At 44.6% G+C, this 72089-nt stretch overlaps 5 protein-coding genes across 5 annotated transcripts in view; 1 reads left to right on the top strand and 4 right to left on the bottom strand.

The window, feature by feature from the left end:
* Positions 1 to 2893, bottom strand: part of LOC307078823 (protein kinase C zeta type-like) — a 48129-nt gene extending 45236 nt beyond the window's left edge. Inside the window, exon 1 of the mRNA XM_079740819.1 lies at positions 2755 to 2893. Within this exon, the coding sequence (XP_079596945.1) occupies positions 2755 to 2791 (37 nt within the window). The 5' untranslated portion in view covers positions 2792 to 2893. The remainder of the gene's footprint in view (positions 1 to 2754) is intronic.
* Positions 2894 to 26693: 23800 nt separating this feature from the next.
* On the bottom strand, positions 26694 to 32804 carry LOC307079828 (protein kinase C zeta type-like; the record flags this gene model as incomplete). Its single annotated transcript, XM_079742334.1, has 5 exons — positions 32647 to 32804; positions 28870 to 28991; positions 27691 to 27780; positions 26840 to 26890; positions 26694 to 26698 (listed from the first exon to the last, which is right to left on the bottom strand). Exons 1-5 carry the CDS (start codon positions 32721 to 32723, stop codon positions 26694 to 26696), a joined length of 345 nt encoding a protein of 114 aa, XP_079598460.1. The 5' UTR covers positions 32724 to 32804.
* Positions 32805 to 33778: 974 nt separating this feature from the next.
* On the top strand, positions 33779 to 39488 carry rprd1b (regulation of nuclear pre-mRNA domain containing 1B). The gene is made up of 8 exons (XM_079740878.1): positions 33779 to 34445; positions 34650 to 34779; positions 35157 to 35290; positions 35577 to 35603; positions 35866 to 35984; positions 36251 to 36377; positions 36720 to 36895; positions 37508 to 39488. The coding sequence occupies exons 1-8, from the start codon at positions 34295 to 34297 to the stop codon at positions 37655 to 37657; spliced, it is 1014 nt and encodes a 337-aa protein (XP_079597004.1). The 5' UTR covers positions 33779 to 34294; the 3' UTR covers positions 37658 to 39488.
* Positions 39489 to 39772: 284 nt separating this feature from the next.
* Positions 39773 to 47893, bottom strand: LOC307079827 (protein-glutamine gamma-glutamyltransferase 2-like; the record flags this gene model as incomplete). Its single annotated transcript, XM_079742333.1, has 15 exons — positions 39773 to 39959; positions 40070 to 40206; positions 42158 to 42318; positions 42564 to 42747; positions 43336 to 43424; positions 43576 to 43729; positions 44024 to 44112; positions 44850 to 44956; positions 45302 to 45434; positions 45604 to 45772; positions 46184 to 46312; positions 46654 to 46772; positions 47033 to 47263; positions 47413 to 47598; positions 47884 to 47893. The coding sequence occupies 15 exons, from the start codon at positions 47891 to 47893 to the stop codon at positions 39773 to 39775; spliced, it is 2085 nt and encodes a 694-aa protein (XP_079598459.1).
* A 2673-nt stretch (positions 47894 to 50566) lies between these two features.
* LOC307079826 (pleckstrin homology domain-containing family G member 4B-like) lies at positions 50567 to 67676 on the bottom strand (the record flags this gene model as incomplete). The annotated part of the gene is made up of 22 exons (XM_079742332.1): positions 50567 to 50605; positions 52001 to 52245; positions 52499 to 52753; positions 53241 to 53357; positions 53727 to 53904; positions 54333 to 54503; positions 54621 to 54920; positions 55237 to 55326; positions 56005 to 56254; positions 57334 to 57867; positions 58332 to 58993; positions 59412 to 59609; positions 60470 to 60608; positions 61311 to 61462; positions 61843 to 61941; positions 62941 to 63034; positions 63400 to 63520; positions 63998 to 64174; positions 64805 to 65053; positions 65981 to 66374; positions 66788 to 66985; positions 67596 to 67676. 22 exons carry the CDS (start codon positions 67674 to 67676, stop codon positions 50567 to 50569), a joined length of 4743 nt encoding a protein of 1580 aa, XP_079598458.1.
* Between the last annotated feature and the right edge of the window lie 4413 nt (positions 67677 to 72089).

Raw genomic sequence — 72089 nt, 5'->3', positions numbered from 1 at the left:
GATTGCACAGTCCCTGACAGTACCTATCTGTCTGTCTGTCTGTCTGTCTGTCTGTCTGTCTGGCTGGCTGTCTGTCTCTCTCTCTCTCTGTTTCTCTCTTCCATCCATCCTTCCATCCATCCATCCAGCATAAGCATGTTTTCCATGCTCATGCAAGAAATGCTCTGCGAAAACCATAAACTAGCGTGCTTACATCCCATCTGAGCATGTTCTCCATGCTAAACAGAGGCTGCACTAGCAACTTTTTATTATGAACCACTAATGTGTGAAACTAACCTCTTCCTAGAACCAACCTGTAACGTTCCGTCTGTCCCAAGCCCAACAGACCTTCAAAGCACTTGCTGAGCACTAGCCGTACATAAGCTAGCTAGTTAACTGCTAACCTTCCTCAGAAGCTTCGAATCAGAGTCATGGCTACATGTATAATATATGGATGGCAGGGCCAGAGGGGATGAGCCAGCTGGTGGTGTATCAGCACGTGTGATGGAGCATGGCTGGGAGTTTGCTGCAGATGTCGCAGTGTTTTAAAATAGGTTTCAGAGACCCCCCCCTCATTGCTGGTCCCCACGGTAACCAACGCTACAGGCCGGCTGTCACCACTGACAGGAACCAGCTTAGGTTGTGTGTGTGTGTGTGTGTGTGTGTGTGTGTGTGTGTGTGTGTGTGTGTGTGTGTGTGTGTGTGTGTGTGTGTGACTAAGCCGGATGTTTAATTTAAATTAAGGGTGGTCATGGCAAGGATCACAACAATTGAACTCTGCTTAGCGTAAGATAAAGCATAAACACTGAAATAAACGACTGGGGCTGCCTACTTGGGTTAAAAAAGGCATAAATATTGTCTTGTTAAATGACCAGACTTTATAGGAGTTTCAACTAAACATTAGGGTCCAAGGCTATATTCAGTCGTATATTTAGACCAGCCTTAAATAAGCAGTCCAGTAAATGTCCTCTTACAAACCAAGAAGGAAACGCTTGACAGGAAAGTTCGCACATTTTCACTCCCCATCAGACAAGCTACCTCACAACAGAGCAAAGGGGCAGGTCAGAGAGCCACTGCTACAGAACAGGACCATACCAGAGCCCCCGGTGCCACTCATATAATTAGGGCAGGAGATTTAGAACGGGTTTGACCAGAGACAAGGGAAAAGAAAGGTCCAGTGCCTGACAAGATAGTTGGAGGAGTTCTTGAACACTGCTCCGAGCAACTTAGTTCTGTCTTCAGCGAGAAAATCAATTGTTACTACCTGTCCCGAGAACCACCAACCCACCCACAACTCAAGGCTTTAGACCGATCGCCCTGACTTCCCTGCTTGTTCGATCTCTTCAACAAAGGATCAAACACACATAATTTACATTTACATTTAGGGCATTTAGCAGACGCTTTTATCCAAAGCGACTTACAATAAGTGCATTCGTTACAATAAGTACATTTGTCATATTGTATACATAATGATATAACCACACCTCCTTGATCCACTTCAGTGCACTTATCGACATGATAGAATAAAAAGACTGCCATCTATACACTTTCAAACATTATTTATATTGGGGGTTAAGTTGAACCCATGCCCAAATAATTTTCTCAGGCTTCTCATCTGCCCTCAATACAATCAGCCCTTCCTTCCTAGCAGGGAGACTAAAAGCACGCAGTGATCATAGCCTGGATTACAATATTTTTTGACCTGATGTTCTCAGCAAGTTCGGCTTGGTGACACTCAATCAGATACAAGCACCGTATCGGTCAGTACATGCACAGCATCGGTCAGATCACAGATACTGCCCTGGTCTGCCTATCTGAAGGTGACAAAAATTACCCTTGTTCCGGTTCTACAAGCCCTCAAAGAGTAGTTTGAGTCTCCCCAAATCATGTTAAACACATCAAAGACAATGGAGAGAAGATGGATGCACCCAGGGCCGTGGATATCTGCCATTCTCAAAGCACGGACTCTTCAAACTGTCAAAGACACAACAAACATCTAGGGTTGATCCTCAACAAAAGGATGTCAAAAAGATGTCATAGCTGCGATGCAATCAAAAAGAAAGGACAACAAAGAATCTTCCTCCTTTGCAAGTAACTTTTTTTTTAGAGTGGAATTATGATCATATTTTATCCTCTTATATTCCCACGTTTCTGTTATTGTTATTTAACTTTTACTGAGACATGTCAAATTTAAGTATATATAATGTGTGCTTGCTGCAAAAAGAATTACCCATTAGGGGTAATAAAGATCTTCTGGATCAGAAAATAGATGAGTACACAACGGCGCGTGTAAACACACCTTTAATTGAGCTCGTAGTGAACACACATCATCAACATCCTTTCAAGCCTCAACGGTTTTGTTGAAATCTTCGTAACTGTTTCATTCAAATTTTCACATATAACCGTTTGCTTTCCAATCTTTCCAACTGTTTTCTTTTAAATCTTTCCAGCCGTTATAACTGTTACTGTTTTGACAAAATATTTATAACTTTTATCTCCAGATGAGGTACCTTTACTTCCTACCTTCGACTAGCTCCTTGTCTCCTCTTACCCTTGTCTAGCTCCTTGTCTCCTCTCACCTTTGACTAGCCCCTTGTCTCCTCCTACCTTCAACTAGCCCCTTGTCTCCTCCTACCCTTGATTAACTCCTTGTCTCCTCCTACCTTCGACTAGCCCCTTGTCTCCTGCCACCCTTGACTAACACCTTGTCCCCTGCTACCCTTGACTAACACTTTGTCTCCTCCCACCTTGGAATAGCCCCTTGTCTCCTCCTACCTTTGACTCGGAGGTAGATGAGTAGGGTGAGCAGCATCCCTGCAGCCGTGCAGTGTTTCCGTTGGAAACCCCTTATGTCCTGCCTTCACATGCTGCCTGCCGAGGCTCAGCTATTAACTGTCGGTATTTTCTAGTGCCCTATCGCTCTCCTCTTCCTCAGACGCTGCCTCACGCTCTCCTCCTCCTCCGTCAAACCCGCTCTGCCTTGTCCCGCTCTCTATTCTGTCCCACCCTCTAGCTCTCTCTCTCTCTCTCTCTCTCTCTCTCTCTCTCTGCCGCTTTCTCACTCAGTCATCAATCTTGACATACCCGGCTTCAGATATATTAAATGATCTCTCTCTCTCTCTTTCTATAACTATCCATCTCCCACTCTCTCCATCCATCCATCCATCTCTCCAGCCTTCGATCTATCTTCTGTATCTCCCGCTCTCTCGCTAGCTCTCTCACAAACAAGCGCGCGCACACACACACACACACACACACACACACACACAAACGCACACATCAAAACAACACTAGTACACACATAGTATTCCAAAATAAGGATGCTGTACAGACTACTACTTTCATGCTATAATCAAATTATCCTGAATAATGCAATCTGACCATCTTTGTGTTTGTTTGTTATTATATTATAACAACAGATGATGCTACCCTTGCAGTCACATGGCTGCAAGAACTATAAAGATCACTCGAAAATACTACATAGAAGAAAAAAAGAAACAAATATTGACAATTACACAATGTGCCTCCCATCCATCCAAAAAACATCACAACAATCTATTTTTTAAGAAGAAAGCAATCATGATTATTCCCCAGTGTCTGCCTGAGGTAGGAGATGTCAATAGTTAGTGCTACCAGTCGAAAAACAACACCGTACGAACAGAGTAGTAATATCTGCCACTCAGCTCCGTTGCATTTGGGTGGCGCCAGAGAGCTCAAGGGTTGACGTTTGGAAAGCTGCAATTACAGTGCGTAACCGTTAGATGGCGCAGTTAGACATGAAAACACTGACAGCATCATCTGCATTCAAAACATTTCGCTTGATTCAGACCGTGTTGACTATTTTTAGTATCTGGGCTGGGCTTCGATTTGAAGGGACCGAAGGAGTTTCGAAGTAATCCTGCTATTAATAATAATAATGTGGATATTGATATTGATATAATGTAGATACAGGCTGATACAGATAAATATCCACAGATACAGATACAAGTATAGATACATAGAGATATGGGTAGACCAGATATAGAGATATAGAGCTTTGCAACATTATCAATCCAGTATTTCACACCTATTTGTGAAATTTTACAATAAATCCCTCTGCAGAAAAGCTTTTGTATGCAGGCACACAGGGTAGGGTCAAAAAGAAAAAGGACTCAGTGAAAAGTTTGATAGCGTCATGGCTACATTGTATCTCCAATGAAAAAATATTTTATTTGAATCTTTTGATCAAAGAAAAACAAATTGTACTGTGTGTGTGTGTGTGTGTGTGTGTGTGTGTGTGTGTGTGTGTGTGTGTGTGTGTGTGTGTGTGTGTGTGTGTGAGTGTGTGTGAGTGTTCATGTTCAATTTCTGACATTCCAGCTTTTTTAATTTTCTGAATTCTCTGAGGTTTTTAATTCCTCGCTAGGGTGAGGTGTTTTATTTTGTATCTCTCCCTGGTCAACCAGGGTCTCTCTCTACAACTCTCTCACACTCACACAGACTCTCTTTCTATCCGTCTCTCTCTCCTCATCTATCTGTGTTCCTCCCTCTCCCTCCTCCTCACTCTCCCTCCTCCTCACTCTCCCCCCTCTCCTCCCTTCCACCACTCTCTCCCTCTCCTACCCTCTCACCCCTCTCCTCCCCTCACCCCCACTTCTCTCTCTACCCAAAGTTATTGCAACAACAGGAGAGGTTGTGCAAGCATTTTCTGAATTCCTGAACAATAAGGGTCTGAGGAGCCGTCCCACCCTCCCACCCTCCCCCTCCACCTCCTAACCTCTGAGTTTTATCAGAAGACAAGGCTGGAGTACGTTTCTGCACCCTCTCTTATCAGCCAGGCAGAGAGAGTGAGGCCCTGCACCTGCCTGAGACTGAGGCTGCCAGGATTATGAGGGTAAATAAGATGCTAAGACCCGATATGGAGACTTCTTGAGTAATTCAAATTTGTATATTTAATCTGATGTCTTTGATTCTCATAAAATTGATCGCCATCCAATGTCAAGTCCAGTTTTATGGTTTTAAGTTGTCTTTTGAATTCGGAATCATATCATGAATTGACACACAATATCAATAGTGTGTATGCCCAGGTCCTCGTGCTAATCAATACACTATGCAAAATATAATATGTACCATGCAGCCCAGCCCTAGGTTGTGCTTTGCAGTGCGTGAGTGAGGCAGTGATACGGTTAGTGCTACAGTTAGCGCTGTAGCACGACATCATCGGTCCAATACCAACCAGACACAGCCCAAGGTCAGATCGCACCACAGAGCCTATTAGCATCCAACCAATAGGCCGCCATTTACTCAAACTGAGCTGTCGCTCAAACCATGTCACATGCCGAGACCAAAACAAACAAACAAGGGACAAAAACACACAAGGACAAATCGACATGGTTCCACGATACAACCAACCTTCTAAGGTCACCGAAGCATCCCTTATTTCTCGGGTGCTATCACACGGTGTCTTCTAAGAGGGTGTCTACCTGGAGTGGCTTTCTGCCTGGGTAGACTGGGTTTGTGGGTGTGAAGAAAGCACTCTGGAGTTCTGGAACAACATCATCCACGGAGTGAGATGCTGACCAATGTATGGAGAGGAGAGGGTAGGGGGGAGAGAGGGGAGGAGAGTGAAAGACAGGTGGAGAGAGGTAAAGAGAGAGAGAGAGAGAGTCAGACAGACAGAGAAAGAGGAAGTGAGAAGGAAGAGTGACAGACAGAGGTTAGAGAGAGAGCGAGAGAGACAGACAGGGAGTGAGAGACAGACAGAGCGAAAAAGAGGCAGACGGACAGAGTGTAGAGAGAGAGACAGACAGACAGAGAGATGGTAAAGAGAGAAAGAAAGACAGAGGGAGGGGTTGGGGGAAGGTGGTGGTGACAAGGTTGCCTTCAGTAAAACCAGGGCATCTGAGCTAGCCGTAGCAGCCAGTTCTCTTGATCCGCTTAGTACCCCCCCACCCCCCTCCCAAACCCTCTTCCTCTCGCTTGCCTCAGCACCTAGCCTAGCCTAGCGACCTAGCGTAGCATACAGCTGACACCATTGTTGTGGCTTTGAGCGAGCGCTACAGCTAAAGTGGTCGCCCCATAGGAGTAGGGGGGGGAGTGTATTGTGTGCTAGGAAGTGCCAGGCCCTTTTGTGGATTAGCCTCCAGCGCTATGAAGCTAGTGCTGCAACTCCAGCGGTGGAACACAATGCAGTCGCGAGCGAACCTCTAGCCCTCATCCGCAGAAGGAGGTCAGCCACAGTCTAGCAGACAGAGGGGGAGGCTGGGAGCGGGGGCCGAGACATGGGGCTTAAATGGCTTTATTCTTCATTCTCACTGCAAGTGTGCAGCTTTCAAATGGGGTCACTGGAAGATGAAGCCAATGATCTGTCATTGATCAGAATCTGAATACAGTGTTGCTGTGCTGTGTTATTAAGGGTTAGTTAGTTTACCTGTTGTGTATTCCCTTAGTTGAGCAACTTATTAAATAGGGAACTAACCAATGAAGATCTGCAGAATTTTAGAAGAAAGTAAGAGTTTTCATATGGGCTATCTGGTCTTTAGTTTTGGTTCATTATACCTACATACATTTACAAAATGAATGAGCCATTCTAGGCACTGTCAAGTGAACTATTAAATAATTTAAATAAATTTGGATGAGCAACGTTTTACAACAACCAAAATGCAGATCAAAGACATAATAATAAAGGACGTTTATTGGACGCATACAAAGCTACAGGGAGTGTAGTGTATCATACACGTGTGTGCACACACACACACACACACGTGCCTCCAGATATTCTACTCTTGTCATAAGAGCTTTCTGTCTCTCATAGCATTTATTGGTCTGTGTATCTGTGTTTGTGTGTTTGTGTGTGTGTCTGTGTGTTTTTTCCGGTGCAGACTCAAAGGCCACGTGTCTATTGCAGAGGCCATAATCGCCACAATGCACACTCCCTTCTCCATTATCTCACAGTCACACTTTGACCCTCTGAAAGAAGCACAGTAGCCTTCTCTCTTTCAGTTTGCTCTTGTGGTGGTTGACTCATTGTCAGCTAAATCCACTATGGAGGTGAACATGACTTTCAGCCTCCCATAAAAAATGTATTGTGGAAGCCACAAACAAATAAGTCAAGTCAATTAAACAAATATCTTAATGTGTAGGGCACATCATTTGTTTAACGCAGGCCCTTCATTTGCCTGAGTGGGAGTGTCCATTTCCTCTAACTCATAGGGGATTATGTTAAAAGTCATATATGTATTTATATGCATTTATTGTGTTAACTGTAACAATAATAATAATCATCATAATATTAATAGATGCATATAATATAAATGATTATAATAATAATATTATAAATGCAGTCTGTTATTTATTTTGGTTTGGATCCCTCCGCTCCTGAGTCCGTTGTGTTAACCCATCTAGTGTATAGTCCCCCTCATGGGTCCAATCTGGAGGGTCACGTTTAATTGTCAGTTCCTATTTTGTTGGTCTGCTGGAATGTTGTTTGTTGAGCGCTTCCATTCATGGTTATTCGTCTCTACTACCTGTTTCACATCTATTTGGGTCAATTCTTTGTGTTAATTCTACCTGTTTCCCTGGTTTTGTGGCGTTTGGCCCCTCACACCCTTAATCCCAGTCACAGTGCCAAAGAGATCAACAGGCCTCTGACAAGCCCTCCTTCTAAAGGGCTAAGAAACACGGCCCAAACCCAGAGGGACGGAACCCCGATAAGGAACACAGAAGAGGGATCCCTCCTTCACCGGGGTGATTAGGAGTGCAGTCAGGCACTACCCAAGCTGCCAAATTGGGACACATAGTGACAGAGACACAAAGCAGAAACAAATGTAAGGTAGTATTAAGTTAACAGCCCTTTCTCTAGACGTCTGTGTGAGCATCACTCAACCTCTGATCTTATCACTCACTGCAGAGAAAAAGGAGAGTGACAGCAGGGGAAGGCAGGATAGCGTAGTGGCTGGGGTATTCAACTCAGAAACTAACTCTGCTCCATTGCCAATCTTCTTAGTCTGCAGTGCAGGCACCCTTGAGCAAGAAGCCCTAACCCCTACTTAATGCCATGAATCCTAGTTCACTGGAAGCTCATTTGATTTAACCCTAACCCTAACACCAAGACAAATTCCTAGTAGGCTTTGAATTTACTTGAATTCTGATTCTGGATTAAAGCTAAATTACTAAATATACTAAATGTAAACAGTCGGCAAAAAAGCCAAAGTTCAACCCATCTACCAAAAACAAGGCCTGCTAATATACAATTCCTACTTTGGTGTTTTCTATCCAGGTGGTCATCGGCGGAGGTCATGTGAGTCGGGGAGCTTCAGTGCACACCTGTCGTTCCAGGTGGCCAGAGTACTCCCGCGAGAAACACTCCGGCGCTGCCAAAACCACAAAACAGACTAAAATTGTACTGGGAGGGCTATTCCTGGATGTACAATATATACTACTCTAGGTTAGGTTGACCTACTTTGTGTTTTCCCAGCAGTAGCTTGGTAGGTAGGTAAAGCACATTGTCTCGCAGCTGGAAGGGCTGCTGGTTCCATGCCCAGACCCTACTAGCCAAGGCGCCCAGGTGCCCCCATCTGACCCTCAGTGATCCTTAAGGGCTGGATGTTACCATACATGGTTGACATCACCTCTCTTTATTGGTTTTTGCATGTGTGTGTGTGTGTGTGTGTGTGTGTGTGTGTTTGTGTGAGTGCGTGTGCGTGTGCGTGTGTGTGTGTGTGTTTGTGACTGGTCAATGTGAGAGCTTTATTGTTAAAGCTATTGATTGAACACGATTGAACTGAAAGGTTTGCAATGCACTTAAATGTATTCCATTTGCCATTGGGTAGGGTAAGGGTAAGTCAGACATCCCGAATGTAGGTTGTAATGGAAGCAACGTTTCTGAAGTTGTCTAGATCCAGCTAGCCACCAACCTAACATTAGGCAGTGCTAATTTTGTTGGACGTGCCAGGGAATTTTGATTGATTAGGGGAGTTTGAGTATATACGGAAACATTAAGTGGTACAATATCATGTAATATATAATATATTGATCTAAACTTTGGTAGCAGAGCCATTTTAAAGGAATAATGACACAGCTATATTACGTACAAATCAGAAAAGTGTATTTGAGGCCATAATTTAGTCCAGGAAAAGTCTTTAATAGTTAAATATGCTGGTAATACATTCTTAAACTGCTGCTTTGACTCTGGTGTACTGTTCTGAAGCAATTATGAACTGACAATGTAGCAAGCTAACTGACCATAATTACTCCCAATTACGAAGGGTAGACCCTATCATCAGATTGACAACTGCCCAAGCCAGTCAACCACCAAAGGTTTAGTAAATAGCCATATATGTTTATCCTACATATATTATACATAAGATATATATATATATATATATATATATATATATATATATATATATATATATATATATATATATATATATATATATATATATATATATATATATATATATATATACATATTTTAAATAGTTTGATAGCTATTTCCAACTACTGGATCGTTTTTTTATTAAGCTATTACCAGCATGGCTAGGGCATCTTTCGGACAGGGTGATTCTTATTTAGATGAATGGATTTTCATTCAACTTCAGCAAACATTATCCTCTGCCCTAGATCCTGTTTCCCTGGACCCCGTTTTAACCTGAACTTCGGAATCAAATTATAGACATGAAATCTGTCCTGAGCAAGAAAAGGAAGGCGGGGAAAGGGGGTGTTCATGATGATGTTCATAAAAAGGTCTTGATACTCGGCCAAGTATTCACAGCCAGCAAAAATTCTGTTTATTCGCTTCAATGCGAACCAACCATCCTTATGAAAGTTTGGGCAAAATGTCAAAGCATTCTCCAATAGCTTTCTCGGCACACTAATACATTTTTGGCCGTATCAGCGTATTAATACAAAACGCCTTTCCAGTCTCTGTCCTGCCCTCTTTCCTCCCACGAAATTGATCTTCATCAACTACAGTACACCATCTTCTTCATCTCCACACACCTCTGCAGATTTGTCCAGAATAAACCTGAACATCTAAACTAAGCTTACAGCTGCCCACGTTTGCAGTGAAGAAGACAAGATCTCAACATGAGGGAACTCCAGGGTTGTACTATGCATCAGTCATCTCCACTCACACAGACAGGAAGTAGTGGGCATGGAGAGGAGGGTTGCTAAGCGACCTGGAGTAACCCAGCAATGCCACAAAGGAAAGAAGAGGATAAAACACACACACACACACACGTCCAAACACACACTTTCTTGTTCTACCCTCGAGGAATCAAACATTCTCAGGTATCCAAGGATTTATTTACCCTTTAGCGTAGCCCACAGCTGAACTTAAAAAGTTTAGAATAGCTTTACCGTTCACAGACTTTCATACATAACCATTTCTGTGCGGGACTATTAACACACCATCATCCACATCATCAACCACACCACATCATCCAGCACACCAACATCCACCAACAACAACAACCTCCTAATTATAACTCAGAGCGCTTCCGTTTTTTTTTGTCCTCCTCTCCCACAGCAGAGACGCCTAGAGGAGCTAGCAGGTGTGTGCTGAGCTGTAAGAAACCCCCACGCATTAATATCTGATGGATCACCATGACTAAACCATCACCTGGCTGTCAGGATACATGACTTACTAAAGATTTGGCTGAACCTCTGCATGAGAAGGAGGCAAAACAGTCAGGCTTACTCTGAGTTCTTTTTTATTTTAGAATATGAAGATGATGACACATGCATTCAAAATTTGTAATATAATATGGAATACCAAGAACGATGAATATGCTTCTGGGGAATTCACATCTACTCCAACCTGGAGTTGACGTCACTTATACAGATTTTGTACATGATATGACATAACTTATAAGCTTTGTTTGGGCATACAAATCCCCTACCTCTGATTTAAAGGGATGATATGTAACAAACAGCTGTTTGGGTAATCGACTCATCTAGCGGTAAGCTTGCAGGTTAACGCAATGTTACTTGTGGCTATTTCATTAAAATAAAATGACATGGAAACATTGCAAGGAACATACAAGCTGTTGCATTGTTGTCTGAAAAGCCAGTATTTCAGCTGAGCATGTTTCCATAATCTCTGATGACATATCATGGTCATTTAATAGTACTGTCAATTTGTCACATAAAGCTCCTTTAACAACTGACACACAACCACTTTTGGGCTAAAGCTACATGCTAACAACAATTTAAAAAGGCCCCCTTACTTCCCTTGTGTGCAAAAGGTTGGTACGTTGATTAGAATGGGTTGTCACGGCTGAGCGGCATGATACCAACAACAAATTAAACGTGTTCAGAAACCATTGGTAGCCGGTTCTATACCTAATATATGTTCTATATCTCCTTGCATAGACTCAACACCTTGGTTGCTCAACTGGAACAAACCAATCAAAATGCTGCCTTGAATCCAGAGACATACCCTGTTGTCTACAGACAGAAGGAAGAGGACATGTACACAAGGAACAGTGTCTGTGGGTGAGAAGAGGGAAACTCAAGTCGTCAAGGCCAGCTGTGACTGAACAGAAAATCCAACGAATGTCTGACAGAACACACCATTCAGCCGGAGCCCATCTGTGTGCTAACCACACTGAGGCAGCTTGTGTTATGATATGAGATGTAGTTAACCGTCTATGCAGAGCAGAGTGGTTCCCAACCCATTGGGCCCCTGACCCCATTTATATGTCGGAAAAGTTTTGCAACCCTCAACTTCCAAACACAAAATCGTTCGAACCCAATCAACAACCGCCTCTAATATCAATGTCCCAGTTAACGTGTGGCAATGAATCATCAGGCGGTCTGATCGTAAATACAGGAGCTTTACGAGAACTTTACAACTTTCTGAATGAGGTACCCCAAGTGGGGTCACGACCCAACGGAATACAGCAGCAGGGACTATAAACCAGCAGCTGAGTTTTCTCTCAGACCTACAGCCAACTCGGAACCACCTGCCTCCTAGAGACAAGTCCTCTATGGACCACACAATGGATCATTCTGGACTGTGTGAGAAAGCACGCTTCTGTCACACAATGGAGCTTAGCCGTGCCACACTGGAAGCTGCGCTAACAAGGCTAGCATTCAAGGCTAGCTTAGAAAAGTGGAGGGGCGGGGAGGGGCGAGGGGTGTTTTGGAGAACTGTTTCAGTATTGCTTTGGCTATAAAGACAGCGCGTGCCTGAAACATATGGAATAAGAAAGAAGCGAGAGAGGGGGAGAGAGAGGGGGAAGAGTGAAAGAGAGGAGTGAGAGAACAAACGGAGAAGAGGAGAGAAAGAGAGAGAAAGGGAAAGGGATGAGAGAGAAGGGGAGGGAGAAAGAGAGGAAAGGGGAGACAGAGCAAGGGGGGCAGATAGAGGCAGAGAGAGGTAGAGAAAGAAAGAGAGAGGAAGAGAAAGAGTGGGACAAACCAGCCAGATCAAATGGATTACAGCAGCAGGTACAAAGGCTGCCTGTGCCTGCGTTCTGCTAAACACCAGCAAGCGATCCACAGCTGTAGCGCTAGCGCTAGCATGAGTGTGTGTGGGCGACGTGCTGCACTGCAGCAAGGATGCCACCGTTATTGAGACTTAGCATATCCCCCCCTACACACACACACACACACACACACACACAGACACACACGCACAAAACCTCACACTCATGCATACACACACAGACACAAACAAAAAGAACACAGACAGCCACAGTCACACAGACACACACACATACAAATCCATACCCCCCCCCACACACACACACACACATGCATATACACACACACACATATGCACATGTGACAACACACACACACACACACACACACACACACATAACAAAACAATGTCTGGGAGATGGACAGTGCAGTACTTTGAGGTTTCCCACACAGACACTACAGGGAGCTGGTGCTACTGCTGTTCAGAGTATTTCTCTCAACTCACTCTGAAACCCTGCTCCAGTTTCAGTTTATTGGACTATACGGGCTGATGGAAGATGTTCATTATGTGTTGTCTTAAAGATGCTATATATACTATAGACTTTAATATACCGGCATTGTCACAATCTGACGTTGTCTTGTGACATCTTTCATTTCATCCTTCCACGACTACAGGTCGGGTACGGGCTGTGTGTGTGTGTGTGTGTGTGTGTGTGTGTGTGTGTGTGTGTGTGTGTGTGTGTGTGTGTCCGTCCGTCTGTTTGTGTACGGTTTGAAATAGCACAAAAATGAATAATCGTAACATCGTATTATGTGGTCTTTGACGTTTTTGGGGTAGTGCAAATATAGAATATGATACATTAAGGGGATTGAAACTGATTCAAGAATGTACACTTCTTAGACCATACATATATTTCAGAGTATATTTATAAATTTCTAAGCAACCAACAGAACCATTTACATGTGCGGTGCTTTAACTCTCATTTGACACATATTTTGCTCAGTCAATGTTTCTCTCTCTCTCTCTCTCTCTCTCTGCCCTCTGTGTCTCTCTATCAATTACTTGTTCGCTCGTTAAGCACTGGCCACTATCAGCTAAAATGAGCTGTCTCCGGCCCCCAGCCCCTTGCCAGACATACACACCCTGCTATGGGTGGAGCGCCTGGCTGCTGATAAAACACAAACAAACACACACACACACACACACACACACACACACACACACACACACACACACACACACACACACACACACAAACAAGCCTCCCATGCATCCCACACATGCACGTGCAAATACACATTCTCTTATTCAGTACAACCCTAAGTGATCAGCAACATGCACTAGTACTCACTTTAATACAGACATACACACAGACACACACAATTCAAAGTATACAAGCAACCTACACGCACACACTCATACACACACACGCACACACACACAAACACACACACAAACGCACACACAAACGCACACAAGCATGACGTCGCTGTGAGCAGATGGACGAGCTACATCTGGTTCAGCAAGCGCAGTTCAGTCCAGCGCCTGAGTCCCTGTCCCATGTCTAGTGCTGTGATGATATCATATCTTACTAACGACTACAAATAACTGCAGCTTTCACTGACTTCTTCACCTCTCTCTGTCTCACCCAGGGCCCCAGGTTTCATCTGGCGTGACTCACTTGCTTGACTCAGCTCTGTGGACAAACATTGGAGCTTGCAGTGCCACGTGTGGTTTCACAATCCGCTGTTCTCCCCCCTTTAAGGCGATAACTCGGCAGGGTGTTACGCATCTACACTGACCCACCTCTGAAAGCTCTCTGTCATTGGTCAGCCATAACAAAGTCTGACCATTCACCATCTTCGGTCGACCTATCGAGTGATTAATAATGTCTATTTATGTATTGCAGGTAATTTTATATAATACATTTATACTTTACTTTACATTAATTTGTGTTTTCCCACAAATATATGTGTTGTTATAAATTGTTGTTATTATTGTTATCATTATGTAATGCTTGTTAACAGCAATACAGGAAACCAAAGAGAATCTACTTGTTCTGATGACTCAACAACTGAATCACAGTTGTTTGCATATTCTTATTGACCATTTGTAAGTCTTAATGCCAACATTTCCTGCCTGGGATTAATACAGTACATCCTATCTTCCATCAACAGTGTAGTTCTTTATAAAATGGTCCCAATGATCGGTCTTAACGATTCTTGCGAAAGCCCTGCAAACATGGGTTTTAAAGTGCAAGGCTGACCTATTTAACTGCCCCACTCGGCCTGCTCCACAGCACAGTGGGCATTAGATGGAGCTACCCAGAGGTGGCCAGCCGGGTTTATATAAGTTGAGTATAAAAATACAAGGGGAAAACAGTGGTCTAGTGGTTTACACACATACATAAAGATCATTGTGTGTGTGCGTGTGTGTGAGTAGGTGTGTGTGTGTGTGTGTGTGTGTGTGTGTGTGTGTGTGTGTGTGTGTGTGTGTGTGTTCAATCAGTTATGATTGTAAACATTATAATAAAACCCTAATGAATACGAGGTGAAAGGTATAATGAAGATGGCATTGCAAACAGCAATGTTAGTGTTTAGGTGTCCTTTGCTTATTCATTCAATTTGAGTTTCTTTCTTTAGCTTTTTTTTGTTTATATTTGTTCAAAATTATATTGTATTTTCCCCCGTTATATAGGTGACCTACATTGTTATTCTGATTCCAGGTCCACAAAGTTCAAAAAGTCATTCTCCGGTATTTCGGTCCAACCTTGTGGATTCTCTAATTGGCAGCAGCCCAGAGAGTATCAGCTAATGAGAGAGATCAGCTGGCTGGATGCTGACGGGACCACGGACCGCCAGTGACTGACAGCTCCCAAACACAGAGCTCAGAATAGCCTGATGGATGGGGCTATTTCATTTGTCTTGGGGGATGAGCCGTATTTTTAGTGTGCCACTGGGCCAGGTTGTGTGTTTTGGTCTTACTGATCGGATCAAAACCCTGGGCTGGATCAGGAGCGTGGGAGGAGTGGGAGGATGGGATGTTACAAGACCATCAACAATATTAGAAATCGCTTGCTAGGCAACAAATCCAATTAATATCGGACGACAGACTTAGAATCAATATGATCAATGGCTACTTTTCTACATTGGTACATTAGCTACAGTGCTACACTAACTACATTGCTACACTGGGTACAGGGCTACATAGAGTAGATTGAGTCTTACTTAAGTTAGTCTGTGTTCTTGTTCTTACATGTTATTATCATCGTCATTTCAGCAGATGTTTTCATAGAGAGACCAACCATATACATGTCATTAAGGACCAGGTAGCGGCTATGGCATCTTGCTCAAGGGCACATACAGGTATGCTGAGGACATTCGGGATCAACGGCTATAAAGTTTGAGCGAAGAGTAAAACACCCTAGCCACTACACTCTCCAATCCTAGCTAACCCGTGCGTGGCTAAGCAGAACATTGCTCAGAATTGTGCTGTGCTAACACCAAGAAGCTAAAGCTACAACGTCGCTACATGGCCACTATCTCATCAACTACGTTCATTCCCTCCACTCCGAGGGACCAGGCTTCCGCTCGGAAGCGGGCGGCTTCAGGGAAGCCATTAGCTTGAGAAACGTCAACGCTAACCCTTGGGGAAACAGCTCGCTGGTTCCGCCAACAGTTTGTTTTTGCCCCCGCTGTGTGGTCATCTTAGGCCTTGTTATCTAACTGGGAGGACCGGGGTTGGCCTGGGGCTTTGGCCGGTAGCCCTTTAGCAAATCACTCTATGCAGAGGGCAGCCTCTGCACCAAAGTCATTGCACTATGAGTAGGGGGGACCGCATTTACAAACCTCAAAACCGGGACGCACACTCTTATGCGCTTATGCACGCAGCAAAGGTTGTCAGCATGGCGCACAACCACTTCAGCACACATCGCTTGGAAACCACTGCTTATGTTTGGTTGTCTTAATATGATCTTTTATGTCGGCACTTCCACTCTGCTTGACTATAAATCTCTGTTGCAGTGTTGGCAGAAGCGGTATTTCCATTGGCGGCTTTTTCACAAAATAAAAGCCCGCTGAGGGTCTTGAGGGAAGGCGACTTTATCGTTGGCATGGTAGCTCACCGTAAGTGTACCAACAGACCCTGTGAGACAGAGCCAGCATCGTAGGCCAGTAACAGCCTTGACAACTTCACAGTGATTGATTAATGCAGATAAATCAGTGTTGAATTCAGACCTGTGGTGCATTTTATGTCGTGGATTGGATAGGGTAATAATGAGTAGGACAGAACACGATTATATGTCTAAGTAAGCACTGAAAACATGTATAATAAGGTTATTATTTGAATAATGGTGAAACCAGTAAAATTTGGTAGTGAATGTTGAAATCACGTTTTTACAGATATTTTCCAGACTCGGTACACCCAGATTTGAACCGGAACAATCAAGGACAAACTGAGACATCTCGTCATCGTAACTTTGGGATGAACTAGGTTTTTGGCCATTTCCCCATATGACTGGGAGCTAATTGCATCGAGGGTGGGTTTTAAATGCTATATACATTTCAGTTTTCTGTCTCCATAAATCGTGGTCGCTATTTCATACGATCCATGCTGTGTACATCATGTATCAGAAATGGAATGCTTCTACATGCGTGGAGAGGACAAAAGGATATAGTAACGTCACATATTGATTGACTCACAGGTGATACTAATACCCGTGTGTGTGTGTGTGTGTGTGTGTGTGTGTGTGTGTGTGTGAGAGAGAGAGAGAGAGAGAGAGAGAGAGAGAGAGAGAGAGAGAGAGAGAGAGAGAGAGAGAGAGAGAGAGAGAGAGAGAGAGAGAGAGAGAGAGAGAGAGAGAGAGAGAGAGAGAGAGAGAGAGAGAGAGAGAGAGAGAGAGAGAGAGAGAGAGAGAGAGAGAGAGAGAGAGAGAGAGAGAGAGAGAGAGAAATTTGTGAGATTGGACAGGTAGGGACCGGAAGACAGTTGGTTTGATTGATGAGCGATCAGGAATGAGATTATACAGAGGGGCACTGTGTCTGTACACGGCTTTCTTACGCGTTGGTAACCATAAGAGCGTCTGAGATCATGTGTCCTGTGACCCCTTCTTGAGCAAATGACGTACACATGATGCACGTTGCCTTCTATAGTTACTTTCTGTCCATGAGTGATCTTTTGGAAGACTTCGAAGTAATCAAAGCTGCTCTAATAACATAAAACCAATAAAACATTGGTCAGTACGGACAAAGAAGCACACCTGAAAGCCAAGAAGACTGAATCAACTATAGGGTTGTGTGTGTGTGTGTGTGTGTGTGTGTGTGTGTGTGTGTGTGTGTGTGTGTGTGTGTGTGTGTGTGTGTGTGTGTGTGTGTGTGTGTAAGTGTATGTATATGTGTGTGTGTGTGTGTGTGTCTGTGTATATGTGTGTTTATCTGTGAGCCTGTCCGCAGGGGCTAGGTACATGCCCCGGCCTCTGAGATCAATTGCTTTTCCTGCATTACGTAATGCTAATGCTTGCTCCACATGCACTGAGTGTGTGTAGCTGGTAGCTTGCTCTCTTTATAATTGTCATTATTGACCTTAGTATTCTGTTTTTACCAATGTAGTGTTAATGTGCGACAGAATCATGTCTTCTCCTCTCTAGAAACTCTCCTTCCCAATAGAAAGATTCAGTATAAATCCTACATTACAGAACAGCGCTGACCGAATACTGTGAGAGTTAATATATCTACAGCTGTTTGAAGTTTCTGTTTGAATATTATAATAATTATGGACCCTCAAACACATTCCGGCGGCTTTTTTTTCTGTATTGCTTTCAATTTGATTGAGGTGAACTGTGGGAAATATGAATATCTTGAACATTTTTGGCAAGGAATTCCTTTTATCTATAGAGCAGGTTTGATAAAAGCCATCTCAAAGTGATGTATCATGCTGTGATTGTACGTGTTCCTATACATATAATACCAATCTTACAGTTGTATATGTATTCGTTGTATACATATCAACGCTGTGCCTGGAATCAGTGTAATTGCTCCTCTCTTTGAGATGCTTAAGCGCAAACAGCTTTCCATTCTGAAGGGTCTGCGTGGGAGCGTGCAGGCATCAGAGCGCCTGTCGCTGCACCCAAAAACAAAACGTCAAACAGCTCCCGCGGATAAAAAAAAAAACACCACTGAGAGAGAGACAAAATGTATGAGGTAAACAACAGATTCGCTGTTTTCGCCCCGTTGCCCCAGCCTGATGTTGACAACAGATCAGGGCTGCGTTTCCCCTCTGTGAGCCGCCGAGTCCTGTCTGGTGCCGCTGATGACCCCCACTCTGTACGGTACAGAGCTCCCCGCCTGCCAAACACCAGGCAGGGTCCCCAGAGCGACGCATTGCTTGGCTCTGCCAACACTGTGATGTCATTGTCCTTAGCTTCCCCCCCCCCCCCCTGTTCACTATATTAAGAGACAAAGCTGCTCGGGAACAAAGCGGTAGAAGCTCCTTATCCAGCCCTTGTGCCCCCTTCTCTTCTCTATGTTGGCGAGCAGACTAGGAGACCTGAACGGCACAAACAAGGAAGCTACTGCCCACAGCCACACCAAACCCTGAATCCACCCCTACTCGTTCATCATTGGGCTCACCGTGTTGGACTCAGTCATCACCCGTCACAGACTTACAGGACGCTTGGGAAGATAAAAGATTAAAAAGATAAATACTGTGATCTAACGCAGCCTATTTAGACATCACGTCACCCGTTACAGCTGACCAATGACAGAGAGCTAATGTTACTTGCTAGCTGACAATCACTGGGGTGTTACACGGTTGACAGCCTTCTTTCTTAGTTACTTAGGGTAAAGGTCTCTACGAGTGCTGTATAAAAAGGACAGATACACAGATGGAAGGAGGAAGTAATAGCAACATAGGGGTCTTTGTCCTCGGTGGGCAAGGGAGGACGTCGCTGGTAGAATTGATTGTTTAGGCAAATAAACATAAACTGGGCAGCTAGTGCTAAGAGGAACTAGATGATATACCTAGGATGCAGGTTGTGTCATTTCATTTACTTCTGTCGTGCAAGACAGAAAGACACACTCTCCCTAAGATGGAGTTCCATAACAACGAAGTCGGAAAAAGAGAGAGAGAGAGCGCAAGAGTGAGGGAGAGAACAGGGAAGAGACTCAGTCAGGGCCTCCTTTTGCTGGGACATTGTACGTTCCACTGTGATAACAAATAAGACAGATTGGGATTCAAGTTGATTGTTCTGATGTTATCTACCGTGCAGGACAACAGCAGGGGGCCCAGTGTGGTTCTGATAGAAGGAGAACATTTCCAAGGTTTCTCAAAAGATTAGCATCACATATTCTCTATTCTCTAACTGTATACAAAGAAATAAACACTGTTTTGACTCTTGTTCTGACCTCCCAGTTGAGCCATGCCTAGTGGAGCCAGGACACACCTGATTAGGTTCTTTATCACTCACTACCACTTATACAGTCCTTTATCTCACTTGTATCATTACTCATGACTTTACAATCCCAAGGGCTTCACAGGCCAACGTGAGAAGAGAATCGGAGTCCGCAGCCTCCAGGCAAGGCATGTATTACAAGTTACAAGGCCTGACACAACATACTTTGACACTCACATTTTCTGTTGAACTCATTTAAAAAAAACGCTTTAATCCGAAGCGACTTACAAGTGAAACTGAGAACAATCTACCTGCTAATACGCTGACGTGCTGAAGGACAACTTATAGGTACCTGGTACACATGCGTTAGCAGGGGCTGAAGCATGTTTCTCCCTTACAGACACAAAAGTTGTTTTTAGGATGTCTGCTTATTTCGTCTAAACAGAAATTATTATTTTTATCCACCCTCGCATTTTAGGGCCACAAATACACCAATGAAATCACCAATAGCACCGCCGGGGCCTACGTCTGAGGGCTCCTGCTGACGTAAACCCAGACCCTGAAGCCTGAGACCCCCCATCCCCGACCCTGATCTCTCCCCTCCTACTCATCACACCATGTTGCTACCTCGCTCTGCGTCACCACACACATGTCAGCGTTGTGATTCTCCTCGTCTTGAGCGGGGCCGGCGGTTTCCCGGCCACCTGCAGGGGTCCAAGACCCCAGATCTAATTAGACCTTCGACGGCGGCGACCACGACCCCCCGGCACTGGTCATCATCACCCCTGTCCAACCTCCGAACCCCCTTCCCCCCGTCCCCCAGAACAACAACTGCATTGCAGACGGGGGGCCGTTAAACAGGCCCGGGTAGTGAGCTGCTAATAATAGCGGCGGGGTAATAATCCGGTCGGAGGAACGGAGGCAGACGTGCAGCGGGAGCCACGCACAACACATCACACCGGGATCATAAAGGCTGAGGAACGGGCCCCGGTCCGGATCAATAGGCAGGGCGGCGGTGACTCATGTTGCATACGGCCCAGCGCTGGTGGGACTGTAAAAATAGAACCCAATGCTCCCGATATCCGGGGCCTGAGAGAGAGACATATCCGGTTCCGCCTCGGAGCGCAGACTTGCAGAGTTTCGGGTCGGGTCTGCTCGTGCGGGGAGAGGGGGAGAGGGTGGGGGAGAGGGGGAGAGGGTGGGGGAGAGGGTGGAGGGTGGGGGGGGGGGGGGAGAGGGACAGACAAGGACACTGGATGGGAAAGTGCCGTGTCACCTCAGCAGAGGAGCCCGGTGGGTATAAAGTAATGTCTGGGCCTCTCTGAGTGCCTGGGTCTGGGCGGTGGGCCGTGGACCGTGGACCGTGGCAGCGGTGGAAACGCTTCAGCACCAGAAACACTTCCAGACTGGGCCAAGGTCAAGTCCCAACTTTACGATGTTTGTTTGTGCTGTATGCCCCTTGTGTTTGTATAAGTGATTGGATACCTAGCCTTATCAGTGCTACTTTTGATCTAAGCCGTCATTTGTTTTGTTTATTATCACTATCATTTCTCATGAAAATCATGGTCATGAGAATAAAATGCGTACAGAATAATTTTGTAATGTTGTCGTGTATTATACTACACATCACATCAACAATTGGCTTGACTTGACTAAACCCCAGACACTGACATGTCATACATTACAAAGAATTAGGATTCAGAGGTTTGTATAATTTATGGTATTGTTGTTAATTCTCGTCCATTGAACAGAAGAGTTACCAATACTAATGAGGGAAGTCATTTAATGGAAAAAGGTCAGTGAGCCTCTGACTCACGGCAGGTGGGATGGAGGTGGGATTGGCCTGGTGGTGGCCATGGCAACCCAGCTACCGTTCATCTGCTTCACAACACATCAAATACAAAGAGCAATGATCCATTTTCGGCACATTTCCACAGGTTCGAACTACCAAAAAACACTGTTTTCGATGTTAGCACGTCATAAGCTGCCTTTGCTAACTGCCAAAGCTCAGAACGGAAGCAAGAGCGAAAGGCGAGCGAGAATGCTAAAGCAGTTAGCTTTCCATTTCAAAAGCCAATCGTGGCTCATGCAGGACACAGACAGGGTTATACATCGTATACCTATCAGGGTTTATTGATGCGGTGATGATTTGAATTCAAACATGCACACTAACACACACACATACACATGCTACGGCTGTAAATAACCAATAACAACACCGATGATGTCCACATACCATCGTCCTGTTCAGGACGCATGTCTCTCGCTCACTCTCGACTATCTCTCTCTCTCTCTCTCTGCTTTGTGATGCTGTGATGGTGGAGAGTGTTGTTTGAGCAGGAAGACGAGGAGCCAGAGTCACACCTTGCCTTAATGTCTCTCTACCGCTCCCTCCCTCCCCTTCTCTTGTTCTACCTCTCTCTCTCTCTCTGTTCGGTCCTCTTTAGCAATGCGCATCACCAGCAGGGGACAAGATGCACGCATGTAACACACACACACACACACACACACACACACACACACACACACGTAGCGCTACACGGGAGGAGGAGAAAATGTGTGCGCACACATGCGCACACACAACAAATCCATCAGACAGGAGGATGTCTACGGTCGTCTTTGCATACCTTGAAATGCAGCCCATACCACATGCTAGCTATCCAGGCACGAGCTAGCATGTGCACACACAGACACACAAGCACGCACGCGCGCATACACACACACACACACAAAGGCAAAAACAACATACAGACACGCAAGCACACACATGCTGTCGCAATTCTTCCTACATTTAGGGGGGGATGGGGGGATTCAGCGTTTCAGTGACACACACAGAACACACAAGTCTGTCAGCGGTAGCCGCTGGTAACTAGCCACGCTAGCAGGTTGCACACCACCCCCAACACACACACACATACACACACACACGCACAGACACGCACAGACCCAATCCCTGGCTATGACACGCGAGGGACCAGGCTAGGGATCAAACCAACAGCAATTAATGTTGCAGAGCTCACACACACACACACACACACAGGCTCACACACACACACACACACACAGGCTCACACACACACACGCTTGCACACACACACACGCTAAGGCACTCCGCGTCACATGCTAGTCTCCCGAGGAGAGAAGGACACTCTTGTCAGCCCCCCCCCCCAGCAAAGAAAATCCATTGTCTACTGCAATGAGATGGAGCGCTTAACGAATAGAAATGAACAGCTAGACGGACATGTCGGATGGATGGAGGGTTGGCTTGACCGATGGATGGTGTAGAGGGATGGAGGGATGGATGGATGGAGGGATGAGAGATAGGTCGCTTACCGATTGCTTTCCTCCCGTTCTCTCTCCACCTCTTTCAGCAGCGGTAAAGAATTATCCGGACTGGGGATGTGTGTGTGCCCTGCGCGTGTGTGTGTGTGTGTTTTTGTGCGGGTGTATGTGTGTGAATGTGCAGCGAGCCGGCAAGGATACGCCGCTACATCCTTTCTCTCGCTCTCTCTCTAGCGCTCTCCCTCTCTTTCTCTCCGTCTCTCTCTTTCTAGCTCACCGTCAATCCTCCCTCTCTCTCCTCCACCTCATGATATATTAAATTATTTTCTGCCGGGCTCCCTTGTCCCCTCTCTCTCTCTCCACTGACTCGCTCTCCACTGACTCTCTCTCTCTCTCTCTCTCTCTCTCTCTCTCTCTCTCTCCGCTGGCTGTCAGTATCTCTCCACCCCTCCCTCCACTCGGTAGAGCGGGTGCTACAGCTGGCTGCTGTCCCCGCCCTTCTTTCATAAGAGTGTGTTAATCTATCCTCTTCACTTTGTTTATCTGTTTCCCGCTCTCTCTCTTGGTCTCTCTCTACCTATGTTTCCATCAACCTCTGTCTCTTTTCCAGCCTTCCAGTAACATCTCTGCCTGTCTCTCCTGTGTAGAAGAACCTTGTTATCTGTCGGTAGAACGACAACATCTCTCTCTCTCTCTCTAAGCAGGAATAAAAACAAGATGGGAGTTGTCTCTTCTTGTGCAGAAAAGCAGGGGGAAAGTCTGATAGCATAATCTCTATCCCTCTCTCTATCTCTCTCCCTGTGCGTGGGTGTGTGTTAGCGTGTTGGGGGTTTAGCGTTTGGTGCTAGCCTACATGGTATCCACAGAGGCAGAGACAGGGGTGTGTGGCACCGCGACTGAGAGAGGAGAGAGAGAGAGAGAGAGAGAGAGAGAGAGAGAGAGAGAGAGAGAGAGAGAGAGAGAGAGAGAGAGAAAAAGAGAGTCGGAGGGAGTGCGAGGCTACAGGGAAAAAAAACACGGGGTGGGGGTGGAGAGGGGGACAAGAGAGGAGGGCATTGTGTATTATGGTTGAGAAAAAGAGGAGGGGGGGATTGAGGGAGGGGGGGAGGAAGGGAGGGGGTGAAGGGGGTAGTGGAGGCGATGGGCTGGTCCCTGCTGGTGATCCCAGCCTATGTCTGCAGGCTATTCTTAACACACCTCTCAAAGGACCAGGTATTATCTTTTTTCTTCCCACTTCCTGTCCCATCCTTCCTTTCCCATCTTTAATGTCCCTCCCCTTAATGTATCGGAGGCTAGCAAACATAAAACACTGTGTTTGTGTTTGTATATGTGTTTGTGTGTGTGCATGCGCGAGTGTGTGGGTATGCATGTGTGTGTGTGTGTGTGTGCGCATCCACGAGAGTGTGGGTGTGCATGTGTGTGTGTTTGTGTGCGTATCTAGCTGTATGCATTTGTGTGTGTGTGTGTGTGTGTAGCTGGAGGCATTTTTCCATCCATTAATCCATCCTTCTGAAGTGCTTGTCACCTCCTTAATCGCCTTTCTCATTGTGTCTCTTACTCTTATTATTCTTAAGCACACTCAAAAAGGGTTGTCTAGTCAAGATGCATTGACCTGTATGTTGATTGGATAGCATAGAACCGGTATACACTTGGATATTACATTGGCTGTATTCCACAGGGGGGGCTGTGAAGCCCTACTGGACAATCTCAAGGACAACCCTAGCTTCAGAGCCTTGATTGAGGGTTTGTATCGCAGTGATATTGTTTTAGCAAACTGAACATTAAGCAAACTGAACGCGAAATATATTTTTTTGGCTCAAGAGAATTTTATTTGTATTCTTTATTTTATTTATGCCCACAACTATATGTCATAAAAATGCTAGAGTGATTGTCCTTCGATAAACGAGACAGAGTATTATAGAGGGTTGATAAATTAACGACATGATTATTTTGTTCTTCAATCAGTTACTATAATCAGAATGAAGTATTTTCAGTTTGTGCCATAACCTTGACCAAACTTGCTTAAAGGGGTACGGTGTGGGATCTGCAAACTGGCGTTGGCCGGTCTTATCAAGAATCAGAATAGCTGTTTACTTACAATCTCATCATTGTGCATCCAGAAGGGATGTTTGCTAGATTACCATTTGCTTCCCAACCTGCAAAGTTACAATAGCGCTGCTCCTATCCATGTGATGGGAATTCATTTTTGAATTACTTTACAAAGATTTCCAATAGTCACTTATTCAAAATGGGTGCCAGTAACAACACAACACACTGATAATTTGGCACTATATTCTGAATTGTGATTATTAGGCTATATGTGATGCGCCGCTGGCATGTTACCCTGCACCTAGACTGCTCAGCCAGAAGAAGCTGATAATATCATCCCTTCTGATCGCACAATGATGATATTGGAATTTAAACAATAAGTCTAAATCTGGGTAAGGCAGGCAAACGGCAATAGGGTTAGCAGACGTCTCGGCATATTCCCTTAAATTGACAGATATCTTGGTGTTAAATGCCTGACGCAGACAGCTTGGCTCCAAACAAGATCATTTTAATGTTGACAACACCCTCAACAAACCAGTGTGGAAGGCTAGGCTGTACCAATACCACTGCTGGTATCGGGTTTAGAGCCACACCTCCTGCCCAAGCCCCGCCCATTCCCCCAACACTAGAAGCTCCAGGCATTTAATATTCCATTAGGCACCGCCCACTTTCATCTGGAGTGGGTTGGTAGTCTATTTGATGTGATGGTTGGAACTGTTTTCTTTCATTACATAAGAACTCGATTGAAATACACATGTCTCTCAAGTGAGCGCCAGGATGAGTTCTAAAACGACTCTAACGAACATAGTCCATAGGGAGAAATTAATAGGCAGCCATGTTGCAAAATGCAAGTATTCGTGTTCCAAAAAGAAGATCAAATATATACATTGGTTTGGCTATTCACTATAGGCAAATGATGCAACAAACAGCACTGGACATGAACAAGTACATTTTTAAATGTGTGCAGAGAGAGAGAGAGAGAGAGAGAGAGAGAGAGAGAGAGAGAGAGAGAGAGAGAGAGAGAGAGAGAGAGAGAGAGAGAGAGAGAGAGAGAGAGAGAGAGAGAGAGAGAGAGAGAGAGAGAGAGAGAGAGAGAGAGAGAGAGAGAGAGAGAGAAAACACAATGTGTCTGTTTGTGTATCACTGTCTGCCAGCAGGTCTACCACCATTACCCACACAAAACAGAGACAGACAGACAGACACACACAAACACTCACACTCTCAGCCCGCCAGCTACTGAAACGTGCCATCAAAGCAAATGGATAGCAAGGCTTTACAAGGCCGAGTCTTGTAAAGTATACTTCCAACCATAAATACTTCCAATTGGCCGAAGGCTGAAGTAAAACCCCAGATGGCTGTGCCATGTCCTCGCTCATTGTGAAAATATTTTAATTGCATCGCTCACCAGAATAGTAACTTCACAGCATCATCTAACACATCGCATCACACAGGCACTACTTCCTGTGCTTGAGAGGTCTGCAAGCCCAAATAGCTCAGGGTAGGTTATGAAATGAGTGTATGAGATGAGGGGTGGAGAGAGAAGAGAAAATTAAAGTGTAATTAGTAACTGAAAGTGAACTACAATCAAACTGGAATAAAGGGGGCCACACAACACACCAAACAGATGCATGACCCCCAACTGCTCCTTCATTACACACAAACAACAAAAGACACCGGAGGGAAAGCAAAGTTTAGGCATCCGCTGGTAAGAATGAGAAGCGAGGACTTACTGTCTTCTCCGGGACACGGTTGGCCAGGTCTCTCAGGGATGCTGGGGAACACTGCAACATACATGACACACCGGACCATTCACCATGTTTGTATGTAGGCGTTCCCGCAATAATAACCGCTAGAAGGATTAGCAATGCCAAGGCTGCGATAAGTTCCATATTACAATGGATACAAAAGTTTGTTAAAATACATACAGAACAAACTGTATATCTAGTATATTTATCTTATGAAAATTATGTAATATTTTTGTTATATACTGTTGAAATCCCTTGGGGTTTTGCAGTTCTGTTGCTGATGTTTCTTGCAGACCAGATCAGCAACATAATCTACCATGGGATCTGGTCACCAACCAGATACAGCAGGAAACGCTGACAGAAAGGCTCCGTCCAATTAGGAAAAGGCTAAATCGTTACAGATCGAGTTATCTGGTTGGCCTTGGTTTGGGTTACGCACATAGCTACAGATGGAGGTGATGGATGCCATCATAGTTATACATGAGTGGAGGTGATGTACGACATCGTGATCATAAAGGGGTGGAGTTGACGGATGACATGGTTATAAGGTGTGGAGGGGATGGGTGATCTCGTGGAAATTAGGTAATGGATGAGATGGATGCCATCATGGTTAAAGAGTGTTGGAGGTGTTGTAGCTAGTGAGTGACATCATGGTCATGTAGGCGTGGAGGTGATGACGGATGACATTGTGGTCATACAGGGTGCAGGAGACGAATTGGTGGAGATGATGTCTCCAACAGACCCTACACCCGTATAGGTGATGGGGTCTTCAGGTGATAGAGCTACAGGTGGGGCATCCAGGTGTTGCGGCTCCAGGTGGTGCATGCCCCACTCACCATGGAGGAGGAGTCCAGACCTCCTGGTGCGGTGGTGAATCCGGAACGCCTCCTCCAGCTCCATCTGAGATGAGATGGTGCATGGGTCGCCTGGGGAGAAACAAGCACACGCGCACACACAGACACACACACACACATCATACACACACCACACACACACACACACACACACACCACACACACAGGTGGTTGGAAGATAATTATGGGCTAACGCCATTCATTACTCTATATAACTAAGATGTTTCTACAAAACGGTCTGTCTACTGCTCAAACCATACTTCGCATTTGCAATTAGATATGGATACATTACCACTTGAAACAAAAACGTTGGTGTGAGAAAGAGTTTCCTTGACGCACAATGTTGTTGGTAAAAAGCACATTTTTTACTTAAAACAAACAATAGCACAACAGTCAATACACTTGCACAACTCGAGCCTCCCCCAATCTAGAACTCTGGCCCTCTTAAGGAGCACCAGAATGTTGTGTGGCTCAATTAACCTATGAGCCACAGCTGCAGACTATTACGGCTAACAGCCGGACAGGAACATGTGCATCTTTTAAAACATGGTTTAACACAGTGAAGATGCCATTCACATCTTCACAGTTGGTTTCAATACAGAGTCCTTGAAAAGTAACCAGTTGGGTAGGTAGGTATGGTAGGCCTACCTTTATACGGTAGGTCAACTAACATAGGTCAACTAAGTCAGCTTACTAAGTTAGAAGTAGGATCGGCGATTTAGGTGAAGCCAGCCAGAGTAAGCTCGATTTTGTCAAACTGAAAACAAATCCCACCCCTCCTTTAAGGCCTCTCCCCAATTTCTTTCCCCTAAGCACATGATTAGTTCGCTAGCTTTAGCAATGAGGCTGCCTAGCACAGTGGAAGACTCGAGTCATGCGCAATGAGTGCGTGAGCAGTGTGCACCGGGGTCACTAGGGTAGGTAGGTAGACAGGTAATCCATCCATTCACTTCATGCAAACGATTAAATAACTGGACGGGCAGTTGCATTTTATATGCATTTAACTTATTGATTGAAGAAAATGTCAACAAATACGACAAAAGATGCTTCTAAAATAAACTGCATACCCTACCATTAAGGTTAGGGCCTAAGCCAAACAACAATGTCATTGATCCTAAAAAACTATCCAAGGGTCCCATAAAGAACACAAGCAGCACCTACCTTCATCGTCAATCCACTTGAGTGTGATTGGCTGTTGCCGGGCAACGCTGCACAGCTCCCTCACCTCATCAGACAGAGCAGCGAAGGTGAGGGAGAAGGCAAGGTCTGTTATCAGCATGTCCCTATGTCATCAAAACAAACACAGAGCACACACACAAACACACACACACACACACACACACACATTAAAAACCTATTGCATCAATCACATTGAGTAGCAGACATACCGGTACACACACATACACACACTCACACTCACACAGGTAATTCAAAACAGAAATGTTTCTATGTGCTTAGATAGAGTAACACACACACACACACAGTATGTATGCGCAACACTGTGAAGGCGTGAGTGGCAGGTAGACAGGTAGTCTAATGGCCAGTTTGTGTGTCAACCTTACATTCGGATTCCGCATTCATTATGGGTGACTAATCACATTGACCAAAGCTTTATCTTTATTGCTTTATTTTTATCTTTCGGCCTCCACATTAAACTGCATTCAACTCAAGCTGATTCAAACGACCCAGCTCAGCCTGAATCCTTGTCCACTTGTCCCCTTGACACCTTGCTATCCGACACCTAAGATAAGGGACATTAGCCAGCACCACTGCGTATACATGCTACATGAACCATGCTCATTACAACGTACAACAGCGACTGACTGCATCAAGTATTGTTGGGGGGGATTCTTGAGAGGGAAAGACAGAGCCGGGAATGCCGTGGTGGAGGGGAATAAGCAGTGACACAGTGCTAGGTTCCTTCAACACCCACCACCACCAGGTCGCCAGAGAACCCAGAAGGGGGTTAGTAGAATAACCTGGGCCGAGGACGGCACTTCTGCACTGGAAGTACTGAGGTAGAGTGGAGGGGAGATGGTGTCAGACTCTGCTTCCCATGATTACCAGGAGGAGGAAGATGAGGAGGAGGGCGATGAAGAGGAAGAAAAGCAGGAGCAAGGCAGATTGTTACCCAGCATGCACTGTTCCACTGGGGAACATTTAGTGCCGCCGGCTGGCATGTTGTCATAGGTGAAGTAACTCATCAACAAAACTATATACATAATCCGTAACAAAGTCTATTATATTCCACTTTCAATGCTTAACTACAATACAAAGTGCTTAACACAAAAATAAATTTTAATGTGTTCAAAGTAACAATACAATATTTTTCACACTTCTCCATAGCCCTTCACCCCCCCCCCCCTGATTTCTTCTATCCTATTGACAACACGTACACCTGCGTAGGGTATGCCTCGAGGTGTGTCTGGACCACACCACAACACACCCCTTCAGAGCAAGAGCTGACCCTTGCACTGTTTACCGAGAACCTAAAGTGGCCCATGACACAGCCTGGGTTTGGTCTTTGAGAGGAGCTCAAACTTAAGTTATTATGTTGTAATCATTTCGACTCCGTCCAAAGGTTTTTGTCACCAGGAGGCCTTGTTCGCCTCAATCTCATAGATCGGAATGTCCCATTTAACGGGCTTGAGACAGCCTGTAGGCTGAACTTTGACGTTGACTGCAGAGGCAAGCAGAGTAAATATTTTTCATGGTATTTCAACCTAGATCATTATTGTAACATCAATGTTCGTGATTTTGACGGTAAACACAAGTAGACGACCAATAGGTGATGGCCAGTTTAGTTTTTATACACGGAAGCTAAGAGTGCAACAATAGTGGACAGAGTATCTAAATGTTACCCTGTAGACTAGCACCATTAGCCCAAAGGCATGTCAAAGTTTGTATAATATTTCATTAATACAGTAAATCCTATAATGAGGCAGAGAACGTTGAGGTGTGACATAGAAGGGAAGTGCCCTTAATTCCTCACAAAGAGACTTCATCATGGAACCCCAGGCAGCGCCGTGACGTCACCGCTTACAAGGTCTTTGAGATTAGATAAGAACCAACATGTGCCCACATACTGGCATGGTTATGGCATCAGGGACAGTGATTCACATATAGCCTGTAAATGTCTGGAGATTGGAGAACTCAAGTGGACTGCTACCAAATAAACAGCAGTTTTGTGCGGGCGTCAATGTGTTTCTTGTTACCGAAGAGAAGCACTTGCAAGCGTTAAGACGGAACTTGGAATAACGGCAGTTTCAACAGAATGTTGGAATGTCGCAGCAGTAAATCCTTCTGTGGTCGTCCAGCCCTCTGGTTTCTGAGCCTATTAATATACTTTGGATATAATAGGGCATTACCAAGTTCTGACCCAATTCAATAGACCAGTGGTTCCAAACCAGTTGGCCCGGCCCTTGAGGCAAGACTACGTATGCCGCAAAATGTTGTGGGATTGGATCATTTCCCCTTTTCCTTTCTCTTTGATTCTCTCTCTTTAATATAAAAAGAACAACCATGCTTATTGTTGGCTGCTGTAAACCTACCAACTGACCTTTGGCCTAAAACACAGAGCTATTTTCCAGAGAAAACCAATGCGCTCAGAGACATATTGAAAAACCTTTCTTACTTTTGTTGGTGTTACTGTCTGGGTCTCGTTCTCTCTCTCTCTGGCCAGCGTTTCAACCAAACTGTTTATTCTTTCAGATGGTAGCATTTCAGACCCACTGGTGTGAAGCACTTGTTTTGAGAATTCCCTGTGTTGTCATCTTTTAAAGCTGCTATCTAGCTCTTCAGCCAAGGAGCCAGATGTAGCCGTACTCTTGGCCAGCTGCCTGTATTGTGTTGCAATGAGAGGGTTCCCTAACTAACAGCTTCTCCAGGACATGCAAACACCTCAAGGAAAAACAGGTGGCAGACCTGTGTCCACTACAGGCAGTATCTCTGGTCCATTATACATTCATCTGATGAGGAGGGCTAAAAGAATGTGTGAGTGTTAAGGACACAGTTCCTTTTTGGGCCTGTTACCCCTTTTAAGGCAAGAGAATTTGCATCCTCAACTTGCATCAGCTAACATACACATAATTTTATCATACATGAATCATTAAGCTTTTCGTTAGTATATAAAGGGCCCTTACAAGACACAACTGTTTTATGCTGTGATTCAGATGAAGTAATGAATTTAAAGGTTGAAGTGATTTTGTAGCACTTCTTACTGGGTAAAAGGTGAAATAATACAGATTAGACTAGATGCACAACACAACAGTTAATGATTAGATTACCAAATGTAGAGATTAATTTGACAAATGAATGACAGCAAATTGACATTGGTCCATATAGAATACTTGAGGCACTAATTGATGAATCGTTTTTAAAACTGGTTCAAAACGATGCCCCTTGAAAATAAAATGTGTGTCCCTGTTAAATTTACCAGTTCACAATTTTCTCATTCCTAAGTCCTTCATGTAACCAATAATATATCTGGTTATACAATGATATAACACAGTATCACCTGTTTTATACTGGGTTATACCATTGGGTGTCCTCAAACTATTATTGACCTAGCCCTAGATTAGAGAAGAATTTAAGTGAATAGCTTCAATTGTCTGACTCAGCATTTTGCGACTACTTTTTCAAGTGTAGCCAAGCCAATTCACCAGCTTTGTGCGTATAAGGAGATACCTATCATCTGCTTTCCCATCCATTATCATGTTAAAAGTTGATTTGTAGAATCATTCAATCGTTTACAGGCACACTGTCTTACAGCTAGGCTTACTTTGAACATTCAAATAAGTTTCAGCACCCTCTACCTATCCTACAGGTGTGACAGTGGGGACGGGGTAGAGTAGCACTCGGCTACATACACTATTGTAATAGCACCGTTACATTATTAAACACCAGTGACGCAGACTAGGCGAACATTGGTCTACTCACCCACAATAGTGTGCTTTAATTTTAATCAACTCCGATCCCGAGTACATTACGGATCCGTTTTCCGTCGGCATTGGCATGGTTAAAGTAGGCTATCCCAAGGACTCGTTAACTCGCTAAAAGAAAAGAAAAATATTCCATGTGGACTTCAAGCAACTTGTCACATCCTAAAAGTGCAAAGAGGACTCGACCATGGACGCATAGACGTTCTCCGGTCGTCAGGTTAGGGAGTGCAAGGCACGGGTCGGTAGGCAGTGTCCCAGTAGTCCGGGACGTGGAGCGTCTTGGGCGGCTTGACTTGCTATGGTTACCGTATGACTACTGGGCGGAGACTACTCCGCCAATCCACCTGTTTTACTTTTCCTTTCATAACGGTGTTTTTCTGGTTTTGTACTCCAAATGTTTATAAACTATAATTAAACAATGTGGTATTATTAATATTATGTTGTCTTTGGTTAACAATGGGACTACATAACTACCCTAAAGACACACAAGGACATGCAAGCACATATACACGACCACTTGCACGCGTGTACCCACACTCGCATGTATGCACCCACGCACACACATATACACACAGAGACACACACAAAAGAAACCCTATTGGCAATGTTAATTTTTTTATTCCTATACCTGATAACACTCAAAGAGGTGCACAAATTATGTTTCGAAAATGGCTATATATGTAGGCCTAAAGTGGTGCCTTTTGATTTCGTTATATAAAGCAATGGTATTTATACAGAGTGCTGATTTGCCCTTTTTGTATTTCACAGTGTGTTTTAACGGAAGCCTTATATATGAACGCTTATTTAGTTTGTTTCCAATATAATAACATGGACCATGTTATAGCAACCAAGCTCCAAGCGACACCTAGCGGTTGAAAGAATACGTAAAAAAATAAAACGTATATTCCGTATATTGAATGAAAAGAAAACATCGAGACAATTATAGCATTTCATCATCATTAAAGACGCAGTAAATAGTTTATTTGATATTAACTAACACATCAACTTAACAGTACTTCATGTCTCGGCCTCGCATACGTTTTTATTTTGCTATGACCAACCCTTGTTCCGCTCGGTGGTTTTGAGAGCGCACTGCCGATCTCACCGGGCTGATCGTTTTCTACGTCATCACGGTGCGCCATGCATGGTGAGGTGAAATGTCGTAGCCATCTTCGAAGATCGCTGTTTCAATAGTTGGAAAGTGCCGAGGATTTTTGAGTTTTAATAGAACTCTTCAGCTTTTTCTTTCTTATTCTGCGATCTGATTCAATTGTTAATTGGAATGCTGAGAGGCCAATTCGTTTACGCGCAGGCGATGAGCTAGATAGCAGCTGGGTGTCTCGTTCGGCGATGGTGGCCTTGCGTGGCTAGCTAGATGGGACTGTAAACAAATGCCTCATGACAAGAGTACACTGTTTTTGGTAAGCAAGTTTAAAAGCCTACAGCTTTTGAAGTTTGTAACCCTTTCTCGTCAGTAACCAAATTAGTTAAGGAATAGATTATATTGGTCACTTTCAGACTGTCCTCGACGCAACACGCCTCGCTCGGTCAACTGGATAACTTTGCGGCATTTAGTTTTCACCAAACCAACGCTGCAAGTGTGAGTTTCTTGAATAGCTAAAGGCGGAAGGTACACCAGACAAAACATGTCGTCCTTCTCTGAGTCTGCCCTGGAGAAAAAGCTTTCTGAACTCAGCAACTCCCAGCAGAGCGTTCAGACCCTGTCGTTGTGGATCATCCACCATCGTAAACATTCACCTCTCATCGTCAAAGTTTGGCACAGGGAGCTGAAAAAGGGTTAGTGCAGTCTTTCTTCAAACTTCCATTCAATGTGGTACATTATTGTGTTGTTCAACAATCATGTTACAGACCACGTATCGTCTATCGTCGATGAGCTGTGAGACGCATGGTTGTCCAAACGAATGTATTCAGGATTTATTCTGGAATACGATCAGGAATATCCCTTATCGCACTAACTGGAGTTTTCCATCTGTGCTTTAGCGAAAACCAATAGGAAGCTGACGTTCCTCTATCTAGCCAACGACGTTATCCAAAACAGCAAAAAGAAAGGACCCGAGTTCGCCAAAGACTTCGAGACCGTCCTAGTCGATGCATGCTCCCATGTGGCCCGGTGAGTGGCGATTCTTGTCTCAAAATATGGACATGGGAATGAGTTATAGTTACAAGAAATCTTGATTGCATGAGTGCCAATGAATATGAACATTGAATTGTGGTGATGTTCATTGAATATCCAGAGGATATGTTCAGTGTATTATGGGTTGATTACTGTCTATGGGAAATTATGCTTGTGGCATTAATGCTTTTAGTAAAACTTTAAATACAATCCCATCAGATATTTATATGATGATATTATTAACACCATCTTTTTCAGTTGATTTGTTATTGGTGTGTATCTGTTGTACTGCATTTATCAATGCTTACTGACCTTCTCTACTGGGTTATGCTCTCTTGAACTTGTGAACTCTCTTGGACACCCTTGGTCTGTAGGGAGGTCGATGGGAGCTGTAAGAAGCCCATGGAGAGGCTGCTGAACATCTGGAAGGAGAGGGCTCTGTACCGCGCAGACTTTATCCAGCAGCTCAAACTGGCCATTGAGGACTCCAACAGCCCCAAGCCTGCAGGTGGGTGGCCTGCGTGCTTCAACACAGACGTTCAATACTCAATGGTTATTCAACCACTTGATCTTGTACTCATTATTTTTCTCGCTCTCTCTCTTTTTGAAATATACTAGTTGTGTTGAGATCTGAGATGATTAATTTCCATCCAATTATGATGAATCCAAAATTATAGGTATTCTTACGTTTTTTGTATTGAATATCTTGGAAGACACTGGATGATTTGAATAGCTGCTTCGCCCAAATGATGTCTTTCAAATGTGAGTGACATGTCTCTCTTTCTTTATTCCAGTCGTGTCCTCCAACGATAAAGTCACCGGTGAGTTGTCTTTGTCTCTCTGGTTCCGCCTTTGTTTCATATTTAGTCGGTCATTCGTTCATTTATTCTCTTATATCCAACCGTAATCAGGGCAAACTTGGAATTGCCTGTTACTTCAAGTCTTCAAGGTTTATTTTTCCCTGCATATGTAAAGCCTTTGATTGACCTTTTTGTTTCTTGCACTTATTAACTGTTCATTTATAAGGTCCAGTCACATTTGAAATAAACTCTATCTTTCTCCCTCCGGCTCCCTTGTCCATAGAGGAGAAGAGGGCAGCGAAGCGGAGCTACCAGAAGATCCAGGAGGAGGAGGAAGAGGAGGACGACGACTATAGGAGCCATGCCTCCCCGCACACCACCGACGCTACCGGCGCTCTACTGGTAGGGGGTGCCATCGTTCAGGCCTCACAGGATGGGGACGCTCTTGACTGAAAACATTGTTCTTTACCCAATCGAATATCACTTTGTATATATTCTCATTTGGTACCTCATTTAATGGGAGCCTTTAGGCAAAGCTTATTTGTTATTTCAGCACATGGTTTCCAAGCCATTCTGAGTAAAAAGACTATTAAATAATCCGTCCTATTTAGCATTATTTGAACTCTTGTTGTTGCTTCTTCCTACCTCCCCCCCATGGCGGCGGTCAGACCGAGGAGCTGGTAAAGGCGCTGCAGGACCTGGAGAACGCCGCGTCGGGGGACGCTGCCGTGCGCCAGAAGATAGCCTCGCTGCCACAGGAAGTCCAGGATGTCTCGCTACTGGAAAAGATCACTGGTAAGACACACTTGTGTGGGTGTCTTCCTCTGCAACCCAAGTCGTATAATACACTGTGTGCATCTGTGTATCAATGGACACGCCTTTTGTGGGAAGTATGTTTCGTGGCGTTTATTAGTTTATTAATGCGTAATGAAAGGGTCTCGTTGTAATGCATTGAGACTGCCAATCATCGGTTAGCAGTCTCCTTGTTTACTTATAATCTATACCGGAAAATCACATCGGCCGCTCCTTCTATAGGCCCTCTCCATCTGTGTCCTTCAATGACTTAAATTAAGATATGAATAAATCTACACTAAAGAATTCTCCATAATTCTGCTGCCCCTCTTCCTCATCCCCCAGACAAGGAGGCGGCGGACCGGCTGTCGAAGACGGTGGACGAGGCGTGTCTGCTGCTGGCCGAGTACAACGGGCGGCTGGCCGCGGAGCTGGAGGATCGCCGGCAGCTGGCGCGAATGCTGACCGACTATATCAGCAGCCAGAAGAACGCCCTCGGGGAGAGGGAGAAGAAGCTGGAGGTGAGGCCCTCCACAGAGGATTACCAGTGCCAGTGTGGTTGGACATGTGATGAGTGTAGATGTATGGATGGATATGCCTAAGGAAGAATCAGTAAAACGAAGATTTTCTTTTTTTTTAAAAGGTATCATAATAATCTTAGTGGAAAGAGTAAACAAATTGAATGCGTAAGTGTTGAACAGAATCCGTAACTTTAGGATTTTTCAATCTGGGCCCTATTTTCCTATTGTTTTCGGTCTTCTGACTAATGTGGACATTTATGGAATTTGACCAGTGTTGAAGCGGGAAACAGGAGGAGTCTTGTGTTGTTACGATTCATTGTCTGGGACTACAGAAAGCGTATCTTACTATCGAAAAGATTAGAATTAGTCAGAAAGACCCAAAAAGATGGGAAAATAGAGTCCAAAAATGTACAAATCTAGAAGTTACCTTAAACAATGGTTAGTATTTATTTTGGATTACATTTGGATATTCACCCAGTATATGACTATATTTCGAAGGGCCTTGCACCTTGAATTTCGATTTTCTCAAATAGTTTGATTAAAACTTGTCCCAGAGACAAGAAGACCTCCTGGTTCTCGGTGTCTCTACCTCTACCCCTGTGTCCCCTACAGGAGTTCAAACAGAAGCTGGCCCGGGTCACCACTGTGCGGAAGGAGCTCAAGTCCCACATCCAGAGCCTGCCCGACCTCTCGCTGCTCCCCAACGTGACAGGGGGCCTCGCACCCCTGCCCTCCGCCGGGGACCTCTTCTCCACTGACTGAGAGTCCACCCCCCCCAAGACACATTCACACTAACCCCGCCGCCAACCTGTGGAGTCAACACACACACACACACACACACACACACACACACACACACACACACACACACACACACACACACACACACACACACACACACACACACACACACACACACACACACTATCTCTATCTCCCCCCCAACAATTTGTGGCTTCTCAGAGAAAGAGAGTGAGAGACAGAGAGAAAAATCATAGTGGACATTTTTCAATGACACAACAACTCCCTCCATTTCTCCTGCCCGTTTAATATCAAAGATTCTACTCCACCAGCTCGGGAAGCTATGGCTTCCTGTTTTTGGTTTTAATACCATCAAGTTTTTTTATGCCGGGACTGTCGGCTACGGTCTCAGATATATATATATATGTGTGTGTGTGTGTGTGTGTGTGTGTGTGTGTGTGTCTATTAGGGTTGGTGCGGGTGGGGTCATGGATGGCAATGCCTAATCAATACTTGTCGTATTTGTCAGAGGAAGCCCTGCATAATGTGTCATGGGGCTGGCGGGACCTCGCTGCAACCCCGATGTGAAGGAGTGTGTTCCCTTCATTTTGTTAAGTTTGCTTTAAAGCGTTGGGAGAGCGGGTGCTTCTCTCGCAGAGCGTGAGCGTGCGTGTGTGCCGATAGTCTACAACTGTGACATCACAGACTCTTTGCCGTGGACGTAGAAAACTGGAATGCAACAGTTCTTGACCTTTGTTGGGTGTCCGATTAGGTTCAAATCGTTTAATTTGGAATGTCTTATTTTTAAATTATTGTTTAGTATTTTTTTTCTCCTTTGTTTGAAAATGGAGCTTAAACAAGAAATGAACAGTGCAAGTAGTTCTTACATTGGAGAATTTCGATGGATGGGTAAAAGACACATTTTGTTATGCGGAAAACTACATCACCCAATTGTTCAAAAGGAAAAAAAGGAATATGCATTCGTTTTTAAATGTATGAAAAACATCTGTTTAATGTGTTAAACGTTTTTTGCCACATTGTTTATTGTGTATTTTTATTTTTTTACCCTTGATATCCCTGTTTTGCGTCAGAAGGCCTACACCGCTTCAGTTCTGAAGGACAGTTCTCAGGTGTTTATTGGTAGAGGAGTCATGGTTTTTAAATGTTAGGACATTTCAGTAGCTTTAGGAGGGTAAGGATGCAAATGCAAACCACAGGCCTAGTAGTTCAGCAACGTACTATCTCTTTCCCGTTTTTATTTGTTTAGGCCAGATCTCAATTGGAATATCGTATGGTTGGTGTTCTTTCATATCTATGGACAGATGAAATTGATATTTGAGAGCTTTTAAAGTGACAAAGGCTTAATTTGTGTAACAAATTATTTAAAAGCTTTCTGAACTGTACCACTGATCAACTACAAAGTACACTGTCCATATGTACTACCTAAATAGTACGAACTTCAGGAGTCAGGACTACTCTGATCAAATGATCAGGCCTGGCAGACAGATATCTGCAATCTCTTGAGTTTTATGTGAGTATGGCATGAGTCACACGGCAGCACCAAATTAAAGTGTTTAGGTTTTGTGAGTTCACATTAAGATTGTGGATACCAGCTTTGTAGACGTTCCATATTTGACTTTCGTCCCACGGATGACACGCTGTCTGACAGCGTTGCAGAATGGATGTGATTTTTCCAAGGGGTGCTCTTAAGTGTAGGATGGTACTGCATTATTTGAATGTTAAGTGACCGTTTCTCTTTACAGAATCATGCTGTTCCACTAGCGTTGGATTATTTTTTTCTGTAATTAAAGTGCTTCAATGGATACTAATAAAGTGTAACCATTTGAACATATACAGTATTTGTCCAGCAGTTTTTTGTGCAAGTAAAGGTGCAGACGACAGGATTTATAGTAGATGGTTAGACCATTTATTTTGACAGTAAAATTATTAATTGCCAAACAATACACTTTCTAAGTTTTTTGTAACAAATTATATATAATAGCACAGAAGTGCGTTAAAACTGCTGAAGGACTTCATAAAACCATCAAATTTAAATGAATAAGCTATGATTCAAGGCATTTAGCGTGAGTTTTGGTTTGTTTAATTAGGCAAAGTGAGTGCTGTATATTTGGTGCTCTATGTCATTGCAATAGTATTGAGAGAGGGTGAGAGGGCATCACTCATCACCACCACGGGGATGAAGTTCTTGATGTTCTTCAACTTGTTGCTGTCGAAGTCCACCAGAAGCACAGTGGAGCCCGCCTCCCTGGGTGACAGCTGGACACTAGCCTTGGCTTCCTGCTTTGAAGCCACGGTCCCCAGCCTAGAAACAGAATTAGAAGCCATGATTGTCCAAATTTTCTTAAAATGTAAAAAAAAAAAAAAAAGTCAGAAGTGCTATTAAGGCCTCCTTGTAGGACCAAAGAGACTTACTTTATTGTGATGGGCTTCTCGTGAGTCAGGCCCACTCCCTCTAGTGTAAAGCTGCAGTCCTGCAGGGCCTCAGGCAGAGGGTTCAGCAGGCAGAGCTCAGCTGTGAAGGGCTGACCCACTCTGGCCTCTCCTGTAAGCTGCAGGGAAGCGCGTTGTTTTATGTTCAGTGTAGCTTCAACATCGTTGTTAAGAAATGATTGTGTGAATAATGATCATAAACTACAGTATTTGTCCCTCATAAGCCCTTGTACGCCCTCAGGTTTGTTGGATGAAAAGTGTGAATTGTTGCGTATTGAATACAGTGGGGCAAAAAAGTATTTAGTCAGCCACCAATTGTGCAAGTTCTCCCACTTAAAAAGACGAGAGAGGCCTGTAATTTTCATCATAGGTAAACCTCAGCTATGAGAGACAAAATGAAAAAAAAAAATCCAGAAAATCACATTGTCTGATTTTTTAAGAATTTATTTGCAAATTATGGTGGAAAATAAGTATTTGGTCACCTACAAACCAGCAAGATTTCTGGCTGTCACAGACCTGTAACTTCTTCTTTAAGAGGCTCCTCTGTCCTCCACTTGTTTCCTGTATTAATGGCACCTGTTTGAACTCCTTATCAGTATAAAAGACACCTGTCCACAACCTCAAACAGTCACACTCCAAACTCCACTATGGCCAAGACCAAAGAGCTGTCAAAGGACACCAGAAACACAATTGTAGACCTGCACCAGGCTGGGAAGTCTGAATCTGCAATAGGTAAGCAGCTTGGTGTGAAGAAATCAACTGTGGGAGCAATTATTAGGAAATGGAATACATACAAGACCACTGATAATCTCCCTCGATCTGGGGCTCCACGCAAGATCTCACCCTGTGGGGTCAAAATGATCACAAGAACGGTGAACAAAAATCCCAGAACCACACGGGGGGACCTAGTGAATGACCTCCAGAGAGCTGGGACCAAAGTAACAAAGGCTACCATCACTAACACACTACGCCGCCAGGGACTCAAATCCTGCAGTGCCAGACGTGTCCCCCTGCTAAAGCCAGTGCATGTCCGGGCCTGTTTGAAGTTTGCTAGCGAGCATTGGGATGATCCAGAACAGGATTGGGAGAATGTCATATGGTCAGATGAAACCAAAATAGAACTTTTTGGTAAAAACTCAACTCGTCGTGTTTGGAGGAGAAAGAATGCTGAGTTGCATCCAAAGAACACCATACATACAGTGAAGCATGGGGGTGGAAACATCATGCTTTGGGGCTGTTTTTCTGCCAAGGGACCAGGACGTCTGATCCATGTGACGGAAAGAATGAATGGGGCCATGTATCGTGAGATTTTGAGTGAAAACCTCCTTCCATCAGCAAGGGCACTGAAGATGAAACGTGGCTGGGTCTTTCAGCATGACAATGACCCCAAACACACCGCCCGGGCAACGAAGGAGTGGCTTCGTAAGAAGCATTTCAAGGTCCTGGAGTGGCCTAGCCAGTCTCCAGATCTCAACCCCATCGAAAATCTTTGGAGGGAGTTGAAAGTCCGTGTTGCCCAGCAAAGGCCCAAAAACATCACTGCTCTAGAGGAGATCTGCATGGAGGAATGGGCCAAAATACCAGCAGCAGTGTGTGAAAACCTTGTAAAGACTTACAGAAAACGTTTGACCTCTGTCATTGCCAACAAAGTGCATGTAACAAAGTATTGAGATGACCTTTTGTTATTGACCAAATACTTATTTTCCACCATAATTTGCAAATTAATTCTTTAAAAATCAGACAATGTAATTTTCTAGATTTTTTTTTTTTCATTTTGTCTCTCATAGCTGAGGTATACCTATGATTAAAATTACAGGCCTCTCTCATCTTTTTAAGTGGGAGAACTTGCACAATTGGTGGCTGACTAAATACTTTTTTGCCCCACTGTATATTATAAATGCAGCCATACACGCATCCATTCATCAACCTACACACCTGCCCATCCATTGTCCACACACTCATCCATCCATCAATCCATCTATCCATCAAATCATCCCTCATCCCATCCATCAACCCATTCCCTCACCCACCCATTCACCTATACATCCTCCTCCAGCCAGCCATGCCCACCTTGACCTCCAGGTCTGGTTCGTCCAGCACAATGAGCTTCTCTGCCTTGTGGTACTCCCTGTTTTCCTTGTCGTTGACGAAGGCCGTCACCTGTATCATCCGGTCAGGGCTGATCACCTTCCCATAATCTGAATACTTCAACTTTAGGAAGAGGAGTTTTTCTATAAACATAAATATGCACAACACATGGCTGGTTTAGTGGAGGTTTCATTGCGCTTTATCTATCTGTATTTGGATGATTGTGGATGTTCGTTTTAGGATTTCAGCATCAAGAGGAATTTGTTTGTTAAAACTTTAATGTCAGTGATGTGTTTTGCATGACATATTGACATAATTCAATGTATGTTTTGAACAGGAGGCACAGCTCCCCCATTATTCCAATGTTGTGTGAGCCTCTACCACTGACCTTCCCCCGGCGTCACGGTCACCGTTTCAGAGATGAACCCACAGCTTGCGCCCCTGGTACTGTTGTAGCACACAGCCCGCGCATACAGCATGAAGCTGCAGCTCTTGGCCACCATGCAGTTGTTGGCGAGAACCGCGTACACCTCAAAGTCTGAGCCCACCAACATGTTTTTAGCCAGCTTAATCTGTAGATCGATGGGGACAATATCACATGCTATGAGTCACCTGCAACCGTGCATATAATTTTCACTTGCTTTTAAGCATACAGTTAACTTACAGTGAGTTCAGATACAGGTAATTTAGCTTCTAGCTAGCAGGTAGGGGATGGGCAACTTGCTCAAGGATGCCTTCAGAAGGTTTGTGGACAACTCCAATCTTTGGGCTGGGAGTTGAATACCCTCAGCACTATACTATGCTGTCCCAAGGATAATCAAATGCTATTCTAACAATTCAGATCATTAGTGTGGTTGCACACTATTGTAATACTGTATATTTCTTATTATTACACCAGATTATTGGCTCCAATTCCCACAAACAGTTTTCTAGGTATCAACACCAAACACTTTAGGTGTTATTTTAAACTCATAGTGTCGTAGCTAACTCACAGATTCCTTTTTTGACCCACAATTATAAGCTAAGCACAAATCCTGACAAGGCTCTGTATAGCTTTGCCAATAAAGAAAGATATGCAACAAAAAAAAAGATATTCTATATATAATATATATTTATAACAGTATAACATTGTATGAAGTGCATATAAAGTTAGAGGACACCTTTATGCGTAGCCCTGGCTCCTTGCCCTTTTTCTGCAGCTTGTTGCGGTGTTGGGCCTTCTCGTAGACACGCCTCTCTTCCTCAGACCCTGGAAGGAGTGAAGGTAAAGTGTCTAACAGTCAGGGGTTGACACTAACGGTTGTTACGAAATCTGAAGTAGTTGAAGTGTCAGAAAATGGGCGGTGCTGCATACAGCACTCCCCTAACTATTGAAACATTGTCTTTTGGGGCGACCGCACCTTCAGGGTACTTGTAGTGATGAGTGATGTCCCGCCTCTTGTCCCTGCCCACGGCCTTGGTGCTGATATTTTGACCAACGGAATCTGTCGAGCCGCTGAACTTGACAAAGTCTCCGGTTGACAGTCTGACATATTCAACGACGTCGGCATTAACCTGAATGCAAACACATCAGTAGCCACTGAGATTAAATATGCTGGTATGATACTAGTATCCCGAGTATGACATGGATGTGATGAATATCATAATGGTGTCTTGGTTTTGTTGAGTAAGTGGAGATGCAAGATGCAAAATGACCAGGAATGTGCTTTTTTTGCCTAAATGAAAAAAAAAAAAATGGGGCCAAAAAGTACGACTGCAGTGGTGTTCCGAATGACATGAGGCGAGCCAATCAAATAAGAGGAAATTCAGTGACCTTAGTATTTCGTAATACGATGAAATAAAAGTCACCTCGGCAAAAACAAAGGGAGCGTCAAACTTCTTGGTCAGCTCCCCTTCTCTGATGGCGGTGACTGGAACGGGCCCACAGCAGAACACACCTGCAAGCAATGACGGATTACCGCATGGGCAAAGTGGGCACATGTCCAGGGCCCTGGCCAATGGGGGGGCCCTTGATATATATATTATTTTATTTAAAATAATTCAAAATTCATTATTTGGTCATGAAAGGATTTGAATGTTTTTGATTTGCAAAATAAATACATCACTTTTTTTTCTTCTTTTTTAACATGACGGAACGTTAATGTCGTAGTGCTTGGTCAACGGTTATTTTCACAGTGAAAATGGAGAAACGTGTGCTAAGCGGGTCGGATAGCGTAAAAGAAAGAAAGAAAAAGACACTAAAGTACTGCCCTGGTACAACAAATATCGTCCATGTCAACATTTTGACTCGTTAATTCGTTAGAGGAAGTCAGTAGGTGCTTTTAAAGTCATGAAATTAACCTGACAGATTCCATGTTCTGCCGTTAAGACGAGCGGCTGGCACTATGCTCTCGCTCTCTCTCTCTCTCTCTCTCTCTCTCTCTCTCTCTCTCTCTCTCTCTCTCTCTCTCTCTCTCTCTCTCTCTCTCTCTCTCTCTCTCTCTCTCTCTCTCTCTCTCTCTCTCTCTCTCCTGGCTGCGCGCTGCATTATAATGTGTGTGATTGTGGACTGCGTGAGTTATATGCGACCAAATTGGAGCCCATGGAGAGCGACCAAGGTATGGGACAGAGGCTCGTTTCGAGAGGTTAGTTTCCAGAGCAAGAATATTAAATTGCGTTGACTATGTAGGCCTACCTTCGCTCGTCTCTTGTGGTGTGGCATCGCTGACTTGCCATCCATCAAACCCAGCTGGTTCCAGGTCAGGCCGAGCCATCCAGCTCTCCACCCACACATGGAAGTTCCTGATGGGGCAGGACGGAGAAATGTGAGATTCTATCAGTTTTTTGCGGCGTTTTTTTTTTACATTTGAAAAAGAAGATCTAAGAAAAACACTTGAAAGAGCCTTTCTGATTTTTTTTTCATTTTTTTCTTTTAATGTGTTTTCATAAATGTATTTGTGAACGCCAACCTAATTTTTATCGGAATTTTTCCCCAAAAAAGAATTACACATTGGTGTCTTCAGTGAACACTAAAATAAGATGGTGGGTGTTAGTTTTAGACTTTTTAAGCCCAGCATCAAACAGCCCGGTCAGAGCGTTCTGGGAACTCAGAAGCTCTCTCTCTACTGTATTGGACATTATACTGACCACACCGAGTCTGGGTCTGCAAGCCTCTCGCCGTCCTCATCATACATTTTCTCAATCAGCAGGTTGCCGTTGCCGTCGTGAGCGGAACTAAAGTTGGTGACCACTCGGCAGGGGATGCCCAGCGCACGGGACACTTGTGCCAAGAGAGGGTAGTCATACGAATTCAACAAAGACAAACAAATATAGAAATTAAGTGATATACCTGATTCTATAATCTAAAATAATCAAATCTTTGAATAAAAAAAGGGACATATATATACATTGATAGAGCATAAGATAGGAACAGCCAGAGCAGGCCGTACCTGTACAATCCACAGCAGCGAAGACCCAGCACTGGCCGTAGCAGACGGGCCCGCTCTCGGCCCACTGCCGCAGGATGTCCCCACTCCCTATCCAGGTCGACGGGTGCACTCCGTCCTCGAACTCCGCCCACTCTCCCACCAGAACACCCTGGTTGTCGTTACTGTTGATCTGGGGGGGGGGGGTTCAAATTTGTAAGTTCAATTTTACCCCCCAGTAGCTTGCATATAACTGGTTTGCCCATAAGCATAAACAAATGGTCCTAGTACTAAAGCTAATACTTATTCTAATACTGATACTGATATTGATACTGATATTAATTCCTCTTAATTAATTCTTAATTAATTCATATTAAACCTTTATTCAACCAGGTCAAAGTCTCAATACTAATGCTTGAACTAATACTGATACTGATATGCCTAAAACTCATAAGACAAAAATATAAACTTTAGCAGATCATTATTATGCACATGTTGGTTAATGGTGGGATGACTGACAGACAGAAAGCCTGACTGACTGGTAAATAGATAGACAGAGCGTTGGTCTGTTGGGACAGACCAACAGGTGGTCAGCAGGGGTTACCATGGCGCTCAGCAGTCTGGTGATATACACAGGGCTTCGCCTCTCAGAGCAGTCTTGGTCAGTGTCGGACACAACGTTGAGACCCTCATCCAAGATCTTCAGGCAGATGTCCAGAATGCCAGGCTCAAACTACAACCCAAAAAAGTTCTGTCCAGTTACTATCGTTTCTTTGATTTTATACTTCATGATTTATTTGAGTAACTTTATCACTTCATGTTTCTTTCAGATCGGAATAATTTATATATCGATGAGTGACATGAGGATGTTTCCTTTTGAATAAGACTTATAAGAATTAACACTTTTTCAATTGAATTAATTACATATTTCGGATTGACAACAACATAACATTTTCCAACTGGCTAAATGCCACAAAGACTTTTCATGTGAATGCATGCCATGACTACTTCACTGGATGACCTGGGATGGAGGATTTGTCCTATTTAAAGGTTGCCGTAAGGACTTTTCCTCACCTGGCTGAAGTTCCATGGTTTGTGGTGGATGCGTGTGGCTGAGCCCCTATAGAGGAGGCCGTGCTGGGATAGCACGTACTCCTGCCGCTTGGTTTCACTTCTCATATAAACAGCATCTCCTGCAAGTACATTCACGTAAACGCTAACCCCAACACTACTAGGACAACAAAATGCCCCTTTTCGACAAAATACAAAGAGGCAAATCTATTGTATTTGGTGAAGGGTTGAAATGTGTGGCCAAACACAAATCCAAATCATTGTAGCAAACTTTTTTGCATCTAACGTTACAGGTATTTAATCCTGATTTTCCTCTGGATTCAATAGACAAAACATGAAGAGAAAGGTTTGAGTGAATAGTAAAAAGGAGAAGTATATTTACTGGGGCACCAGGCGTTGAAGAGCAAGACAAACGCCCCAAGGCTGGTGCTCTGTCCCTGCTGAAGCAGGCTCAGAGAGTACACCCCGATGGGGGCCTCTGGGGAGGAACTGATAGTGAGAGCTACAGTGTTTCCAGGAGCCTTAGAAGCGGATGCGCTCCATTCTTTGTCATCTGTGGAGTCCTTCAGACCAAAGGAGACTTTTGTGCCTGATTCCTTACAGGGCAAGGTACCTGTACAGTAAAATGCACACACATTGTGACTTTAGTGCATATTATTATGCACTTGTTGGTTAAAATATCATGCAATGTACAATTACATGCACATTCTCACACATGCTCACAAGCACAACAATTGTGTACAACCACACAGTGGACAGTACCTGTTTCAACAATGAGGGTAAAGCTTGTTTCCTCGGGGTTAAACTCTGGACTGCCGGCCTTTAGATGCAGTACGAGGCTAAAGGGCTGACCCCTTCTCACAATCAAGCGATCCTCTCCATTCTGCTCGGTGTGGTGGCCCCGCTTGTTGCTCTTGATGTCAAGATCACAGCGCTCAATCTCCAACACTTTGTTGGATTGAAAGTTTAAGATGGTAAAATAATAAAATAATGCATTTAAATATAAGAGCTGCAGCAAACAGACACATGACATAGATATCCAAGGCACGAATATGTAGTCATGCATCATGTCATCATGTTCCAAACTCATTTTTCTTACCCTCAACATTCTGACATCTGATCTACCTCCTGTAGCATTACACCGCCTAAATTGTCTATATTACTCTGTTACTCTCAGTTATTTGCATTTCAGTCTAAATTAAAAGCAGGATATGTGAGTGTTGGGATCTTTACCTTGTGACATGGCTACAGTGGGAGAGTTCCTCGTTGTGTTGGATCCTCCACCTGGTTTGCTTAGTATCCCCAATGGGCTCATGGGTTGGTCGACACTGAAGCAGGGTCGTGCCACGCTCAAGAGTATTTGTGGCGTTTGAAACTGGAGTGGATAAGGACAGATAAGTCATGACCGGAAAGACTCCACCACTATTTTTAGACGCAGTGATTTATGAACATTAATGAAGACTTAGATGTAGGTGTCAGGTTTTTTTGAATGTGTGCGAACAATTCGATATGTATTCATATGTGTGCAATTATTTATTTGTATTAATAATTAACTTTTATGGGGTTTATTATGAAACTAAACACTTTGCATACAATGAGTAACAGATACATACACACAAAGAAAATGTATAGCTCATATTTATTTTATTTCACATTTCAAAGTCCAAAGAAATTCCAATTCCAATGATGCTTTCATTGAAAAGAAAGGGGTCAGACATTTAATATGGAAAGATGTCCTCTTCCTTTATATCTTTATATCTATATATATAAATAACATTTAAATGTCTTCGTTTGAACTAAATAACAACATTGAAACATTTCAGACACACTTCCTTTCTTGTTTATTTATATGAATAATTTAATCTAGAAAAAACAGAAATGTGGTTTGGATCGTGTGAAAACCCTAGTTAAAACTATTTCAGAATACAACAGATAACACAGAATGCCACACATGCCATTCCTGATAATAAACAAGTGTATACTGATTTAAAAAGTTTTTGTGAATTAACTATATTGGGACTAAAATACATAGATCCAGACAATGGCATTGCGCACTTCCACTTTCACTGTCTACGTACCATTGTGTCCTTCCCCTTAACGAGGCTTTCTGAGGAACAATTAGGGGTCATATATGTATGCTAATGTGACCATCTGGTATCACATCTTCATGCAAAAGTGTACAAAGGTGGTCCGTCTGTGTTCGATAAAGAAACAAAATAATAATAATGATAATAATTATGATTATACAAAGAAATAACAATGAAATACAATTGTTTTTTTTGCATAATTTGATTTAAAGTACTCTATAAAGCACATATCAGTGCGTTACCTGTAGTGGTTGCATAAATAAAATATGAATCTCAAACAAAAGCCCCAAAAAGCAAGCAAACATTGACGTTTATAAAAATTAAGTTGGTAATCAGGAAGTAAGGAGCAATGTGATATTAGTGGTTTTAAATATGAACGGACATACCATGATGAATATCAGACACGGCATTGTTACAAAGAGTAATATAAAACCTTTTTGTTAAATAACAACTGTTACAAACACAATCGAAAATATGAAAGTATGAAAAATAAATATCATTGGTTTTAAGATGAGGAGAAATGCTGGTATATGAACCAGTTTGGAACCATCTTTGGACCCATAAAATAAGTGGTTTTGACCCAAATGTTTTTTTTGTAAGTGGTCACCAAACTCAGTCGCTAGAAGGCATTGGCACACAATATAGCTTTATATATGTTCACTGTTTATGACTTTATATTGAGGTAATGATGAGTGGTATTACCAACCAGTCTGGTATTTAAATGTTGTCTATTCATAAAATTGTTAATTTAAAGTTCTTGTATTAGCCTATAAAGACGTATTGTATTTATCTTGGATTCTAAACAATACAAAAAAGAAGAAAAAAAAGAAAACCACCAAATTTGAGGTTTCATAAAAAGTATATATTAAGAACTATTTAAATTTAAATGAATTATCTTCTTTGTTCCCTTTATCTCAAAAAAGGGTACAGAGCAGAGGATCCAACAAAATCCAAGCAAACTTTACAGAAAAATGCAATCGAACACCAATAAATTAAATCTTCAAAGATTTTGCTGAATTTACCTACAAAAGGTTGCCATTTTATCAAACAGGTGAAATAATATCTGATAATAACACACACACAATGTTGCAAATGTGAAATACAGTATACTGTGTGGTACAAAGATCCAACACATAAGCTGTACTCTGACAAAGATGTTGTTTGTAAAACATTCACAATCCAACAGTAGAACCGAATGCTGTAACTTCTGCATCCCCCACTGTCAAAGACCACCATGGTCCATCAAACCAGCCGTTCCAAGAAACCCTTTCAGAGAAAAACTGAACAAGCCATGACATCAGGACATGATGAGATTGAAAAAGTATAAGAGGAACTGTGTCTGAGCGCCAGAGAGCAACATGGCTCCCGTAAACCATCATATGGCCTGTTGTCCTGCCAGGATGCAGTCTGATGTCCTTGCTCCTCTCAACACTCCATGTAATGGATGAGCTAAGAGTAAATAGTCCACTATCGCTGGGAGGATTTGTGAAATGGAACACAAATATCAGCAGGCATTTGCTGGAAAAATAATATAAAATGAGTGGCAGTTGATGGGAGATAAATGACCTCTTAATTTTTTTGATTCAGCACAGTCAGGGTCAGGTCTAGTTGGAGACAGGACCTAAAATCTGAAAGAAATGCATAGACACAAAATACTTATTGTAGAGACAATCATTAACATCAACATTATTGATCATACACAGTGCTAAGCTGTTTGAACAGATCAAAATCATTCCTGTCTGGTCACTCATTATAACTTACATGATAACAGATGATTCCAGGAAAGATCATTGAGCATAAAATCGTACCTTGAGAGGGTCATCAAGAGCTTAAACCTCTGTTGATTTCCCAATGAAGATCTCACTACCCTGGTGTGAAGAAGAGCATACGTCAGTATCACATATTTGGTCCTTGGTATCTCACGTTACATAAGAGCTATTATAGAGAGAGCTATGGCACTCCTAGCGTGACTGGAACAAGGACGCAGTACCATGGGGGCAGAGTGCTAAAGAGTGTAGGAATGCTTTGGGGTGAATGGGGCAAATGCTATAAAATGAGAATCTGTATTTCAGCTGTGCATGGGCATCATTCTGCTTCTAAGCAAATAATGCAAATCACAGGTTATTTTGAGTACACCATCGGGAACTAGACAAATCGTGTTTCATTCGCTCTGAAGAGAGCAATATGTCTCATTTATCGTTGCTCTGATTGGTTACAGGCCTATCAAATTGTGTTCAGATTTATTTTTATCTAACCATGTTGATAACTGCCCTTATCAGTCTGGAAAACGGGTTCCAGACTGATAAGCATTTGCAAACTGGTCTGGTGATGTCTGGCACGGGGCTAGGCATGGCCGTAGCCAGCAATGAGATCACCGAGGTCCGGACCGGGCCTTGGTGATAATTGACCTGTCTCTAAGTCACGCCCCTGTCGTTACCATGACGAACTCCGACAAACACACCAGACTAGATAACAAAAACATATGAAAATTGACAGCTGACAGTATATCAAAGCAGGTTTTGGAGAAGTTTTGGGCGAAAAATGATTTTATTTCTTCCAGAAGCAATTGAAAGGGACTACCTTATGCTACGGAGGGGTATAATTAAAATTTTAAAATACATACAGAAGGTGAGAAGCTTAAATTCAGTTGGTATTCTGGCCTGCCACACAGTCAGATCCACATTACACACTTTTTCTTGTCCCGTTGTGGCTTGGGAAAAGAGATGAAATATACCCCATGCTGCAGCCCCTCGGCATACCGACTGTCCACCGTGTCACATGTACCCCAAGCACATTGTTTGACCATGTTTTTTTTTTTTTTCACAAACAACATAAATCCAACATTAAATTGTTTCAATGCCTCCTCCCTGTTGTATTCAATGGAGTTGTCCGAGCTGATATCCGAGTATAGTTGAGGCTGGAATGTCATTGGCTCATCTGGGTTCTATGGGCGGAGCTTAGTGACAGGCCAATTCTGGACCTCACTAATTTCTAAACTCGGGCTACGGCCCTTGGCATGCAGCCGTGCCCTCATGAATATGCAGGAAGAAATACAAAAACCTGAAAAAAATGCTTTTTTTCTTTTTCAACAAAAGAGTTCAAGATTTAATAAAATAATACATAAGTGCCTTGCTATCCACCCCTGGTGGTCGCTTCCCATATTCAGCCCCTTCTTATAAGAACGTCTTTGATAACATGAACCAATCTGACCTGATTTAATAAAGTGATTGGTCCAGACCCACATTTATACAATGTTACGTTACCTGAGAGGTGGCCAGGGCTGAGGATTGGAGGAGACTCATTGCTTTTCGTCTGATCATTGCCGGTGAGCCATTGATACGGAGGCTGGGTGTCCGACTGAGCGGTGGGCGGGCCTTGGTGCTGTTGTATGCAAATACGGAGGAGGAGGAGGAGGAGTCCACTACCTCTCCACCAATGGCAGACAGGCAGCTGTGCTCTGAGCTGCTGAATGGACTGATGCAGTCTCCCGAGGACTCTGTGGTGTCCACTGGTAAAAATATAAAGATAACAGAAATGGATCACAAAACATGAATGAAAGCAATGCATTTTTTAATTTAAGATGTATTTAATCACAATGCTTCAATGCAGGTTTTGGTCTAAACTGTTTCTCACACGTAAATACAGTATTCATTAATTGCATACATTACAGAATGATAATATTATATATTATATCCATATATCTCTACTTAAGAAACAAGTCAACATACGTAGAAAGAGACGCCCAATCTTCCTCTTCTCACAGTCTTGATGAAGGTGATGCTGACGGAGATGAAGATTGTTCAGCTCATTCTCTGCCAGCGCTTCCGAGGAGGAGCACACGGTGTGACGGCCCTCCGCCCCCTGTGATTGGCTTCCCTGGTAGCCAATGGGAGGCAGCGAGCCCCGTCCGGAAGAGGAGGATGATTGGCTGATGGTGGTGGAGGCGGTGCTGCCGGAGCCGATGGAGTTTGGCCGTGGGTATTCTAAACCCCTGTGTGAACAATACGCCACAGGGACTGACAACACACATAGATAAGACGTCATCAATATCACACGGCAACGCCAGACCTTCAGGTACCTGAACCCAACCTAACTGGAGCTCGGCTCGGCTAAGATCTGGGGAATACCTTTTTGAAAAGGATCTATGACATTTTTTGTAAGCAGTCCGAGCAGTCAGTCCCTACATAGAAATGTTGTCTTATTGCACTTGTGTTGTTATATCAGAGCACACTGTTGCCCATAGGACGAGAGATTCAAGGATTTATCAATCAAAGATTTCTGATTCTGATTGGAGGTTTAGCACTACAAATGTCTGTATGCATGGATGGACTTTCTATCTAGTTTTCTTAAAAATGTGGTTTCATTTTTACTTCACATCACTACACCTTCCTGCCCCTCTACCCTGCTACACCTTGCAGGGCAAACGCTCCTCACTCAGCCACTGAGACCCTGTGTGCTACAGTGGACATAGCGTGTTGTTCGGTGGGGTGTTCGAGTGCTTACTCCTCCCAGACAGAGTGACGGGCACGGCCCTGTCACAGATAGCAGCCTCGCTGGGGTGGATGTCCATGAAGGGTCTCCTCCCCATCCCCATGAACACCCTTTCCTGAATCCTCAGCTCTGGGACACACATGTCAAACGGTTAGGTTCATGTTCATTCATAAGTTCGGTCAGGATTAGGTTCGGTCATTCTTCAACATCGAAAACACAATAGTTTGTGTTTTTGATGTGAGCTGCCTTAATTTCCCCCTGGGTAAGAATCAATTATAACATAATCAATCTATCAATCTATCTTAAACAAGAACACACACACACACACCCACAAGCACAAATGCACACACATTCACCCACGAACAGTCACACACCTCTGCCCCATTCTCATTCATAAGTCATTCTTTAACACCAATAGCACATCTATCTACAACAAAAACACACACCAACCCACACATATGCACAAACGCACACACACACGTACACACCAACACACACCTCTGCTGTGCGTGGCCTGCTCCCAGAGGATGCGCTCCAGGTCGGAGGTCCAGGCGCGCTTCACCTCCAGGCTGAGGGACCTCAGGGTGTACGTGTCCTCCCTCTTCCTGCGGCGGATCCACAGCTCAAAGCACAGCGCGTTCAGCCCCGAGGTCTGGGTCATCCCGATGTCACACGTCTGTCCGGGAAGGGCAGGCGGTGACCAGAGAGGAGAGGGGTGGAGAAGAGGGATAAGGAGAGGATAGGGCCATTGAGTTGTCTCGTCCAGTGGTTCCCAAATTGGGTATCCTGAGCCGTAACGGGGTCGCAGTTAGGGACAGAGTGGATTTTGGGATGGCCACAAATAAAACAAAATAATAAAGAAAGCTTAATATATACATGCCTACATGTCTTGTCTGTTCCCTTTGTATTTCATTAGAATGTATGTACTATGTACATATACACTGTAATGAGGAACAACATACAGTACAAAGAGAAACACTAATTATCTCACTTTTTTTAAATTGTAATGATCACAGCCTAAAAAAACATCCACTATATGAATTCGGACTCAACTGTCTTAACATTGTAGGCCTACATAAGGGTGTTGTGGTTCATTTGACAGACCTTGAAGGACTGCTTGTAGACATAGATGTCGTTGCCAACGTCGTTTCTCTTGGTCTTGCTGAAGAGGATGAGGTGTTCGAAGAGGAAGATGCGGCGGATGCATTTCTTCTTCCGGAAGAAAACGGTGAACTCATCCTGGCGAATGAGCTGGCCCTGTTCTTTCAGATTCACCTGATGGGAAGGGGCGGGAAAGCATTAGAGAGAGAGAGAAGAGAGGGTATTTGGGAAACTCTCACAAAACCTGTGTGTAATTCACTTGTCACACTGTCTAGCATTATTAAATCTTACATCACAGTCCTGTATGGCATCCATGGTCAGGAGGTCGTTGCCATGGCGCATCTGGAACTTCACCAGATCAGCGGCGCCTCGGATCTCTAACCTTTCCCGTTCTCTGTCGCCGCCACTCGCATCGGGAACACGTGAGCCAGCGCTGCCTCCTGCTGGTCTGAGCTGGTACTGCGGGTCGTGGGGCGAGGGGGCCAGGGCCAGCATGTCCTGCAGCAGGAGGCTGTACTTGCTGATCCTCTGGATGGGTCTCAGCAGGTAGGAGGAGAGGTCCATCATGTCCCCCAACTCCTGCTGCTTCCTCTGTGGAGCGCATGTGAAACATGACGTCGTATATGTTAGCGCCCTCTAGTGATAATTTTAAGATCTTGTGTATGTGTTTCATGTCTTTATCATCTAAGGTAATTTACTCTGGGTAAACCCAAAAAAATTGTTTGCTGTTGATATTGAGGCATCTGTTTGATTATATAAGGCCCAAAGGAAAATCCATAAATACATGAGTATAACAAGATCACTTAAAGTGCATGCACTTTTCATTCAATTACGATGAGCAGTGTTTGGACAGGAATTCAATAAACTGAAAGAAAGGAAGAAGAACAGAACGTGAGCAGAATCCCACCTTGAAGATGTCATGGCGGCGATGTAGGATTAAGGCATCTGACTTGGGCTTGTTCTTGCTGTAGAGCGCGTACAGGCCAAAACTCTCACACTGTGGTAGAAAGAAAAACGAAGATGGTTTCTACATGAGTACATGAACCACCTGACCTGTTGATTGGCCACTACTACGATGACCATGTAGTCCCCCCCCCCCTCCCCCGTCGTAGTCCAGGTCCCGAAAAAATACTCCAGAACCAATACCTACAGGGTGGAGCTTTAGTGCGAGAGAAAGGGCCGGAGAATTAATGCGGCAGTAGCGTAGGAGGTAAAGCGGGTTGACTGGTAACGGAAAGGTCGCTAGCTCAAACCCCGGCTCCACCTAACTGAGTGTCGAGGTGTCCCGGAGCACCTCACCCTAACTGCTGCTGACGAGCCGGCTGTCGCCTTGCATGGTTTGACTCCTCCATCGGTGTGTGAATGAATGGTTGCAAGTCGTTTTGGATAAAATTGTTAGCAAAATCCCCTAAATGTAAATGTAATACAGTGTTAGCAAGCATCAACAGAGCATGAACATGTGTTTTGATCTGAGACAACTCGAAAGCACGTAAACACTGGACAACCTTCATACAGACCCCACACAGAGCCCTCACCCGGTGCAAACCTCCACACGGAAATCACAACACCACCACCACCTCCACCACCTCCACCACCACCACCACCTCCACGACCACCCCCCATCCACCACCACCACCACCACCACCACCCCCACCACCCCCCCCCAGATGCTCACGTGTCTCAGGAAGCAGCGGGCCATCAGCGCCGGCTCCCTGCGGCTGTCCTCCAGCTCCGGGAGGAAGTGGTGGGCGTGGAAGTCGTACAGCTTCTCCAGGTTCCCGAAGATCACGCCCCGCTTGCCCCGCAGGTCCTGGGGGATGTCGGGCCTCTCCAGCAGGGGGTGGTAGTGGGTGAGGATGTAGCCCAGCGAGCGCACGTACTCCCGTTCCGTGTGCACCAGCTCCTCCATGACGCGCTGCAGCCGCCTGGCGGCACAGGGTGGGGAGGACACGTCACGTACGGTGATCCATACACGGAGGTTAAAGGTCCCATACAGCATTATACCACCGGGTGGGGGTGGGATTAGCCGTCCCGGTATATTACGGGACTGTTAGGGGGACGGATGCCTGTATATGGTGATGAGTTTCAATGGGTTTAAGGGTGAAATATTTGACCACCAGGTGTGAGTGTGATAAGCCGCTACAAGCCATTTGGAAAATCTTCCTCTAGTGACATCACAAGCGGGCAGGTCCAACTAGATGTATAATGGATAGATGAGCAACGATTGCTACAGTCCACTGTGTTGGCTGGTAGACGGATCTATCCAGCATACATCTAGGTGGACATGCCCACTTGTTATGTCACTCGAGGCAGATTTTCAAAACATTCTGTAATGGCTAATCACACTCACAACTGGTGGTAAAATATTGGACCTTTAAGGAGGTTTGGATGGCTGCATATGGTGATGAGTTTCAATGGGTTAAAAGGTTGAATGAATGTTAAAATAAACGTTTTTAATGTTTTTAAGTGACATATGTAAGGCATCTAGAGATCTATTAAAAATAAAAGTAAAATGTATCCATGATTCATGAAGGAACTTAAAGTGGTGATCTCAACGATTTGAAGTAAGACAAGGGAGACACTGATGAAAGCCCTTGCATTTGAAGGATCATGAATGTAACAAATTGGGTTTGTTACATTAAATGAAGGATAAAATAAAAAGATTGTCATCTTCAATATCCCTCATCAGTCTATCGTTGTGAGATGAAGTACGATAGACTGTAAAATGTAAAAATGAGCATTAAAGAAAATAGAATTATACCTGTACTTCATTGTCAGCTAAAAGACACAGAAAAAGGTGCACATGACAGATCATATCATACGAAAATCTTTAAAATACTCATCAGTAAATAAGACACTTAAAAACCCACGTAGTCCCACAGACTGAGACCTTTGTGTGGTCACACACGTCGCTGATTATGCTTCTCCATTGATCAACGCTGATGGATGCTTCTCAGCAACATAAAGACAAAGACCCACTCGGGGCCATCGCCGTCAGACTCACAGGGAGTTGCTGGGGCCCTCGCCCGGGCTGGCCGGCCCCTCGCATCTCTGGTTGGGCAGGCTGGAGTGCTTGGCCCCGCCGGGGGCTCCGTCGCCGGCCCCCAGGCGGTAGGCCTGCTGGAAGGACTCCTGTGAGCAGAAGCTCCCGTGGCGGGAGATCTGGAACATCTGGGCCTCCTGGAGGATCCGGCCCGAGGGCGTCCCGTGGTGGGAGCAGGACGAGGGGCTCCGCCCCCGCGCCGGCGACGGGGCGTGTTGGGGCGGAGGCGGAGGCGGAGGCGGAGGCGGAGGCGATGGGGGCGGCGGCGTCGGACTCGGCGTCGACGGAGGGGGCGGCGACTCGGCGGGCGGAGGCGGGGGGAAGGAGGCGCAGGACTCCTCGCTCAGCGAGCGTCGCGCCGCCAGGCCTCGCCGTCCCCATGGGAACCACTGGCAGCCCACGGTGTGGGACTGGGAGAGGGCGGCGGCGTCCCTCTCGCTCCTCGCCCTGCTCCCGTCGGTGTCCCTTCTGACCCCGCGCTCCTCCTGCTCCCTCCTGTGGGGAGAGGGATTAGACTCACAGATACGGATCACGATGGAGACATTTGACCAAATAATACGAGAGTACAAAAAAAATGAAATGTCAGTGTGGGGGGGATGTACGGCGTTTGACCTGCAGGTGGGGCTGGGGAGTCATGTTTGGAGCACTACGGATCTGCCCGGTTGATTGGGTCTGATTGGGGGCACCTGCTCGCAATAAGACCCAATCAACCCGGAAATCAACCCTGCTGGCTAAATGCCGTACGCCCCGCCCCCCCCCCCAAGTTTTTCAGCGTAAATAAATTAATAAATGAATAAGTACACATTCACAACAAAAAACAATCCAACTTGAAAGTAAATACAACACAAAGGAAGTCTTGATAAACCCGATTTTACAGTGACGAACACAACATGTCATTTACGTATATTTAGCATTGCCATGCCGGGTCGACACAACAGAGATAACAGTGGAGGCCTCACCTGTGTGGTGCGACCGAGACGACCTTCGACCCCTGGTTGGTTCTGTCGACAGTAGCGTTTTCCGTCTGGAGGTGAGCTTCCACCACGCTGCTGCCCCTTCCGAGTATGGGCCGTCTCTTATCCACCTCTACCGTCCCCGAGATGACCCCCTCCCACTGCGGATGGCTTGGTCCCGGCGTGGACTGTAGGAATATATCCTCGCCACCCGGGAGCACGTCAGAATCCATATCCCTGCAGTCACACAACAGGGCCGCGTACTGCCGCTGAAGGTAGGCCTCGTCCACCTCCTGCACCCTCTCCTGAAGCTGCTGCCTGGCTTCCTGGCACTTCAGCCAGGCGACGTTCCAGGCCCGCATGCCCCTGGAGGCCCGCAGGGTGCTGGCTTGAGACCGGACCTCCTGGAACTGCTCCAGGCTGAACTGGAGGAAGCGTTCTTGGTATGACTTGAGGATGGCCGAATCGTAGCCCGCAGCGGACCAGTCGTCTTGTGTTGGGTCCGGTGTTGGTGGACCTTGGTCTGGACCGAGGGAGGGGTCTGGCTGGTGGCAGCCGTGGAGCTGGTCTTCTGCCATGGTACTGGTGGTGCTGGTGCTGGCAGGTGGCCCGGCGGACTGGTTGTTCTGGTCCAGGTATTCAATGCACTCTCCGGCCAGGGCTGTGGCCTGATGAGAGAGAAGCAGATGGTGAGGAAATGTTTCTCTGCTGTGGTCCAATAGCCATAGGAACATTTGATCCTACTGCCACAAACGGCTACGAAGTACAATAACGATGACGGCTACAACCTTCAAATGACATGAATCAAACTCACCAACATAGTCAGTCAGTGCTTAGAAAAAGATCAAAAACCCAATGATTGATTTTTATAAATTAACTGCCAACCAGGGTTCGCTTTAGTTCTGCAAATACAAAACACTGAACTCGAGACATTCCAGAAATAGTTATCTTTTATAGTATAGTAAAAGATACTGATTTTATTTATTTTTTGAAGTCTTTACTTTTCCACAGATTCAATGAAAACTGCTATGGCACTGACGAGCCTCCATATAAATACAACAGCTAGCACTGAAAGGCCCCACCGACCTGCTCACAGAAGTCCCACACGCCGACCATGACCTGCAGCTCCCTGCAGCAGACCTCCGCCCTGGTCAGGAAGCTCTCCAGGCCGGCTCGGAAGGTCTGGACCAGGGCGCCGAACTCCTGGGCCTCAGGGTAGGACAGCCCGCAGGCCTGGAGCCTCTCTGCCTCCGACACCAGGGCCGCGGCGTGGTGCTTACGGTCCTGCCAGGGTCCAGAGAGGCGTCGCGAGGTTAAGAGACGGAAAGAGATTTATTTAGCTCCAAATAATTACATTCATAATTCGATTCATATTTTCCTTAGGCAAGGCAAGGCAAGGCAACTTTATTTATAGCACACTTTCCATTCACGAGGCAGACTCAAAGTGCTTCACATACATTAAAATGAAATAATAAAATAAAATATATAAGTAAAAGAAAACTTAAAGTAAGGTCTTTAATCAGAACTGAGTACTGCAATCATAGTATATACCTTTTTACATTGTTAACCTGTTATCTTTTATTATTCATTATCAATAATTATTTGTAAAATGAATTATTTCCCTTTATTGTAATGTATTGTATCGTTCCCCCTGACCCTATGCCACTTAAGCCATCTATAACTAGAGAAACAAACCCATCAACAGACAAGAGCAGCCTCACATTGGCTTCTAAGAGGAAGGCGGTGAAGCTGTTCAGAGTCTGCTCCACTCCCTCTTTACACTCCTCCACCCTCTCCGCCTCCAGCAGGTGGTGCTCTCCCTCCACCCTGAACCACTCCCTGATCTGCAGCGGTCAATGGAGACAGCAGAACCAAGTGAATTTAGCAATACGGTCACCTATACTGAACGATGGATGAAAGCTTGTTCAATTGTTAAAATATATAAATAAAATATATAAAATAAAATATAATATCTATGTATTTCTTAAGAGCATTTGATTTATTGATTGCTGTCTGGTTATAAAATGAATTTCAAGAAATATGACTTGCAAAATAAATTGCCTAACCTAACTGGAATACTTTTTATCAAAATAATTGTCCAACCATACCACAACATCTATGACCATGCATGACATAGACAGTACCTGCTGGAAGTGTGCCTCCAGCTCTCTGAGCTGGAGCAGGTACTCCAGGTGTTCCAGGCACACGTTGGACCTCTGCACCAGGACGTGGGCCTGCTCCTCCACACAGTTGTACAGGCTGGTCACCGAGTCCACCGCGTCACTGGGTCAGAAGGACAGGAGGTGATGGTGTGAGGAGCTGCGTCGTGCACTATAAGGCTGGTCTGTGACATGCAGCAAAAGTCGTACCTTTATGCATCCGTCTGACAGATTCTGCGTTTGATATTTATTTTGTGCGAACAACGTAACAAAGACTTCAGAACTTTTTACTAATATTTGACCAATTTACCTCGTGTTTATTTTTCAACCTAACAATTTAACTGGGTTATTATGTTGTTTTACAATTTATTTATTTCACTTCATATTTAATCTGGACCTGTTACAACTTTTGTAATTTTGTAATTTTTGATATGTGCCCCCCTGTCTTTTTCCTGTTTGTGTATATGTGGACTCTATACAGCAAACAAAATCTACCTTTGGGTACAAAATAAAGTAACCTGAACTTGAACTTGAAAACAGACTTTTGAAATTGAAAAGGCGCAGCAACATGACTAAAAGGAAAATTCAAGAAGAGATCTTTATCTTCAGTCTAATACCTCCTCCGAGACCATAATCATCATCATCATCTGAATCTCTCTGAATTACCCTGAGATTTAGACTGTTAACACAACACACACACACACACACACACACACACACACACACGCACACACACACACACACAGACACACACAACACACAAGCTGAAGGTCTGAGAACAGAGGACAATGGGACCACCGAGACGGACACCCACTGAGGAGGTTACCTGAAGTCCTCCCGGTGGGGGTACTTGAGGTCGCTCTCCCTCCTCAGCCGGGCTAGAGTGGAGCCCCCCTCCCTCTGCAGGGCCCCCACCCGGCTGTCCTCCAGCACGTTCCGCATCAGAGTTCTCTGGTCCACGATGCACCGCTGGACTTCCTATCAGAAGAAAACCAGACAATTTATTAAAAACAACAAGAAACACCTTACTTTTGAAGGAAATCCATTTAAATTGCATGGTGCATGCTAGCTGTTAAGTGTTGTTTGTTGGGACAGAGTAAATGCTGGGCAGAATAGCTTTTGAACATACGTCAAGGACTTATACAGGTGGACTGAGGATATTGATATTTGAACATGAATCTTCGGCTTCAACACCCTCACCCCTACAGTGTCTTACTCAATTGATCAGCATATTAAACCAAACCAACAGGCCATAAGCCATGCCATAAGCAGCCCCATGATTACTTGTATATACAGTAACGCAGGGAAGGCTTTGCTGTCCAGCAGCGCTCGCAGGTTATTAGAACAAGGTTGCAAACCTGTACAGTGTCCATCTTCTGCTTCTCCTCCAGCTTCCTGATGGCCCTCAGCAGTAGGCTGGAAGACTCATGGAGATCCAACACAAAGAGGTGGAGTTTCTGGAGTACAGAATTCATGTAGAAACATGAGAAGGTTCAAACGGTGAAGGAGAAGACAGATCCTAGCAGAAGGATTAGCATTAGTATTTACATTAAGCAGCTGTTTTATCCAAAGTGACTTATAATTAATACATTTGTCTGTATGTCCATAGCACTACCTCAGAAAAAAGAATCTCTCTCACGCGTGTCCAGAGAGATTCCCACTGTATTTCATTACTTGTAAGAAAGAAATAACCTGAATAAAGAAGTGAACTTTTTCGTTTGAATAGAATAGTGAAGGCTTACGTCAAGTCACTTTTGCCTCAAGTCAGGTCAAGATTCTTTGGCAGTACATTATACAGCCTTCTATGACAGGAATGACCCTAATGCGGAAATAAGGACATGAAGTCTCACCTGGTGTAGCTCCAGCCAATCACGGTGGCTGTAGGGTAGTGTTCCGTCCAGGTAGGTAGTCAGGTGACAAGCCTCCACTGCCTTGAACAGGGTCTTCGTCGCAGTCAGCACATCGCTCTATATATATTTGTTTTCAATTCAACAACACATATACAAGCACACAACAGATGAACAAGCATAGGGACAACAACAATAGGCAGATGAACCAAAGACAAGGGATGCCTTCCCCCTGTATATTGGCACTCATTGGTACAGTGAGTGTAAAACCAAGGCAAATACCTGTATTCCTGTTTGATATCTCTCCCGCCGAGGATTGCTGTCCTTGTCCACCAGTAATACAACATTGTTTATCGCATGGCGAATTCCTTCCTGGAAGTAAGTAGAAGACATTTAGATTTCAACCAATCACTGTGATGGTTTAGAAAAGGGTCAAAAGGACACGGACAATACACAAGCTCATCGATGACGGGTCTCTGACAGTATCTGACTCATTAAGCCATTATCCTTGAACATGAATGCACCACTTATTGCTGGGGTCAACGAGACGTCAACCAATTAGAAAGGACCTTGCTCTGCTCCAAGGTCATGCTGTGTTTGTGTCCTGACCTGAAGGTTTGTCATGGCCTTGAAGAACTGAGGGGGAGGCGGGGCCCTGCGAGCATCGATCACCACCACCATTCCCAGTTCTCTGACTTCTCGCCTGGATACAAGCACAATAAAGACAAGACCGCACATTGGTACACAATCTTAAATAACGTATCCTATCCTAGTATACTTGTTGAATATCTTTTTATTTTTTTGGTTATTGGGTTTGTAATTTTCGTTTTCCATTTTTAAATGGTAGAATACAAGTAAGAAGACACATAGTAAATGCAATTATTGTTTTTTGCTTTTAAATCATGTAAGGACATTATAGGACGTGACTTATTGCATTTCTTCAGTCTATCAGTTTATGAATGAGTGATAGACTCCTTCCATCATTCATTCATTATTCTTCGGAAAAATAGTAACCTAACCTAAACGTTAACAAACAGCATGAGGTCCGGACAGGTTGTGGCGGTGTACCTTATAACTGTGTGGAAGTAGAGCAGCATCTGGCAGAGTTCTTTGACCGTTCCAGGTGATCTCCATCCAGGGTGGTCTCCATAGACCTCCACCACCGCTCTGCCAGCACGATCTCTGCCTCCTGAAACGGTGTTGGTGTGGAGATGGACTATTATCGTTTGCTGATGACAACATCATTTTGATAATAGATAATCAATCTATCATATTGTGGAATAACTTTGATGCTGTTTGGCTTTACAAAGTCTCAGTCCCAGTTCCCGTTGTGTGAACTGGGACTGCTCAAGTTCTCTACCTGTGAGACATGCTAGCCCCTGGTAGAGAGGGTGTATGGCTGTCTTAGGGGGTGGCAGGGGCAGGTGATCAGGTCTGGGTCGGGCCGAGCAAGGCGGGGGGATCGTCTTGACGTCTGCTGCACAAGAAAGCTTTGACTGGGTCCCACTCTGGGAAGCCCCTGGTAGTGGGACTGAGGGTTGGGCAGGTGGTGCAGCTCCTAAATAATGAGTTTGAATTTGCAAAAAATGTTTAAGAGAGAGACTACAATGAAACAGAACAGCAAACAGCCATAATAAAACGCAGCCAAGAGATGAACAATGCCAACCTGTCGTGACTATCCTTCGTCTGTTGATCTTGGGTGAAACCAGCCCAAAGGCGGTGGCGTTTTTGCACTTCACCACATGCAGCCTGGGAACCTCAGCACAGGACGCAGTGCTCTCTCTCCTTCTGACGTTCTGGCCTTGCACAATGACCAGTTCGCACTTCTCTGAGGTGTCCACCACTGCGGTGGAGAGCGAGGAACATCTTCCATCTGGCTCGACCGGCTCCTGCTGGTTTGTCGGGATGCCAGGACACTTAGATACTCCCAGAGGTATCCTGCTGGTGTCTGTTCTTCTTTGCATTACTCCATGCGGTTGACTGATATTGACATTGTTGACTAAACCATCATCTGAATTAGGTGGTAATCCACCGGGCTTGGCAGAGTCTCCGTCTCCCCATTTGGGATCACTTGAGCTCGCGGGCCTGGTAGTGTTTATGCTTGGGCCTCTTTCACTATTCGTCCCATTTGGACCATGTAAAATACCAAAGGATTTAACAGAGTGCGGATCCCTCGCCTCCTTAAATGGCATTGTGTTCCTCTCACAGAAGTCCAGAGGAGGCCCCGAATCAGTCGACTGCTTTTGCGCTTTATCACACTTTACGGCAGTTCTGTCCCTGAAATCCACGCACTTGGCAGCGTTTGTGTGTTCAGGAGGCCACCGAGCGACAGTGTTCATTTCCCCGGACTCCTTACACACAACCTCAGAAACGGGGGCACCCGGCGGGCTTTGCATTGCGGGGTTGAAGCACCTCCTTTGGGTGCTTAACCAGGGAACGCCCCTCGCCCCCTCTGGAGGCTGCCTCCCCTCACACTGCGAGCCATCGCCGTCTTCATCCAGCGCGCCCAACGCCTCCAGCTTTTCTTTGTCCCTGGCGAAAGCAACCGGGTTCTGTATGGCTGCCTGGTAGGAGTCCCTGTAGCGACACCTTAGCTCCTGTGCTCTGGAGACCTTCCCGCTCTGTCTCCGCCTCATGCAGGGGGTGCATGGCCCCTCGGAAAACTGGACGCTCCGGGCACAGTGGGAGGGGTCTTGGGGGTCCGGGGAGCCATGGGCGTCGGCTTGGGGAAACGCAAGTTGGGAATGGTGAAGGGGGAGGGGTTCGCTCTCTGTGTTGGGTTTAAATGACGTTCCCGGGATCCCGGATCTGGCGTGGGGTGCATGGTGTGCAGAACTCGGCGACTGTATGTGCGCCCGAGGGTGTATTTCGACTGGCCACTTGGGTGGCACCAGGGGGTCTGCTTGCACCTGCGCATGGCCGTAGGGTTGCATGTGTGCTTGATTTTGAGGGGCTGGTTGCATGGCTGCTCGTGCCTCTTGTTCTTCTTTTCTAAGTGCCTTGACTTCTCCGAAAAGCATAGCTGCCTGTGCCACGTCAATGTAGTCCCCGTCTGCCCCGCTAACCGCTAACCTCGCGTGGTCGGCTGGTTTGTTTGCACCTGGTACAATCTTATCCGTATGGTTTTCTTTTCCCGACTCTACACTAGGGAACACAGCTTTACCTTTATCTCGACTTGTGAATGTATTAATATTGTCCTCCACGATGCGTGTAGTGGTAATACCCGAACTTGTAAGTGCAGCCGGACATGCGCCGTCTTCGGTACATCGGCTGTCCCAGATATTTGAAGACACCCAGCCTACAGGCTTAGGCCCCGTCTCAGTCTTTTTAACCAGCCGGGAGGAAACAGATGCACTGGTGTCGACCAATCGCAGAGACACCGCAATGCCGTGCTTCGCAGGACGTATTCTGGTCTCCACGGAGATGGCCGGCGGCTGATGTGTGAGCTCCGACGCTGAGGTCTGAGTGTTTTCTGCGGGGGGTCTTGGCGTAGCTTGCTCGGCAGCAGAGACAGGACGTGACAGAAAGGGCGGAGAGGTCTTGACAGCAGCAGTAGCAGCAGCAGCAGTGGAAAGATAAGGCACCGGCGCAGAAAGAGAAAGAGCAGTAGGTAAAAAATGTGACGAGTGAGGAACGGAGGCCATTCTACTTCTGACACCCTTTGGCCCGTCCACAAAGTCAGGCACTGCCACGCGTTTCCATGGCAACCTCACCACGCCCTGCTCAGTGGCGAGCAAACACTGGCTGAGGGGGGTGCCATGGCGACCCTGATTGACCTCCCGCAGCCAATCTGAGGTGAACAGACAGGGGTAGCACGTCTCAGGTACGGGGGTCTCCTCGACCGCCTCTACCCAAACCCCCTCCTCTTCCAGGAGGCTGCACACCACGATGCGGGCCGACTGGTCGGCAAAGGGCGCCACCTGCAGGTAGAAGTCTCCGGGCCGGAGCAGCACGGGGTGGACCGGAGCCAGGTGGATGAGGACGTGGTCAAGCAAACACAGGGGCCATCCCTCGCAGAGGAAGATCACATCCGAGTACTGAGCCTAAAGCAACAGGGAAAGGATTCACTCCTGTTAGAAGATCACATCTGAATACTGGGCCTTAAGCAACAGAAAAAGGATTCACTCCTGTTAGAAGATCACACCTGAGTACTGGGTCTTAAGCAACAGGAAAAGGATTCACTCCAGTTAGAAGATCACATCTGAGTACTAGACCTTAAGCAACAGGGAAAGCATTCAATCCTGCTAGAAGATCACATCTGAATACAGGGCCTAAAGCAATAGGAACAATCCTGTTAGAAAAACGGCCATGTCTATGGAGCATAGTAAACCTATAAGCTACTTTACCATATGGGAGTATGCTATGTTTAAGAAGATCCTGATAAAGACAACAAGGACAACTGTCATCGGTGTTCATTTTTGTATGGTTTTGTGTGCATGCATGGACACTGACTTACACATGCAGCCTGCTGTACACTCTCCAAGATGTGCTTGGCCGGAATCAGGAAGTCGATCAGGCATCGGAGGGCGTCACCTTGGTAACGACCCTCAATGACCTGAAAGAGCTGGCTGAGAACTGTGGGGGCGGTGGCCTCAAAGGGCGGGTAAAGGGCCGACAGAAGGTTCTGGATGGACTTATCCAGAGAGTCTGGGTTCTGAAAGCACAGCGGAACAACAAACAGTCTTTCACATCTCTGATAAAAGACAAACATTCAGCCTTTTATGTGTGGGTGGGTGTTGTTGTTGGGTCTGGAAGACGCGCACTACTTGTCATTTAGGTCAATCACAGTTAAAAAGGAAGGATATGAGTATGTTACTTGAGCTTTTGTTTGACAGGGGCTTCTCTCTGGCCCCTCAGGGGCCGGCTTCAGACATCTTTGTGACCTTCACTGTGGAAGGTCCAAAGGCCTCTTTATGAACCATAAGATTCACATTTGGTTTTTCATGGATGTTCCTTGCAATGGCTTTACTTTATCATCACTAAATAGGGATGGATGAATCTTCCAAACAATGACCCTCTCAAACACTATTATTATTAAAAAAGTAAAAGACAGATCTCCAACCTTGAACACCCACTAAAATTGTTCACACAAAACCACTTTCACAAAGAAAGATCCAAAGACTACCAACTAACAAACCAACCAACCAAACCAACCAACCAACCAACCAACCAACCAACCAACCAACCAACAGACCAAGCAAGCAAGCAGGCCTCTCATCCATCACACCATTGTCACCGGTAAATCATCCTGGTGACCAGAATGCCAGGAGGCCGCTCTCAAAGTGCTGCTCGCTGGGGCTCTGTGGTTTCACATTCTCCTTGACCTGGACCTTTTGGCCCTCCATCCACTTATAGGCCCTGCTTTATATAGCCTCCAGCAAGTCCCCCCGCCGCAGTGAGGGCTAGTGTATGTGGTTGAGGCTGTGTCCAGATATGTGGCAGAGCGAGGAGGGGTTGTCAGGGGTGGAGGGGGGCGCTGGAGGAAGTGTGAATGTAAAGCTGCCACGTGATGCAGTGGCCCCGGGTCGGCTATGGCTTCAAACTGGGGCGGTGTACTGTGTTTAGGGGACCTGGAATGGTGTCAATGTAAGAGGGGTGGTGAATGGTGGGGGCAAATGATTGACTGATTCATGGGGTACAAAGATACGATCAGTATGACATCGGTTTTGTATACATTTCTGTACAAAATACATCTAATAGACTAATAACTGGTTAACATATGCATATTTAAAATAAAAAGTAGATACAGCAAATCGACTGTTTCCTTACAATATCTTGTGGTCCCGTCGTTTATACCCAAATCCACACATTTAACCACAGTTGAATAGTTCAGTTATGTTTTAGTGTGATACGAATGGAAAATCTGATTGAATCCCCTCACGTTAACCTTGCTGAACATACCATATGTACTTTTACACCCATGGTATATGGAAAGGACTTTTGGTTCAAAGTCACTGGAAATTAACTGAAACGTAAATCTCATGCATAAAATAGTGAAGAACAGTTTCAAAAAGCAATCCCCGTAAGAGAATGAATTTGAGAAAAATATCCACATTCTCCTAAGGCCACATGTTCTATTTACGTTTGACCTCTTTGGATCTGGTCGTATTCAACCTCCGGGATAACGGGACAAGAGAAGACAGAAGATATGCAGAGTGGAATAACAAGAGAATATGGAACAGACTGTGATTAATAGGCATTCCCTGCAAACGTTGGCTCTCTACCAATCCATCTAGCGCTGTCTGTTTTCTCTCTAAGTGTCCGCACCTGTCATGAGAAATAACACAGACAACCTGCTCAAGGGAAGCGACAGTGCGTTGGGGAGAATGCCTATCTATTTTCCATATCGCGCTAAGACCTTGGTCCCGCGGTTTCCACGCCTGCCACAAGCCCTCAATCATATTTGTATTTTTTTTTTTTGGATCACTTGACTTTATCGTCGACTCATCAGAGCTTACGAAGCAGTGAACTGGCAGCCACCAGCGAACAAGGCACTGCCGTCTGACTCACACCCTTCCGGTCAGATCTCAGTTTGCATAGCTAACATGTACAGCATAGCAACAGTCTTAGGATGAGAGAGGGGATCAAGATGGCAGCCGGAGAAGAAGAAGAGAAATCATGTTGATGACGAGGGTTTCGCTGCTCTATTTGTAAGATAGAAAGAGCGGAAAAAATGGTAGAAAGAAAGATGAAAGAAAGAAAAAATAGAAAGAGGAGTTTTAACATGAGAAGTTGTTACCTTCTCATATACCTTGATACCTTTCTGACCCCTGTTACTTCTATGTTAGGCTACAGTTAGCTCCGTTTTCAGTTGTGGCTGTCTGTGGTGTAAAGGTCCGACTAAAGGGGTAATACTAGCCAGGAAAATGTCAAGTATTTAAATGACGACTGAGTGTGGTAGCCTCTGGTGTTTATTGCATGAATATATATATATATATAAATACAAAAAATACAAAAATAATAAAAATCCATAAATAGCAAAAATATCATATCATATCATATCATGTAGCATTCTCGAATCAGGCCATTTAACTCTGCTGTGCAAAGCCAACCAAGAGCAATTCTCGAACTTCTGAACTACTTGAGCAATACTTGCCCACAAGCTTGCATGTAAGCTAGGTTAATCACTGGCCATTCGTGGACACGGATGAGTGTGAGTCTTTTATTACATAGAAAAATATAAATAAATAACAAAATTACAGCTGGAACCAATGATCACAAAGAATATGATTTTTGAGACACCCGATGAAATGCGGATGTTTAAAAATGTGGTTGCCAAATTCTGAAAGACTGTCAGTTCATGTTTGTGTTTAATCGGATGTTTATCTGTGTGTCGCACAGTGCGTAGTACATGTATGGGTGCTCTCTCTCCCTCTCTCTCTCTCGTGGCTTTGTATACCCAGGCTAGCGTTCAGTTTCCCTAGGATCTATATAAACATTCGCCCTTCCGACCATGAGCCCGTTGCTGTAGATAGGATGTCCCAGGGCGGGAGATCCTAATGTCTCCCTCCAATACCATTAGAACCCAGAAATAGACGCTACACATTCCAGATCTCAATCTCACAGGCCTGACGGCCGAGGGAGAAATTAAGATTAAAAACCACAACACAATAAATACTTGAAGCAATGGTAATTTATGATATAGCATTTCTGAAAAACTGACTAACAGAACGTCTTTCATTCATTCTTGACTTTATTTTAGAACATTAATCAGGTGATATCCATATAAGTTGTAGCAAATTGTGTTCAAAGTATCCAGGAACCGCCTTCTTTTTGTACATTATATATTTCTAAAACAGTGTTTGCCAAAGTGATACATTGTGTGATAACTGAGAAGGAAATGATTTTGCAAAGCATCAAAGTGTGGATAAACTGAACAATCTCATTATAACATAACAAAAAACATTTCTGTTTATGGGCATTATAACCACAAATTTAATCTTGAGATGGTTGAGAAGTTAAGTTAGTCAATGTCTAGTGTTAGTCAATGTCTAGTGTTGAACTAAACAGAATGCAATTTAATATCCTCAAAAATGAACTGGAGATCAATTCTATTCCAAAAAATATAAATGAGCTATATACTATATTTCATAGGAATCCCAGATATACTAAATGTATGAGCTTGTGGCATGAAGGAAGCTCTAGCCAGCTGATGTAACTCTGGATTATTAATCAGCAAGGCTTCTAAAAATGTGTTGTCGCTCCCGGTGGATTTTACACTGCAATCTTGGCCCTGTTTGTTTCTGTTCAGTGACGTTGAGGCTACACTCTAACATAAATATGATACCACATCTGAGTGATGCCACCTCTATAAGTTGTCTATGATGACTAACACTGTTTGCCACTGAGGCATAACAAGCTCAAATGTTTACAGAGACTTTGGTGAATATTCCTTCTTCTTATATAAGGCATAGCTAGTGAATGATTAGCAAAGATAGCTACAGGAGTTGTGCTGAACTATTTGGGGGATAATTTGATTGAAGGCCTATTAGCAGATTAGTGCTACGAAACCAAAATAGTCAATGTGGGTGTGTGTCTTCACATCGTCACGTCAGGGTAGAATCTCTGTTAATGGACATTGTATGCCCACACTGTTTCATTCACAAATTACTGGAAGAGTTGGGATTTTCCGGCAGATTCTCCGGCAGTGACAGACAAGATGCTATGTTCACCCAAACCCAATTACTAAGATGTTAGAGCACAATGCTTCTAGTTGTGAGACGTGTCTGCTAACCTAGGAATATAAATGGTTTAAGGTGATTGGCACCCCTCATCACCATTGGTCATGACTAAAAATGAAGGCTGCTTCTAGAAGTTTGTCTGAATTTGGTATTGTTCTTTATTTTCGGTGGGGGTTTGTTTCATTTTTTAGTTCTTCAAAACAACCCTTTGTAATAAACCCAATTCAAGCTAATTTGACGGTAATTATAGTATAAATCACAAAAGTTCAAAAGTATAATTAAAAATTATAATAATTTAGGTTATAAGAAAATACAAAATAATACATGAACAATGCCTCGACCAGTATTCAATATGATACACTTTTTCACCTGTACACTGTTATTCACAGCACTGCCCTGCCACAGACACCAAGACATGACAAGGTGCCAAATCAAACTCCAAACACTATCTCCCGGTAACCAGACAGGCAGACGTTAGAGTTAAGTATTTAGTTAGCTCAGGGATCAGCAAATGGTGACTGGCTTGTTAGAAAACACTAATCATGATATCCACGATAAGCAGAGAGCGGGGATCTCAAGACGACTGCAAAGTGGTGAGGAGATTTCCACACCTATGTTTATGTCGTTTAAAAACGCATCAGGTAGTTAGGATGAGGGAGGAAAGCACTTAAACATGTTTTCGGTCACGGTACGTCACAGGTTCCCTTTTGCATGTGTGCATGTTCTGTGTGTGTGTGTGGTTGTGTTTTGTGTGGGTGGTTTGTGGGGTGTGTACGGGGTGAGTTATAATATTGAAGTGTGGTCTAGCTTTCACTAGCTTACTCATCTAATCTGGAATTAGCCCACAGCTGCCCCGACTGCATAACGCACGCTTACATTTCATAATAAAGGGCCAGAAATCATTACCTAGCTACGGTAATAACAGGGGGATACACCGTTCAACAGATCACTGAGCCACACTGCATGTGGGGAGAAAATAGGCCCAACATCTGCGATATGAAATACTATATAGGAAACTTGAATAAACCTATGTTTTTCAAAACTGTAAGTAGTATTAAACCCTGAGTACTATAATTT

This window comes from Pollachius pollachius (assembly GCF_949987615.1).
Source record: "Pollachius pollachius genome assembly, chromosome: 8".
NCBI classification, from domain to species: domain Eukaryota; kingdom Metazoa; phylum Chordata; class Actinopteri; order Gadiformes; family Gadidae; genus Pollachius; species Pollachius pollachius.
The sequence above is the reverse complement of the archived record's forward strand: the minus strand, read 5'-3'. Positions and strand labels throughout refer to the sequence as shown.

Bases quoted from the DNA above. Each gene is read 5' to 3' on its own strand.
- rprd1b (XM_079740878.1), top strand. From the start codon at position 34,295: ATGTCGTCCTTCTCTGAGTCTGCCCTGGAGAAAAAGCTTTCTGAACTC. The intron at 35,985-36,250 runs GTAGGGGGTGCC...GGCGGCGGTCAG, and splicing joins ACGCTACCGGCGCTCTACTG to ACCGAGGAGCTGGTAAAGGC. The intron at 36,378-36,719 runs GTAAGACACACT...CTCATCCCCCAG, and splicing joins GCTACTGGAAAAGATCACTG to ACAAGGAGGCGGCGGACCGG.